The sequence below is a fragment of the Lycium barbarum genome, chromosome 11, assembly GCF_019175385.1.
Source record: "Lycium barbarum isolate Lr01 chromosome 11, ASM1917538v2, whole genome shotgun sequence".
Lineage (NCBI taxonomy): Eukaryota > Viridiplantae > Streptophyta > Magnoliopsida > Solanales > Solanaceae > Lycium > Lycium barbarum.
In genome coordinates, this window is record NC_083347.1 from 45,515,061 (window position 1) to 45,587,149 (window position 72,089).

General features: G+C 39.3%; 1 protein-coding gene, 1 non-coding gene and 1 pseudogene across 2 annotated transcripts; all 3 read right to left on the reverse strand.

Moving 5' to 3' along the window:
- Positions 1–14,355: 14,355 nt before the first annotated feature.
- On the reverse strand, positions 14,356–14,449 carry LOC132620590 (small nucleolar RNA R71; annotated as a pseudogene).
- Positions 14,450–36,586: 22,137 nt separating this feature from the next.
- On the reverse strand, positions 36,587–36,692 carry LOC132620610 (small nucleolar RNA R71). The gene has a single exon (XR_009575050.1). It is a non-coding gene; the product is annotated as a small nucleolar RNA R71 (small nucleolar RNA).
- A 31,873-nt stretch (positions 36,693–68,565) lies between these two features.
- On the reverse strand, positions 68,566–71,149 carry LOC132618189 (uncharacterized). Its single transcript, XM_060333255.1, has 3 exons — positions 70,489–71,149; positions 69,692–70,015; positions 68,566–69,292 (listed from the first exon to the last, which is right to left on the reverse strand). The coding sequence occupies exons 1-3, from the start codon at positions 70,768–70,770 to the stop codon at positions 68,783–68,785; spliced, it is 1,116 nt and encodes a 371-aa protein (XP_060189238.1). The 5' UTR covers positions 70,771–71,149; the 3' UTR covers positions 68,566–68,782.
- Positions 71,150–72,089: the final 940 nt, after the last annotated feature.

The window sequence follows — 72,089 nt, forward strand, 5'->3', positions numbered from 1 at the left end:
GTCAGTTGGTTAACGAGTTTTTAACTAAATACACCCCCTATTGGTTTACCACAACTTTCATTACATCCTCATATTATTCCAATTAACCAAGAACATTCTTTAAATTTAAAAAAGTGACCAAAAACATCCATCCATCTTCTCTATGGAACGGTCTTTTTTCTTATGTTCAACACATTTTTTAGAAGAGAAATCCTATCAGAAAGGCTTGATCGAACAACATCGAAAACACCATCTACTCCATTAAGTCGTCCAGCTTTTAGCTTCATTGCCATCAAGCTCTATTTTTTTTCCATTTTTTGTCATCAATTTTGATGGGTCTTCTTTAGGGGTTGTTTCGTAGGATGTATTAGAAGAAATAATATATGTATTAGCTTTGGTTTTACTCATTCCTTGTTCGGTACATTTTTCAATCTATTTGCCTTAGTAATGGACGAATTAACAGAGCATATTCAAGGGGAGGTTTCATGGTGTATGTTATTCGCAAATGACATAGTTTTGATCTACGAGACACATAGTGGAGTTAATGATAGGCTGGAAGTTTGGAGAAGCCTTAGATTCCAAAGGTTTCAGGTTAAGCATCACTAAGACGGAGTAGCTGGAGTGCAAATTCAGTGACGTAGTGCATGAGACGGAGGTAGAAGTGAAGATAGAGGAACAAGTCATACCCAAGAGAGGAAACTTCATGTATCTTATGTCCGTAATCCAGGGAGACGGGGAGATTGACAATGAAGTCGCATGATGTGCCGTGAAATTACGGCACATCTGATGTTTTTTTACTATAAGTTTTACTTGTTTTCAACCAAGCTTGTGTTGTTTTTACGTGTTGTTATCATGTTTCAGGTATTCAAGGTCCCGAGAGGCTGAGCAATGAAAATTAAGCAAAAAGACACTGAAGAGTGGAAAGAACTAACAGGAAGAAACACAATCCACGACCCGTGAAAGAGTTCCAGTGATTCAGTGATTCACGACGGCACTCCACGGACCGTGAAATATTCCACGGTCCGTCAAAAGGTAGCGTCAAATTGATCCTGATTTCAGAAGAGTTGCAATTCTACGGTGGCTGAAGAAGTCTCACGGTCCGTGAAAAGCTCTGTCGGGCCATACCTGTTATTTGATTTTTGGAAAAATTGACCCACTATAAATAGTTCCTTGTAGGGTTTTTATTTATTATCAGTTGTCAGTTTTAAACTATTATTCCCTAGCATTGAATACTCATAGTTTTTGAAACTTTTTGGAGAACAAACAATTACAATTATTTTATTTCAATTCCAATCAATCGAAAGTAAGCATTATGATTTCTATTATCTCTTCTTGTTCTTCTTCCACTATGAGTAGCTAATTTCTCTACTAAGGCTGTGAACCCTACGATGGGTGTTTTGTGATTGGGGATTGGGATTGATATACACATAATGGATTGTTAGGGTTTATTTATTCTTTGTTCTTCATTCATAATTGATGGTTGCAAACATTGATTAAAGCCATAAACTTTACTTAACTTGGGAAAGTGAGTAGGGTTTGGTAGGGATAATTAACAAGAACTCAAGGCGTTAACCCTTGTTTAATAAATTCACTTAGGAATAAGAGGAATTTACTTGGCACGAATTAACCGTTTTTCATATATACTCTTTTATATTTGGGAAAATCATAAAGAGAAATAATCTTTAACTGTTGAGAAACATTAGGGATTCAATTAGAGGTTAAGTGCGTTCGTATAATGATCCATTAGAAGTATATCATGATCAATCACCATAGCATACACTTTATCTAGAAGGGGACACAACCTTGGTTTCTTTTACGATATGTTACAATCCAAAGCAATTAGTAGCAATTAGTCATAAACAACCAATCTTCTATAAACTCAACGGAATAAGAAATTAGACCTTAAGAAAGTACTCTACGACTTTAGTAACCTTTTCACACCATATTCCCTGTGGGATTCGACCCCAACCTAGTTGGGTTACTATATTTGACATCATCCGCTTTACATCATTTAATAGGTGTAATTTGAGCGTATCATCGCACATCCACTACAAAAAATAGGCTAATTTGCGGAGGTTGAAAGTCGCAACTCTCGGAGGTTTTAGCCTCCACTATTTTCTAGCTGAAGATAAAACCCCCGCGAATTGCAACTCTCAACCTCCGTAAATTACTCATTTTTTGTAGTGGTCGCATTGAAGCAGGGTGGTTCAAAAAGGAGGCTTGCCTCTAGGGTATTGTGCGATAAGAAGGTGTTGCTAATGCTCAAAGGTAAGTTCTATAGAGTCATGGTTAGACCAACATTGTTGTATGGGGCAGAGCGCTGGCCAGTCAAGAATACCCACGTTCAGAAGATGAAGGTAGAAGATATGAGGATGCTCAGATGGATGTGTGGTCATACTCAGAGAAATATGATTAGGAACGAATTTATATAGGACAAGTGGGGAGTGGCTTCAGTAGCAGACAAGATGAGGGAAGTGAGGCTGTAGTGGTTCGGGTATGAGAAAATGAGGTACGAGGATGCGCCAGTAAGGAGCTGCGAGAGGTTAGTTATAGCAGGAGTTAGGAGAGGTAGAGGCAGGTCGAAGAAGAATTGAAGGAAGGTGATTAGATAGGAAGGTATGGTGAATGGATCTTCGATCGGGAAACCGTATCCAAGCTCCGTGGATTTGGTCTCAGGTTCGCTACTTGCTAGCCTATCTTCAACCTCGGGATCCCCTATTAGACCTTCTTCCAGAGAAGCCCCCGCATATACGACCCCTATTTATTCATGATTCCGGATCCAAATATGGAACTGGAATGGGCTATGCCTTCACCTATGTTATTGATGCAAGCTTATAATTAAGCAAATATATAAAAGCTATCACCACCTCAAGCAGTAAAAAAAGTTGTTATGGCTATGTTACTAACATAGACAACTGTGAGTGGTATTCATTGACAGGAGTGACCGATTTCTAGTCATAGTTGGTACCGCCCCTATTCACTTCAGCATGAAATGAACAATTTCAGGAAGAATCAAAGTTTTTCGTGGGCCTCAAAAAAGCAGAGAAGCGTTGAAGTGACGTCCAAGCCCGTGGTGGCAATGCCGCCTCTACGCAAGCCCTCAGTCACCGAGCCGACCTCGTTCACTCGGAAGGACACAACCTTGGCCAGCCTTTTGAGTTCTACCTTTCTCGCTCGAAGGATCTATGAAAGTCCCACTACGAATTCCTATCCCATTAATAAAGTACAGATAAATAATATATTCCAAGTCTGACTTTAGCGACCAAGCACTCCCGCCCCCAAAAGCGGAGACCGAAGAACCGCCAGGTTGTCGAGGACACGTCTGAAGAGGAGGCGGGCGCCCTCTAAGTTGCCCAAATAACTTCATTTTCTCCCATGAACTATTTGTGTCAATGGATTAGTTCGATCTAAAACTTGAGATAATGGGTGTAAACCAAAAAAAAGATATCTCTACCCGTGGGTATTGATTCATTTCCTAGCAACACCTATTTTGCCCCTCAATCAGATTCTGGGCATATTGCCATACATTACTGTAGCACACACAGGTCCCCAAAGATAAAGGCTTTCATCCTTCCTGAATATTCTGGGAACGTCAGCCTAACCAAAGCCTCACGACAATAAAAAATGTGTCTTATGAATTAAATCTTAAGTAGGGGGCTTAGCCCACCCGCCTACCAATCAAGGGGAGACAAGGTTAGGCGCTGGGTAGCACAGCGCAACTGTTTCGGGTACAGAGGCGACGAGGGGTGCTAACCCGGCCACCCAACCCAGCAGGTCAGGGGCAGGCCGACCATAGGTTCGAATCCTGCCACCTTTCTTGTGGATCATCCTGTGATTACCGGATGATGGGAATAATAAAGCAGAAATTGGAGAGATTTTCATCTTAGAAAGCCGGACTTTCAACTAAAAATTCTCTTTTTAGGAGCCGGTCGGGTTTAAACTGGACTGAAGGGTGGAGGAAAAAAAGAGTCCTCTCTTCCTGGTCCTATCAAACCAGATGCTAAATACCTGGGATTCATCACTGGCTAGGGCTTTCGAATCAAAGCATGCGCATCTGCTATTAAGAGGGTTAACTTGTTCGAGCTTTCCCTTACTCTCTTCCTCAATTCCCTCCCATCCCAGGAATAATTGAAGAGAGTTATCTTTAGTCACCAACATTGGCCTAAAAAAAGTAGGAATGGATAAATAACAAATAAATCGAGGGCTATGCGGATCCTCAGACATATATAAGCTGCGCGAAAGCCGGTCTTACCTTCTATTATATTAGTAAAGGGCCTTTAGGCTTGACTAATAAGATATATAGGGCTGTTCCTCGAGGAATAGGTTAGAAGATTAGTAGGTAGCTAAAAGTTGTCGCCTTCTATATTGGGAGGGAGGGTGCGAGTCTCCTCCTCTCATCTTTTCCTTTTAGTAGTAGTCTTTCGTTATCACGTAGTTTCTTATTTCTTGATGTGTATTCCTATCTGTTGCCACATTTGTTTTGTCTCTTGTTATTTTGTCTCTAACATTATTGTGTCAAGTACTTTTTCTGAGCAGATAGTCTACCGCAAACAGCCTATCTACCTCATAAAGGTAGGGGTATGGTCTGGATACATCCTACCCTACATAGACCCATTTGTGAGATCACATTGGGTTTGTGTTGTTGTTGTTGTATATAATACAAGTATTAGTTATACACCCTATTTGGTATTATATATGTATAACTAATGCGTAGCAAATTATGGTATAAGACTATTAATACATGCATAAGCATAGTTAAATATAGAATTGTCTTTGAAGTCCCTCAAGGCTAAAGAATGTGGATGATGTGTTTTATAAACAATTTTTTTTTTAAAAAACAAATATGTAATGCATGTTATTTTTAATACACCACACCAAATAATCGATAAGAAATAATCTTAGCATAACTAATATGTTCATTACTAATACCTGCATTACTAATACACCTATTGAGTACTAATCTTATACACCCTACCAAATGTGTTAAGAGTGCCACATCAGATATGAGATGCCCGGTAATTAATCTCCTTATATGTACTTGGGCAATTCTCCCCTTATGAGCTAGATTTTGGGATTGAGTTAGCCCTAAACTCCATTCTTAACATGGTATCAGAGCCACGCCAACCCAATTCTTTGTTCACCGATGTTGGGCTCCCATACTATATTGTCCACACTTAAGTTAAGGAGGCCTGGGTGTGTGAGGCAGTGTTAAGAATACCACATCAGATATGGGATGGGTAATTGATCTTCTTATATGGACTTGGATAATCCTCCCCTAATGAGATAACTTTGGGGTTGAGTTAGGCCCAAGATTCATTCTTTACAAAATGACCCCTTAGTTCTAATGATTAAACGCAGCAAAAAATCACATTCCTATGCTCAATCTTTTTCTCTTACACACTTGCTTCTTCCGAAACACATCCATCAGCAGATCAAGAAAGGCACCCTTCACGATTTTTTTTTTTTTTAAAAAAAAAATTTCTCCCTCGTCCTTCCTCTTATGAATGTATTTACACAATTCACCCAACGGAGAGAACTACTTACAACATACTTTGAAAGGCTTTTAATGATAATATTACGCAGCCACAAAGGAAGATCCCGTGAAGCTTAAGCTTTCTACCTTTCTAAATTCCTCTACTATTATTTTTTTATATGGCTGGAACTTGAACTTTTGGAACCACTTGTGTGAGCAATATCCATAGCAGCAGAGACGGATTTAGGATTTGAAGGTGGCGGGCGCCACAATTTTCTACAATGTACATCTTGTTAGGAACGTGTATTTGGGTTGGGTCCATCTCTTTTTAGTTTATTCGGGTCAACTTAATAGGCTTTTTTGTATTTGCAAATATGAAATTACATCTCAAAAATTAAGAAACGAACATAATTAGCATCTTAAACAAGAAATAACACCCATTAACAACAGAAGTAAAATCAACATTTTCACCAAGGGACTTGCATCTCTTATGTATATTAAAAAATGAATTTGCACAAATAAAATAACATCTTCAATAAGGGAATTACACCAATCAAAATAAGAAAAATAATACAAAAACTCTTCAATAGGTAAATACACCCCATAAGTAAATGTAGAATTAGATAAACTACAAGTTCTAAAAAATAAATCATAAATTTCATGTTTTTTTGAAGCAGTGCTTACGAAATTTCCATCACAATTTAAGTAGTAAAGTGATTTAAATTGAATTTAGCAATTATAGAATAGCATAAATTTTTATAATAAACTCCCTCCTTCCATTTTTATTTGTCTAATATAATAAAAATATATGTCCACTTTTACTTGTAAATTATATAGTTTGAAAAACCAAGACATAATTTACCAATTTATACCTATTTTACCCTTATTATTAAGTACTCCAATTCATTTCTCATTTTATTTATTGCTTATTAAGAGTGTCCCAAGTCAAATATAGACAAGTAAACATGGATGGAGGGAGTAATAAACAAAAGAAATTATAAAAAATAAAAATTGAATTTTGATCTCAATCCAAAATTCCCATTGAGACCCAAGTTTTTCGATTTAAATACTCACATGTTTGAGATTAAGAGAAATGCTTTATTTAAGGGATTTTGAAGTTTTTATTTATGTGTTCTTGCTAGAGATCACAGATAAAATAATAGAAAAGAGGAAAGGCAATATAAATAATAAAAAGATAAATAGAAAATTGGGAGAGCCAAAAAGGGAATTACTGGTACAAAGGAAGTAAAATGCACAAAGAAAAACGGGAGTCAGAAAATGTTCAAAATAGATTCAAACTTATGTCTAAGCCGTGGCACCTTTGTCTAATTTACGACTGGGAGTGACAGGATCAAATATTTAACCTAATTTAAGCAAATTACAACATAAGTATATAAAATAATTATTAATCTAGGGGGTACCATGCCACCCCCACCCTAAAGGGTGGATCCGCCCCTGCATATCAGGAACAACATACTCAGTATAGTCTCATAGGTAGGGTCTGGAGAGGATAGAGTATATGCAGAGCTTACCTCTATATTGTAAAGATAGAGAGGTTGTTTTCGATAGACCCTCGGAGAGGTTGTTTTTGATAGACCCTCGACTCAATGACTCAAGAAAAGATGAAAAGGCATCAGTAATAAAAGACAGCAAAAGCAACAAGATAATAAGATAAACAGAATGCAAATAAATAAGCAGGTAACCCTAGAGATCTAAAGATAAGCAGACGTAAAAAGCTACTAGTACACTTGGCATGGAAAAACGATCCATGTAGTAACCTACTAACCCTCCACCCTGGTACTCGACCTCCCCAAGACTTCTTAGGGCTCGCCCTTTCCTCAGGCCCCCAATGGCCAGCTTCTCGCACTTCCTCACTGGAGCCTCTGTACATCTCCTTTGCACATGTCTGAACCATATCAATCTCCCTTCACGCAACCTATCCTCCACGGGGACCACTCCCACCTTATGCCGAATCACTTCATTCCTAATTCTATCTATCCTGGTATGCCCACACATCCATCTCAGCATCCTCCGTTTTGCAACCTTCATTTTCTATACATGCGCTTTCTTAACAGGCCAACACTTTTTCCCATACAACATAGTTGGTCTCAGCACCACTCTATAGAACTTACCTTTAAGTTTTGAAGGCACATTCTTATCACAGAAAATGCCGGAGCCGAGCCTCCACTTCATCCATCCCGCTCCAATACAATGCATCACATCCTCATCAATCTCCCCATTTCCTTGAATAACTAACCCCATGTACTTGAAACTTTCTCTCTTAGGGATGACTTGAGTATCAGGTCTCACATCCTCCTCCTCTACCTGACTAGTGTCACTGAACTTGCACTCCAAGTATTCTGCCTTAGTTCTGCTTAACTTGAAACCTTTAGACTCCAGAGTCTGTATCCAAACCTCCAGCTTTCCGTTAACGCTGCTCCGCGTCTCGTCAATCAGTACTATGTCATCCGTATCAGGAGTTAACTAAAAATATATGGTACCGGCTAATTCGGGAAAAAGTAATAGCTTGATTGTTTTGAGTCTTTATACTAGATGTTGAGTCATGACTAAAGAACTGAAGGAGATTCACCCAAAAGCTCGCTAACCAACGATCGAGTTAAGAATGGAAGAGAATGTTTTTGGAGAAGGTAGTTTGTTAACATCGTTTAATGTTCTCTGGCCATGTAAAGCTCTTTTTCACCTTTGAAGAGCCTCTGAAAATTTTTTGAATGAAAAAACAGAGAGACAAGTGAACGCGAGAAAAAAGATTTCACTGGGGAAGATGTAAAAGTTGATGGAAGGATGTCTTTGGTAACCTTTTAGAAACTTAAAAGATGTTCTTAGTTAAGTGGAGTATTATGAGGATGTAATGAAAGTTGTGGTTAAACAATAAGGATGTATTTGGTCAAATAACTTTTTTCTACAAGTCTTAATTATTGGTCAAACAACTTTTTGCTACAAGTCTTAATTATTTGTCAAATGACCTTTTTCTCTTAATTAGTGTTAATTGGTGACAGAGTTAATCATAAGAGTTTTGGGAAGTTAAAACTCCGACCCCAAAGTTTCATTTATTACACTTTGATTATACTATATAAGTAAAATTATTTTCAAAAATAGAATAAAATTGTCTGCCACCTAGTTGCCCTCATCCCACCATTTTCTTCTTCCTCTTATAGCGTACTAATATTTTATTTCTACTCGTTTTGCTCGCAATTCTTCCATTTCTAGCATATATCTCAGTTCTTCTTCTTTTCTCTCAATAGCCATATTCACAACTCAGTAGTAGTTATTGGTGTGTGTTTCCCGTCAGGAGAGGATGCCCAAATTTTTCGATGTTGACGTTAATTGGCGGTACATTGGTTTGGGTATTACTTCTAAGAAATATATTGTATCCTCTATTCATCTGGTAAGTGATAAAACCTCTTGTCATTGTACATTTTGGGTTTTGCGGCCCATTTCAACGCCCCCTCCCCAAATATGTTTTTTTTAACTCACTCGATCATTGATTTACGATAGATGACTATTAAATAGACTCACCCCCCATCGTTGATTTATAATCGTGTTACATCCCGTGTTTTCGTACATTGAGTTGCGTCATAAGTTATTTTAACGGAAAGCCGAAGAACGATGTTATTCCTAAGGCTATAAGTGTTTAAGATCATGGTTAGTATGTCTTGGAAGGATTAGAGGTTAAATGAATCGAAGCGAGTGAATTTTCGCGAAATTTCCAACTTATGGGGTGACTTACAGTCCGTACATTGGAGGTACGGGCCGACGTTATAACCCGTACTTTTGGGTAATACTAGGAGTTTTTAACATGCCAAGAAGGTTGTGTTATGAGGTATTTGAATTGTATAACGGTCATTTATTAAGTGTTGAAGTCAAAGCAAGTTGTAAAACAAAAGCCGGCAAAAGTTATCGCAAGTTACATTCATAATTCTACTGAAATTTAGGTCAGATGTCACTGAGATTTTCAGCCAAATATACTTGGAGTTACAGGGTGGCGCACCCACCATATCAAAGGTATACGAGTCTAGTTTCCAACGTATTAAACTGTTCGTCGATATGACGTCGGAGTAGAGAGATATTCCCATTTTCGTGAGACTGCGCAGGCAGCCCTTTGGGACCCACATGAGGCGGTGGAACTTTCTATTTAAAGACTGAAGCGGTTCACTATTCATTTCACTTCATATGCTAGACCAATCAGGCCCTAAGTTCTCCTAAACACTCCCTAAATGTTCTTATATCATCCCAAAGAAAATCCAAAGGTTAACAACGCAAATCAAATGCCGAAAATCCCGTAGTGCTACTGAGTTTCTTGTTATTCGTGTTGTGGTGGATTTGGGAGCTACTATAGCTCATGTTGGAGGTTGTTTCAAGTGGTGTGAGGTAAGATTTAACTTCTCCTTCATGTATTTAATCTTGTAGAAGTTATGGCTAGCTCGTATGATTGAAAACCCGTAAAATAAAAGTCGAAAATCGAATTTTTGTTGTCGTTGTTTGTTGAACTGTTTTGAAGACCCCCTTATGGTATTTTGTGGCTGGAAATTCGTGGAATAAACTGAGTATGTTGTGGTTGCTGTTGTTAACAAGTTCTGGAAGAAAAAAGGGGTTTAAAACTATAGTTTGTTAATCATAAAACTGATCTTGCCGCTCGTTGTGATTATTGAATTGTTTAAGGAGCTTGTTGGGAATATTATTGTTGTTGGGTTGTTTTCTGACTGTCTTGAACTTGAGGGAAGTTAAGAAAACAGGGGAGATGCTGCTCGATTTGTTGTAGAAAAAAAGTTTATCATTCCAATATGATAATTATAACACTCGTATTGTGACGATAGTACCGTTTCTATTGTTGTAGACTAAGGAGTTTCGGGATTAGCTTAGCTTGTGGTTGGGAAGTACATTATAAGGTATGTAAGGGTTATCCCTTTCCTTCTTTTACACGAATCCGATGAAAGTAACGTAAGTGAATGTCCTTCTAATAAATGCTCTAATCTTAGAAGCTAGAAAATGTGCAAGTTGTTCTTTCTATGGAAACATATGTTGATTTATGACCATGCTTATGTTCCGATCTTGGCTTCTCATGTGAATCATATGTTGATGGTATTTCCTGATTCTTATAATATCATATGTTGACGAGGTAGCTCACATAACGTATTTGGAGGTTTACTGATCTTACATCACTCCGAAAGGTTTAGGATGTCTTTTCATGTGTCACTATATATATATATATATATATATATATATATATATATATATATATATATATATATATATATATATATATTATGACACCGAGTCGTGCTATAATCGGCTGGGCACTACACCTATTGTGCACAACACTGCAGTCGGATACATTATGATAATGTTAGCCCCAAAAAGCGGCTTGATGATGATGTTATAGCCCCACATAGTGGCTTATATATATGTGTATATGCATGTCATACGCCCTCAGCGGCATTCAGAGTTACAGCTTGTCTCTTCCTTATCTTTATTTACATTACTGACGTCCTTTTTGTTTTGGATGCTGCATAACGTGCTGTAGGTTCGGATAGACAGGTTGACGGACCACCACCACAGTAGGTTGCCCAATTCGCCGAGTCAGCTATCCTTTACTTACATGCTTAGTTTTGCACCTTTAAGAAAAAAGATACCTCCTTCATTTATAAAGAATGATGATGATTTGCGCAGTATCTTCGTGATATTTCAAGTTATGAGGCCTGGCGTAAAGATATTAGCGGCCGAAGAAACGACTGAAAGGTATCACAAGCTTCAACAATACCACCAACACTAAGACTGTCAAGTGGGTCGGGTCGGGCCGGGCCATATAAATGCGGGTCACATGAGGTCGGGTCGGGCCATAGTTAGTGGGCCGGGTTGGAGGAGGGAAAGGGGTGTCGGCCTAGCCCTCTACTTGGGTAGGGTTACATAGTGGGCTAAGTGGGCCGAGCCGGATTTTAATTATTTTAAAAAAAAATTGTAATACTAAAATTTATTAAGTTTGATACTTTAAAATCTAGTTGTTGTCAACTTTATTTTAACCATCAAGTTCCTTAAATTATACTTTGGTCTTATTTTCAATCTATAAATACCATTCATTCTTCTCCATACTGTCTCACAATTCCTTACTCTCCTCTATCCCTAAATTTCCTACTCATCTAAATCTCTCTCTCTCTCTCTCTTCCAACTTCCAAGTTCAAATTTCAAAATTTAAATTTAATGGATAATGATAATCCTCCACCTCCTCCTCCAGTAAAAAGATCAATTTCAAGTCCGGTGTGGTTGCATTTTGAGCGAGTAGACAAGGAACATGTTAAATGTCAACATTTTGGTCAAATATATCTCCATAAGTCCAAATCGGTTTTTTGGGGTACCAGTCCGTTACGTAGGCACTTGGACAAAAGGCACAAAATTGAACTTTGAAGTTTATCTCTTCTTTAAATTTCTCCATCGATGCTAGCGTTTTAAAATTTTCATTTGTAATAAGTTAACCCTTCAAGTTTGTATGTTTTGAATTTTCAATGTTATCAATTTAAGTTTTAAGTTTTATTTTAAATTACTTATGTAGTCTTGTATCACATTCTCAACTTTTTATAATTTTTAGCACTTAAATAGCCGTTGGGAGTCTTCATTCCAACAACATATTCAAGATATACACAAATATACCATTAACATATACAAGATATACACAAATATACCACTTAAATAATTTTTTTTAAAAAAAATTAATTCAAAGTGGGTCGGGGCGGCCCCCTGGTGGGCCAGAACCCGGGCTGTTAGTGGGCCGGGCTACCGGGCTAAATGGCATATCCGGCCCAGCCCCCTAATATTTTCCACTAGCTCAGCCCACCACCCTCTTACCGGGTTGGGGGGCCGGGCCGGTTATGGGCCGGGTTAGGTGGGCTGGTTGATATTTGGCACAAATATCTAGATTTAGTGTCATTTGCACTTCACTTTTTAGCACTTCAATCGCAGTTTTTAATGCAAATTGTTGTATATGATCTTATGTTGGTATGCTTGTATGAATAGGTACAACAGGAACCAATGGAGGGTATTCCGAGCAGTTTTTGATTGAATCCGAGGTTGTGCATGTTGGTTGAACTTGGGAAGGAAGTTCCAGCACTTGAAGGCAGAATCTGACCACTAAAGGGTCTCAAGCGCTGGCTATGCGTCGCACAGCCAGCGCACAAAAACCCCATCTCTGAATCTCAGACAGGCCATGCATTGGCCATGCGCCGCACAAGCAACACACAGAGGAGATCATGCGCTGGCCATACGACGCATAGCCAGCGCACAAGCGGCGTCAGTTGTCCCACTTGGACCGGGATTGGGCCAACTTATCTTATATTTACCCTAGCATATAAATAGTCGTTTTGAACATTAGAAAGGCGGCTGGGACGAATGTTGAGACTTGTGAAACTCTTTCTAGGTTTTATTCATGTTCTATTATTTTTCTTTACATTGAAAACCCTATGTTAATGATGAATTCTTGTTTCCATTCTCGAATTATGTGTAACTAAACACCGTAACTCTGGGGTTGTGGCGTAGCCATGAATATTGACGTTTGACAAGTATTTCAATCTTAGTAGCTTGTTCGTACGTAGTTGCCTCTTTACTTCTGTGCTTAATTACTTGATTGTCTGCGCAACAGTTGAGTTCTAATTACTAATTGATCCCCGTGCTTGGGAAAGACGTTGTCAATAGGGAGAAGAAGTAACGAGATTGAGATATGAATATCCCTATAGTTGGGCCAGGATTTGTGACTAGGATAGGAATATGCTTAGTTACCTCAATCAATTTCATGTCGTGCTCTTATTGCATTCTTGATAGGTCAATACCATAGGAATATAGGAGGCAAGTTATCTTGAATCGGCGAGTAGTGGTTCCGGAGAACACTACGAGATTAATAATCCGGTTAATTGACAATTGTGAACAAAGTTGCTAAGGTGGGATACTTGAACGACTCAATAGGATTGGTGAACAGACCACGACCCTGGAATACTTCTAAAATCTTGATAAAAGCAGTATTCAAATACGTTCTTAGCATAAATTCTGGATACATTGTTAGTTATTTTTATTACAGCATTAGTTTACAAAACAACCAAAACTTTTATTCTTTACTTGCATAGGTAGTAGCAATAGTTTATTTTCGTGAAAGTATTGGTTATAAGTCTCTGTGGGTTCAACATCCGATTTATATAATCACTATATTACTTGTACGACCACGTACACTTGCGTGTGCATTTGGACGCAACAAGTTTTTGGCGCCGTTGCCGGGGACTTAGAAGTCAATTATTATTTTTTTGCCATAATAAACTGTATTGCTATACTTATCCAGGTATTAACGTTTTGATCTTAGCTGCTACTTGATTGCAGGTACTTTACTCGAATGCGAAGGACTGCGAGTCAAAACAATCTTGAGGAATTCGATCCTGAGCCTGAACGTACTTTCAATCGGCGCAGGAGAGATTTGAATTTATTACAGAACCCGCAGGCTGTAGCAGAGTTACCTGTGGTCATGGCTAATAATCAACCAGCGAAAGTGAGAGAGGTTGCAGTGCCTCATGTGGCGGATGTCACTTCAAGCATTGTCAAGCCCACCATCGAAGGGCACTCTGAGCTGAAGCATCCTATGATTCAACTACTTCACTCTAGTGGGCAATTCATGGGAATGTCGCACTAGGATCCTCAGCGTCACATCCATACGTTTCTGCAGATTGTCGATACTTTTGCTACTGGAAGGGTCACTAAAGAATATGTGCGGCTGACACTGTTCTCCTTCTCTCTATTAGGGAATGCCAGTAACTGGTTATTAGCAGAGCCCGCCAATTCTATCACTACGTGGGATGATTTGGCGACGAAATTCTTGACAAGGTTCTTTCCACCAGCAAACACAACTCGCCTTCGAAGGAAGATCATGTTATTCAGGCAGAAAAATGGAGAAAATCTGTATCAAGCATGGGAGAGGTTTAAGGGTCTTCTCAGAGATTGTCCTCACCACCATCAGACGAATGAAGTTCTGGCACACACATTTATTGAGAGTCTGGATGCCCAACATAAGTCATCACTAGACACTGCTGCAGGAGGGCAGGCTCTTGATCTAAGCTATGAAGAACTATTCACACTATTGAACAGGTTTACTCAGAGCACTCCAGACTGGCAGGATGATGCAGCTAGCAGTTCAGTTAAGAAGGCATCGGGTGTCTTTGAAATGGATAATTTTACATCACTATCAGCACAGATTGATGCCATGCGCAATGAAATCAAGAAGTTAACTGCTGCGCAAGCTCCACCACATGTGCATGCAGTGCAACAAGCCTTCATTTTTTGTGAAGTTTGTGGAGAAGGGCACAACAGTGATAAATGCCTTGCAAATCTGCATCCATCTACTTTGTGGGTAATGCAAGCAAGGGGTAAGGAAACAACAATCAATATGGGAATTCCTACAACCCAAATTGGAGGAATCACCCGAATTTCAGGTGGAGTGACAACCCAGGTAATCAGAAATAGAACTATCAGCCAGCATCTGCTCCTCAAACACCCATGAACAGTATGGAAGAGATGATGAAAAATATGATGGGTGATATGCAGAAGATGATGATAGACCAGCAAAAGTTGATAGTAGATAATCAGAATCGCGATTTGGCTGTGCGGAATTTAGAGAGGTAGATGGGACAAATAGCTGGTGCACAAAATACTAGACCACCTGGAGGACTTCCAAGTAATACGGATATGAATCCCAATCCTTGTAATGTTGTGACTCTTCGAAATGGGAGAGAATTAGAGGAAGTGGCTCCGAAGAAAACCAGTCGAGTAGAAGCTGAAAAAGACAAAATTACCGAGGAGATGATTGAAGAAGAGAGGGTAGTCAAGACACCAGTGACAAAGCAGCCACAGCCCGTGGTTGCAAAGCCACCACCTCCATTCCCTCAACGTCTGGCAAGGTAGAAAGAAGAGGCGACTTACAAGAAGTTTCTTGATTTGCTTAAGCAGGTACACGTGAATGTCCCATTGGTTGATATGTTGTAGGGTATTCCAAAGTATGCTAAGTACATCAAAGATATTGTTGCAAACAAAAGCCGATTCGCAGAGTATTCCACCATTGCACTCACTGAGGATTGCACTTCGCGGATTCAAAACAGGTTGCCCACTAAATTGAAAGATCCCGGAAGTTTCACGATTGAGATTTTTCTTGGGAAGCAGGTTGTTGCTTGAGCACTATGTGATCTTGGTGCAAGTATAAACCTAATGCCTTCATCTATCTTCAGAAAGCTAGGTTTGGGAGTGCCCAGACCAACCACTATAGTTCTTCAGCTGGCGGACAGATCGTTAGCAAGACCAGAAGGCATTATTGAAGATGTACTGGTGCAAGGGAGGTCGTTGATAATTCCCGCAGACTTCGTGATTTTGGACTTCGAGCCAGACCCGGAAGTCCCACTTATTTTGGGGCATCCATTCTTGGCCACAGGGAGAGCACTTATTGATGTAGTGTCACGACCCAACCGGAGGGCCGCGACGGGCACCCGGTGCTAACCCACCCAGGCACCTCTTAACATACTTTCACATTTACCTCTAGGTGAGCTACATAGCTAAATCATACTTTCTATCCATTATTCATGCTAATTCCATTGGACAACAATACATTTATATCATCATTTGCAACTATGCCCATATCAATGTACATAAGCCGACGAGGCTAACAAAATGATATCCAAAATATAGGCCGACAAGGTCAAACATATCTAACCATATACACATGTCTACGAGCCTCTAAGGAGAGTAGATCATATCATATAGGCGGGACAGGACCCTGTTATGCCCATAAATATATACACAAAAGAATCAATACCAAAAGATGCAGCTCTGAATGAGATGGAGCTCCGCTAAGTAGTCCCTGAGTAATATAGCTATGGATCAAGCCTGTCTCCCTGGCCACCTGCGGGCATGACGCAACGTCCACAAACAAAAGGATATCAGTACGAAAAATGTACTGAGTATGTAAAGCATAATCAATATCATTATAGAAGCATAATAAGCAACATAAGAAATAGCACAAGATGGGAGATAGTAGTATCATCGTCATGAGAACTTACTTGCTTTTCATAGGGACTTTCCATTTCTAATGCGAGATTGTGTACGTACATCCGTATACGTACTCATTTATATTTAGTATCCATAGTCGCCTTCATATACATATTCTTATTCATATTCGTATCATATTCGTATTCATACTCATATCTATATCGTATACATATCTATATCATATACGTAGCATTTACATAGCATACCCGACCACAAAGGTTCGGTGTTTCGCGTACCCGACCATGGCTAGGTTCGGTTATCATACATACCTGGCCCTTACCATGGCTCAGGGTTACACATACCTGGCCTTACCAAGGCTTCAGGGTTGTCCGTACCCAACTGCAGAGGTGCGCGCGCGCGTTACATAAATATATATTCTAACCGGCCATATAAGCTCGGGATTCCATAATAGTCATACATAGACACATATACATAAAAGCTCATAGGCATCTTTAGCATCATTACTATTATCATCGTCATCATTATCGTTATCACTACTATCGTCGTTCATTACATCTATCTTTGTAGGATTACTCGTCATATGAGGAATCTAGTACAATCGTAACATATCGAGAATCATGAGCTTAGTAGCTTTTGAAGATAGCATCATTTGGAGGAAATCATAGGCTTATACAAGATTGGATATTTCCGTTCAACTATTCTATCACTTGCACGTTCTCCTTCAATGCTCACGTTTCTACCTTCATTAGAGTTATACTATCATTAGAAAATCGATAGCTAGCGTACATGACTAAAGCTAGAGAAAATTGGGATGGAATCTAATTTATTTATATGACTTCCTCCATATCATATAACAACTCCCCAAACGTCAATAATACATTCACAATATCATTCACAATATCATGACAATAGTCTTTATTCGTCCACATTATCCATATTTCTCAATTCACTTCCAATCATCCATATCCATGGTCATAGCACACGATTACATTCATTCATATACAATGTCTATCCCATGTTCTCAGTATCATTTATAACATGATTATATTCATATCATATCAAGAATCATTACTCAACCCAAGCTATTACTCAAAAAGACACTATTCCCACATTCATGACCCATTTTTCTATATCCTTCTACAATCCAAGTGTTTCAACTTTAAAATACCTTAAACAACATGGAAATGTCATAAATCTTACCTCAGACGGTGTAGGAATGAACCTTAGGTGGAAACACCTCACTTGGCAAAACCCAAGTTTCACCTTCACTTGGATTCCTTGCCTTGGATGAACTTTAATGGGTTTCTTACACTTGGTTCACTTTGTTTGATGTATTTGATCACTAATATCTCTTGAATTCTTGTGGGAGAAGTGTAGAGAGATGTTTTAGAGAGAAGGGGTGTGAAAGGGAAATGAAATGAAATAAGACTTGGTCCCTTTTTAATACACAAATCTGATCCGTCGGGAAATTATACGGACACTTACGGTCCGTATAAACTTATACGGTCCGTATAATTGACCGTGAAATCGTCCCTTTTATCACTCGATTATGTGACCATTTGACGACACTTTATACGAGCCGTATAATTTTATACGGTCCGTATAAGTGACCGTAAAATCACCTCTTCTACATCTTGCCTCTGTGACCTTTATACGGCATATTATACGGTCCGTATAACTTTATACAGTCTGTATAAGTGACTGTATAATCTCACCAGTGAAGGACTTCACTGTGACAATTCTGCGGACCATTATACGGACCGTATAATCGACCGTATAACCCATCTTTTCACTGATCTTGTTCGCGTCACTTCGTTTGATAGGGAACCTTATTAGCACTTGTTTATCACCTCATTAAAAATCTAAGGGACGTTATAACTCTTCTCCAAAGCATCATTAAATCATTATTAACTCGTTACTCGTAATTCCTTTTCGATACCTATCGTATGCCTTGCCTTCTCTTGGCAAACTTTCTTCCCCTACCTCAAACGTCTTTGAAATCTTAATTAGGGTCATCAAACGTCATTCCTTACTTATTGAAATACTGTATACTTGTGCTCTTCGTTAGTCTATTCACAATGCATCAACGAAAAAATTTCCGAGGTATAACATTCTTCCCCCCTTCAGAACATTCATCCTCGAATGTTAGGTTCTCGGGGATTCTATAAAAATTTCGCCAGAGTTTCCTCTGTAATATGGCATTACCATCCTGTCACAACAGCCCATAATAACAATGCCTCACAGGGCCACAACAAAATAGCAACAGAATTTGGCCACACACGACCCAAATGCTTAAAAGGAAACATACATACCTTATGATCTTGATGTCTCATCTCGGATTTCTTCTAGGGGCTAAAATAAGTGTGGGTACTTGGATCTCACATTTCCTTCCGCTTCCCATGTCATTTCTTCTCGGTTATTATTTCTCCACAAAACCTTAACTGAGGCCACTTCTTTGTTTCTAAGCCTCCGTACTAGCCTATCTAATATGGCAGTGGGTACCTCTTCATAATGCAACTTTTCTGTCACTTGAACATCATTAACTGACACGATCTTAGTAGGATCTCCGACACATTTATGAAGCATCGAGACATGGAAAGCTGGGTGAACTAACTCCAAATCAGGAGGTAGACCTAATTCATAGGCCACCTTACCTACCTTGCGCACAATCTCATAAGGCCCAATGTACCGGGGACTAAGCTTCCCTTTTTTTCCAAATCTCGTTACACCCTTCATTGGTGACACTTTTAAGAATACCCAATCTTTCACTTGGAACTCTAAGTCCCTTCGACGATTATCCGTATAGGACTTTTGACGACTTTGGGCTGCTAATAACCGATCTTGTATGAGCTTAACTTTCTCTATGGCTTGCTGGACCAAGTTTGGCCCTATCAATTTAGTCTCTCCTAGCTCGAACCACCCAATTGGGGATCTACACTTTCGCCCATATAAAGCCTCATACGGTGCCATTTCGATGCTAGAATGATAACTATTATTATAAGAAACTTCAATGAGGGGTAAGTGATCATCCCAATTACCTTCAAAATCTATCATACATGCCCGTAACATATCCTCAAGAGTCTGAATGGTACGTTCAGCTTGTCCATCAGTCTGCGGGTGAAATGTCGTGCTAAGGTTCACTTGAGTCCCCAAACCCTTTTGGAAGGACTTCCAAAAATTAGCTGTAAACTGAGTTCCTCTATCAGAGATAATAGATGCTGGGACATCATGGAGTCGCACTATCTCTTTAACATAAAGCTTCGCATAATCTTCTGCCACATATGTTGTTCTGACTGGTAAGAAATGAGCTGACTTCGTGAGTCTATCCACAATCACCCATATAGAATCATACTTACATCGAGAACGGGGTAAGCCTGTAATGAAGTCCGTGTTAATTACTTCCCACTTCCAAGTTGGAATTTCTATAGCTTGCAACAGTCCGCCCGGCTTTTGGTGCTCGATCTTCACTTGTTGACAGTTGGGACATTGAGCTACGAATTCCGCTACATCTTTCTTCATCCCATGCCACCAATATATAGATTTAAGATCATGGTACATTTTTGTTGCTCCGGGGTGGACAGAATAACAGGAGCAATGGGCTTCTCTCAATAATTGGTGGCGTAAACCTGCCACACCAGGGACACATAATCTGCCTCGGCATCGGAGAACTCCGTCTCCTGCAATCTTAAATGATGATTTCTCTTTCTGAGGGAGTGTATCTCTGTAATGCATTAGCATGGGATCTTCGTATTGTCGCTCTTTCACTTCCACTACTAGTGACGAGATTGCTGAATTCTGAATGGTAGTTCCCCTGCTACCTGAGTCCACTACTCGAACTCCTAGACTAGCTAACTGCTGGAGCTCACTAGCCATTTCTCTTTTCTCTAGTCGTACATCACACAAACTTCCCATGAATCTGCGGCTAAAAGCATCAGCCACAACATTTGCCTTTCCAGGGTGATATAGGATATCAACATCATAATCCTTTAGCAATTCCAACCATCGTCGTTGCCGCAAATTCAACTCTTTCTGCTTGAAGATATACTGAAGGCTCTTATGATCTGTGTAAATATCCACATAGATACCATATAAGTAATGTCTCCACATCTTTAATGCATGAATCACTGCAGCCAATTCCAGATCATGGGTTGGATAATTTTTCTCATGTTTCCGCAATTGCCTTGAAGCATACACAATCACCTTACCATGTTGCATCAACACACAGCCTAGCATAACACCTAAAGCATCGCAATAAACAACATAACCTTCCAATCCCTCTGGAAGTGTCAGGACTGGGGCAGAAGTCAATCTATATTTTAGCTCTTGGAAACTACGTTCACAAGCATCTGTCCATTGAAACTTTGCTGATTTCTAGGTCAACTTTGTGAGTGGTGCAGAAATAGAAGAAACTCCTTCTACAAATCTCCTGTAATAACCTGCTAAGCCCAGAAAGCTACGAACCTCCGTAGGAGTTGTGGGCCTTGGCCAAGTCTTCACGACCTCAATCTTTTCGCTATCTACCCGAATACCATCGGCTGCAACAATGTGCCCTAAAAATGTCACTGAGTTCAACCAAAACTAACACTTAGAAAATTTGGCAAACAACTCTCGAGTTTGAAGAACTCTAAGGATAGTACGCAAATGATCCGCATGTTCTGCCTCGGATCTAGAATACACCAAGATATCGTCGATGAATACAATCACAAATAGATCTAGGAAGGGCCTGAACACATTGTTCATCAAATCCATAAATACTGCCGGTGCATTAGTTAGCCCGAATGACATTACCCGGAACTCAAAATGGCCATATCTTGTTCTGAAGGCTGTCTTAGGGATATCTTTCTCCCTAACTCTCACTTGATGATACCCGGACCTCAAATCTATCTCTGAAAACCATTTGGCACCTTGTAATTCATCAAATAAGTCATCAATCCTCGGAAGAGGATATTTATTCTTAATCGTCACCTTATTCAATTGCCGATAGTCAATGCACATTCTCAAGGAACCATCTTTCTTTCGGACAAACAATACGGGTGCTCCCCATGGGGATGAACTAGGCCTAATAAAGCCTTTCTTAAGCAAATTTTTCAATTGCTACTTCAACATTTTCAATTCTGCGGGAGCCATTCTATAAGGAGGAATAGATATAGGCTTGGTGTCTGGCAACACATCAATAGCAAAATCAATCTCCCGCTCAGGAGGGAGGCCTGGAAACTCTTCCGGGAACACATCCGGAAATTCATTTACTACAGGAACTGACTGAAGAGTCGGTGGTTCAGCTTCTACATCTTGAACCCGCACTAGATGATAAATGCATCCTTTTCTGATCATTTTCCTTGCCTTTAGATAGGAAATAAACCTACCTTTTGGTGACGCAACATTCCCTTTCCATTCTAAAACTGGTTCTCCCGAAAATTGGAAATGAACCATTTTCATTCTACAATCAACATTGGCATAGCAAGAAGCCAACTAATCCATGCCCATAATAACATCAAAATCTACCATTTTTAACTCATGCAAGTCAATCATAGTACGACGATCACAAATCATAACTATGCAGTTTCTATATACTTGGCTAGCTATTTCCAATTCACCAACGGGTGTGGACACCTCAAAAGGTTTGATCGACTCCGGTTTAACTCTAAACCGACCCGTAATATACGGAGTAACATACGATAATGTGGAGCTCAGATCTATCAAAGAATATACATCATGAGAAAATACCGATAATATACCTATGACCACATCAGGAGAAGACTCAAGATCTTGGCGTCCAGCCAAAGCATAAATACGGTGCTGATAACTGCTAGAACTGGGGACTCTCCCTCTGCCTCTATCATGGCTGACTGGCGCATGTGAACCTGGCCCCATTGGTCGTATAGATGACGAAGATCCGGCTACCGACCCAGAAGGCTGGGTCCTACCTCTACCACTAACTGAGGGGCAATCACGCATAATGTGGCCTAGTCGACCACATGAACAGAAAACCTCTGAACCCAATCGGCACTGACCCTAATGTAACTTCCCACACTGGGAACATCGTGGTACGGGTGGCCTCGCCTGACCCGGATCACCTCTGAACTGAGATCTCGAAAAACTCTGGCTCGACCCAGAACGAGTAGATCTATCGAATCTCTGGCCTGAAAACCGTGGAGGTGCACTCGTCATAGAATGGACTGAATGCCTCGAGAACTGCTGCTTGTGCCCGCCTCTATACTCACTCATCGGACCCGAAGATCTAGCCCTCTTGCTATGTCCCCTATCATGCTCACGCTCACTCCTTTGCTGCTGTAGGTTCTCTTCTAAGGTTTGAGCATGGGCCTGAATGCGTGAAATATCCATATTGTCCTGGAGGGACGCAGTCAAGCACCTATCCATCAAATGTGGCCCTAGGTCTTTCACAAATCGGTGCACTCGGTCACCCATATCCGGTACCATGGCCAAAGCATACCTAGCCAAAGAATTGAAGCGGAGACTATACTCTAAAGCACTCATGCTTCCTTGCCTCAAATTCAAGAACTTATCGGCTCTAGCTTATCTTATCGCCGAATCTCTGGAGGAAAATAATGTCGGAGGAAAGCATCTACAAATTCTTGCCATACCGGGGGAGGCGCATTGGCTCCCCGTAAATCCATCCAAACCGTGTACCAATGGATCGCGACATCCCTCAATCTGTAGGACACTAACTCCATCGATTCGGTGTCCGAAGCATGTATCAAGCGAGGCGTCCTCAACATTCCATCAATAAAATTTTGTGGGTCCTCATCCGGGTTTGATCCAAAGAATTCCGGAGGGTTCAAGCTAATGAAGTCACGGGCCCTTGCACTAACAGCCCTATCACCTTGCCCTGTACCTTGCCGCTGAGTCTGGGCAGCAACTAATTAAGTAAGCAAATGAATGGCCACTTTTACATCTTAGCCTGAAGCATCCTGTGGAGGAGCCAGAGGTGCTGGAGCTGGGGCTGAGGCTCCCTCACGCTCCTCAGAAACAGGCACTGACTGGGAGGACTGAGATTGAGCCATATTCTAGGACTCACTTTCCTCTAAAACTGTTGGCGGTGCTCTTTCAGCCCGCTTTTCTGCCATTTTCTTGCCCTTTTGGGCAGCCGTAGCCTTTCTTTTTACATAGCACATAGTTAAGGAGAAGGAAGTTCTTATATCATAGCTCTATCGCACGATCTTATGAAGAAAGAAGGTCAATCATTCCTAAAAATGCCCGCAGCCTCTTGTTTATAAGTGTGGCGCGCAACACACCCATAACCAAGACTCTACTGGACCCGGCTCATAGACACACCCTAGGACTGAACGGCTCTGATACCACTTTTGTCACGACCCAACCGGAGGGCCGCGACGGGCACCCGGTGCAAACCCACCCAGGCACCTCTTAATATACTTTCACATTTACCTCTAGGTGAGCCACATAGCTAAATCATACTTTCTATCCATTATTTATGCTAATTCCATTAGACAACAATACATTTATATCATCATTTGCAACTATGCCCATATCAATGTACATAAGCCGACGAGGCTAACAAAATGATATCCGAAATATAGGCCGACAAGGCCAAACATATCTAACAATATACACATGTCTACGAGCCTCTAAGGAGAGTAGATCATATCATATAGGCGGGGCAGGACCCCGCTATGCCCATAAATATATACACAAAAGAATCAATACCAAAAGCTGCAGCTCCGAATGAGATGGAGCTCCGCAAAGTAGTCCCTGAGTAATATAGCTATGGATCAAGCCTGTCTCCCTGGCCACCTGCGGGCATGACGCAGCGTCCACAAATAAAAGGATGTCAGCACGAAAAATGTACTGAGTATGTAAAGCATGATCAATATCATTATAGAAGCATAATAAGCAACATAAGAAATAGCACAAGATGGGAGATAGTAGTATCATCGTCATCAGCACTTACTTGCTTTTCATAGGGACTTTCCATTTCTAATGCGAGATTGTGTACATACATCCGTATTCGTATTCATATCCGTACTCATTTACATTTCGTATCCATAGTCGCCTTCATAGACATATTCTTATTCATATTCGTATTCATACTCATATCTATATCGTATACATATCCATATCATATGCATAGCATTTACATAGCATACCCGACCACGAAGGTTCGGTGTTTCGCGTACCCGACGATGGATAGGTTCGGTTATCATACATACCTAGCCCTTACCAAGGCTCAGGGTTACACATACCTGGCCCTACCAAGGCTTCAGGGTTGTCCGTACCCAACTACAGAGGTGCGCGCGCGTTACATAAATATATATTCTACCCGGCCATATAACCTCGAGGTTCCATAATAGTCATACATAGACACATATACATAAAAGCTCATAGGCATCTTAAGTATCATTACTATTATCATCGTCATCATTACCGTTATCACTACTATCGTCGTTCATTACATCTATCTTTGTAGGATTACTTGTCATATGAGGAATCTAGTACAATCGTAACATTTCGAGAATCATGAGCTTAGTAGCTTTTGAAGATAGCATCATTTGGAGGACATCATAGGCTTATAGAAGATTGGATATTAGGCCAAAGAAACATGCCTCATTAAAGAAGGGTTAGCCTTACATACCTTTCCGTTCAACTATTCTATCACTTGCACGTTCTCCTTCAATGCTCACGTTTCTACCTTCATTAGAGTTATACTATCATTAGAAAATCGATAGCTAGCATACATGACTAAAGCTAGAGAAAATTTGGATGGCATCTCCTTTATTTATACGACTTCCTCCATATCATATAACAACTCCCAAACATCAATAATACATTCACAATATCATGACAATAGTCTTTATTCGTCCACATTATCCATATTTCTCAATTCACTTCCAATCATCCATATCCATGGTCATAGCACACGATTACATTCATTCATATACAATGTATATCCCATGTTCTCAATATCATTTATAACATTAGTATATTCATAGCATATCAAGAATCATTACTCAACCCAAGCTATTACTCAAAAAGATACTATTCCCACATTCATGACCCATTTTTCTATATCCTTCTACAATCCAAGTGTTTCAACTTTCAAATACCTTAAACAATATGGAAATACCATAAATCTTACCTTAGACGGTGTAGGAATGAACTTTGGGTGGAAACACCTCACTTGAGCAAAACCCTAGTTTCACCTTCACTTTGATTCCTTGCCTTGGATGAACTTTAATGGGTTTCTTAAACTTGATTCACTTAGTTTGATCTATTTGATCACTAATATCTCTTGAATTCTTGTGGGAGAAGTGTAGAGAGATGTTTTAGAGAGGAGGGGTGTGAAAGGGAAATGAAATGAAATAAGACTTGGTCCCTTATTAATACACAAATCTGATCCGTCGGGAAATTATACGGACACTTATACGGTCCGTATAAGTGACCGTGAAATCGTCCCTTTTATCACTTGATTTTGTGACCATTTGACGGCACTTTATACGGGCCGTATAATTTTAGACGGTCCGTATAAGTGACCGTAAAATCACCTCTTCTACATCTTGCCTCTGTGACCATTATACGGCATATTATACGGGTCGTATAACTTTATACAGTCCGTATAAGTGACCGTATAATCTCACCGGTGAGGGACTTTACTGTGACAATTCTGCGGACCATTATACGGACCGTATAACATTATACGGACCGTATAATCGACCGTATAACCCATCTTTTCACTGATCTTGTTCTCGTCACTTCGTTTGATCTCCAGTCCTTAGGGAACCTTCTTAGCACTTGTTTATCACCTCATTAACAATCTAAGGGGAGTTATAACTCTTCTCCGAAGCATCATTAAATCATTATTAACTCGTTACTCGTAATTCCTTTTCGATACCTATCGTATGCCTTACCTTCTCTTGGCAAACTTTCTTCCCCTACCTCGAACGTCTTTGAAATCTTAATTAGGGTTATCAAACATCATTCCTTACTTATTGAAATACCGTATACTCGTGCTCTTCTTTAGTCTATTCACTATGCATCAACGGAAAATTTTTCGAGGTGTAACATGTAGCTGTCGGGCAGCTCTCCATGAGAGTACATGATAAAGTTGAGGTCTTCAATGTATACCAAGCTCTGAAGATGCCTGCAATCTATGAGAAGCTGTCGGCCATTACTGTTCTGATTGATGATACACGAAGGCCACTCATCACTTCTCATGATCCATTGGAGAGAGCCTTGGTGGGAGATGATATGTTTGGTGACACGGCGGCATTTGAGATGGTGCAGATTCTGGTTATGACAAGTATTTATATTCGAACAGGCGAGTTTGAGCACTTAGACAGGACAATGGGAGTAACTCTGAAGTTATCAATTGAATAGCCTCCGAAGTTGGAATTGAAGCCCTTGCCCGCCCATCTTAAATATGCATTCTTAGGCGAGGGTGATACCTTGCTAGTGATATTGGCAGCAGAGTTGACCACCGAAGAGGTTAGTATTTGTTTGGAAGTATTGAAGTCTCACAAAAGGGCATTGGGGTGGCAAATATCTGTTATTCAGGGAATTAGCCCCGCGCTATGCATGCACAAGATACTCATGGAGGATGATCATAAGCGTAGCACACAGCATCAACGGAGACTGAATCCGGTGATGAAGGAGGTTGTCAAGAAAGAGGTAATCAAGTGGTTAGATTCAGGCATTATTTTTCCCATTTCGGACAGCAAGTGGGTGAGCCCGGTGCAATGCGTCCCGAAGAAAAGAGGGATGACAGTTGTGACAAATGACAAAAACGAGCTCATTCCTACTAGAACAATCACTGGATGGAGAATTTGCATGGATTATCGCAAGTTGAACGAGGCAACCAGAAAGGATCACTATCCCATTCCCTTCATAGATCAAATGCTAGACAGGTTGGCCGGGCAAGAGTTTTATTGTTTTCTAGATGGCTATTCTGGCTACAATCAGATAGCTATTGCTCCGGAAGATCAGGAGAAGACCACGTTTACATGCCCATATGATACATATGCTTTCAAACGCATGCCATTTGGGTTGTGTAATGTACCAGTGACATTCCAAAGGTGTATGATGGCTATTTTTTCAGAGATGGTTGAGGACTTCGTAGAAGTGTTCATGGATGATTTTTCGGTATTTGGGAACTCTTTTGAGGTTTGCCTGAAGAATCTAGACCGAGTACTTGCTAGATGTGAAGAGACTAACCTGGTCTTAAATTGGAAAAAATGTCACTTTATGGTCCGAGAAGGTATCGTCCTTAGGCATAAGGTTTCAAAGAGAGGGCTGGAGGTGGATCGTGCTAAAGTGGAGGTCATTGAGAAGCTGCCACCCCCTTGTATCAGTTAAGGGTGTGCGCAGTTTCCTCGGGAATGCAGGATTCTACAGACGCTTCATAAAGGATTTTTCAAAGATCTCAAGTCTGATGTGCAGATTACTTAAAAAGGAGGTGTAATTCCTATTCGATGATGCTTGTATTAAGGCCTTTGAAGGTCTAAAGAAGATATTGGTAACCGCACCAATAATCATTGCACCTGACTGGAACTTTCCATTCGAGTTGATGTGCGATGCAAGTGACAATGCTATGGGGGCTGTGTTGGGACAGCGACGAGAGAAAGTTTTTCATTCTATCTACTATGCTAGCAAGATATTAGACGCTACCCAAATAAATTACACTGTGACAGAGAAGGAGTTGCTAGCTGTGCTTTATGCGTTTGTTAAGTTTCGGTCCTATCTCGTTGGGACACATGTGATTGTCTATATAGACCACGCAGCCATTCGCTACTTGTTCAGCAAGAAGGATGCTAAACCCAGGTTAATTCAGTGGATTCTCCTTTTGCAGGAATTTTATATTGAGATTAAGGGTCGTAAGGGAGCTGAGAACCAAGTCGCAGACCACTTGTCTAGATTGGACAACCATAATCATTTTGTGGAGGACTTCCAAATTCGAGAGTCGTTCCCTGATGAGCAGCTATTTGCTATTCCCGCGGCCGAAGTCCCATGGTATGCTGATATTGTGAACTTGATAGTAAGTGGGGTGTACCCCCCAGAAGCCACCTCACGGCAGAGAAAGAAGTTGTATCATGACTCCCGGTTTAACATATGGGACGAACCGTATTTATTCAAGTAAGGGACTGATCAGTTAGTGCGGAGATACATTCCCCAGACCGAGGTGAATCAAGTGTTGGAGAATTGTCATTCTTCCCCATATAGAGGGCACTTTCAGGGTGATCGTACTGCTGCTAAGGTTTTACAATCTGGCTTCTATTGGCCCACTCTTTTCAAAGATGCTCATGCATTTGCTAGAAGTTGCGACAGATGCCAACAAACGAGAAACATCTCTAAGAGGCACGAGATGCCTTTGACAAACATTAGAGGTAGAAATATTTGACGTCTGGGGCATCGATTTTATTTGGTCCCTTCCCACCATCCTTCGGTAACAAGTACATTCTGCTTGCTGTCGACTATGTTTCAGAATGGGTAGAGGCAGTGCCTTTCCCAACCAATGATGCGAAGGTGGTGGTAAATTTTGTGCGAAAGAACATATTCGCAAGGTTTGGAACCCCGCGAGCAATGATTAGTGATGGTGGTGCTCACTTCTGCAACAGCTTGTTGAAGAACCTTCTAGCAAAGTATGGGGTGAAGCATAAAGTCTCTACAGCTTACCACTCACAGACATGCAGACAGAGATCTCGAACAGAGAAAAGCAAATCCTAGAGAAGACCGTGAATGCTCAGAGGAAGGACTGGGCAATGAAGTTGGATGACGCCTTGTGGGCATATCGCACAGCATATAAAATCCTCATCGGAGCGTCTCCTTAGAGGTTAGTTTATTGGAAAGCGTGTCATCTGCCGGTTGAATTAGAGCATAAAGCATATTGGGAAATAAAAAAGCTCAATCTTGATATGAATCTAGCGGGAGAGAAGAGATTGCTTCAATTACATGAGATTGATGAATTCAGACTAGGGCCGTATGAGAATGCAAAGCTATATAAGAAGAAGACTAAGAGATGGCACGACAAGCATATCCAGCATCGTGAGTTCGTGCCAGGGCAGCAGGTACTACTTTTTAACTCTAGACTGAGGTTGTTTCCGGGCAAGCTTAAGTCCCATTGGTTTGGACCATTTGTAGTGACTAGAATCACCCCCCCCCCCCCCATGGTGCAATCGAGATAAAAACCATGGATGGGGAGCGCAAGTTCTTGGTGAATGGGCAGCGTCTCAAGCGATATTGGGGCGGTGATTTTGACAAAGAGAAGGAGCAAGTGCTCCTTAATGATGAGTAGGAAAGAATCTGCGTCGTGCCGCGACGTTAACTAAGGCGCTTCTCGGGAGGCAACCCGAGTTTGTAATGTAACAATTCAAAATAAAAGAAAAGTACAAAAAGTGTCGTGCCACGACCTTAACTAAGGCGCTAGTTGGGAGGCAACACAACTTTTGTAGCATATATGTCATGTTTGTTCATGTTGCAGGGCAAAGGGAGGCACGGGAACTCGAAACGAATGCAAAACAGTAAAAATCGAGATCCATGTTTGATTGTGTTTTGCCTATGCGTTCCATGGAAATCGCACACAAGGTAAGCAGGCCAAGAATTTGGCTAAGTATAAACTTCAGAGGGGGGGGGGGGGGGGGGGAGGGGGGAGTTGTGCGTTAGTCATGCGTCGCATGGCTAGCGCATGTTCGACACTCAAAGTCAAAAATTTGGCTAAGTATAAAGTTCAGAAGGGGGGCATTGTGCGTTTGTCATGTGTCGCATGGCTAGCGCATGTTCGGCACTCAGAGTCAAAAATTTCTAAGTATAAAGTTTAGAAGGGCGGGGGGATGTTGTGCATTGGGCATGCGTTGCATGGCCAGCGCACGGGTCGACCCGGTTTGATTTCTTTTAATGGAATAAGACACGGACGACCCCCTAATAACCCTCACTTCTCACAAACTTTCACCCTCTCTCTACAAAACACCCCCACTCGACCCCAAATCCTAAAACCCTTCTCCCAATCCCTTTCAACTCTAAGGAAGGTAGTGTCAATCATCTCACATTACTACACAAGGTAAGATTTCGTGTGCTTTCACTCATGGAAAGCCCTTTCCCTTTTTCCCATTTGTGTTGGTAGGGAACATTGATAAACCATAGTTTATGGGGTTGTACGAATTGGGGTGAGGGTTTGGTATTGTTGTGTTGGTAATGGGTGTTGGATGCAAGAACAATTATTCCCAAAAATAAGGAACGGTTTTATAATCCTTCATTGTTGCAAAACTCCAAGGGATAGTCCTATGCCCACAAGTTGTTTGATAAAATTTCTAAATCAAGTTTCTTGTGATTTTTGTGAAGTCTTGAGTACAAAATAAGCTTGAAACAACATTCAAAACCATGGGGAATTACCATGAACAACCATAGGTCCTCCAACATGATGTTCCTTGTTTTGTAGAATAGTTTTTGAGTCGTTTTTTCTTTTTGAATCTTTGGTCTCATTAATTTTGTTCGTTTTAGTCTCTAGATTAGTTAACTTCTTTGTTTCACATTTTTTGCACCATAGTTTGTAGTAAGTGTGGGGTGTTTCACGACCCCACACTTGGAATTAACTAATGGGCGACAAAGTGAAGTGTTAGCGTACAATAAGTGTGAACGACCCCACTTGGGCTAAATTTGCTAATACCGTTGGATGGTTGTGTTGTGTATCTTTACAGGTACAATGGTGACTAAAGAAAAAGGTAAAGTTGATGAGTCGGGCCCCTCACAAGGTTCCAAGAGGAGTAAAGGGGGCAAGCACACCGCTACTAAGAAAGGGGCAACAACTCGTAGTGGCAAGCAACAAGTGGTCCCTATCCCTTGGGCTTCTTCCCAAAGGCCGCGACCCACCTTCCACGGGACTGGTTTGGCAGAAGAATGGTACAAAGAGTTCCCTCTGGCTGATGGATATGTGCATGAACGGGCTGTCAATAAGGTAGCATTGAAGAAAAAGTTCAATGGAATCTACAATGAAATAATCGGAATGGGCTGGAACTCGGTATTTGATAACCCAGGGCCGGTCAACATTGACATGGTTCTGGAGCTTTACTCCAACATTATTTTGGCAAGAGCAGAGGGTGGCAAGCCTCATCATTCGGTGAAATTGAGAGATGAATGGGTGTCGTTGATAGTCTCCACTTTGTGTGCACAATTAGGAGTTCCCGACCATCCCGTGGGGCCATTGCTTGAGTTCATCAAAAGGCCTAACTATAAGGCCATTCGGAAAACCCTGTGTGGGCCTGATTCCAAAACCAAGTGGGCACGATACAAAGAGGACCCTAGGAAGCACAAGACTATGCTAATTGGTGATTTCATGAAGGAAGCACGAGTGTGGCTAAAACTGCTCAACTACCGCATTATGCCACTTGACCACTACACTACCGTGTTAAAAGAGCGAGTGGCCATCGTGTACTTCTTCTTGATGGGTCAACCTTGGATAATGGATGCTTCAGGATATGATCCGCATCAGAGAGGGCAAATCCCTTAAGCTTATCTTCGGTAACACACTTACAGCATACCTGAGGAGGTTGGTCCCGCATTTGGAGAGTAAGTATGACAGGGTGCTTGAGTGCTTGGATAATATGATTGACATCTCTAATGTCAAGTCCCCTGATCAGAGCACTAAGCTTAACTTGACTCCATCCCAAGAAAGATCGGCTCAGTCTACTGTATTGGCGCAGATCTACAAGATTGCGATGATAGCACGTGAGCAATTTGAGTTAGACCTCTCCAGTGTGTTTGCGGAGTGTCCTCACACCACCCACTCACGGATTCTAGTTGGAGAGGAGGACAATTTGCCCGCTAATGAGGACTTGTGCTCCGCTGACCTCATAGCAGCCGAGATGGAGGAAGGTAGTGAAGAAGAATCTCAAGCACAAGATGCGGATGACGAGGAGGAGAAAGATGTCGAGCTGTCTGATGGAGAGGATGACGAATAGGCCCTAGAGGGCCACAGGGAGTATTTCTTGCCTTTGGTTTTAAATTTTTCATTCTATATGCTTCGAGGGCAAAGCATGATTTAAGTGTGGGGTGGCATTTTGAGGTTAAGGATAGTGATCAAGTGCCATAGGTTTCTTTTTGGTAGTTTGTGTTAGCCTTAGAGTAAAAAAAAAAAAATTTCTCTGTAGCTTCTTGAGTCCCTCAATAGTGGCACACACTATCCACCCCCTTTGGTTTTCTTATGGCCTCGGTTCTTTCCTAAGGGGGGACCTTTGAACCGGGTTAGATTTTTTTTTAGTTTTGTAAAAAGGTGTCGGAGGAGTCAAGCCTGTTAGACCACTTGAATGCTAGGTGCTCAGGTTAGGTGGAATGTGAAAGCCATGAGTTGTTCTTGATGATTTTTTTTTTAAAAGCATGCATGAAAAGAAGCAACCTCTCTCGAAACACTTTTGTAGTGAATCGCATTGACTCATGTATGACCCACTTGGCATAATTTTTGATAGTTGCTTGATTGAAGGGTTGTATGAATCTATTTTTATATTGATTATGTGTTGTGTGTGATGTGAGGAAACTCTTGTATGATGCATGCTTGATAGTGATGACTAGAACTTGCCCGGTGTGTTCGTGAAGTGAAATTGAGTGAGAAGTTTAGGAAGTGATCTAGGCATTTCTTTGTTAGCCAAATTTCGAAACGTCGCTTGCCTAACCTTTGTGTATATATATCCCTAGTCAACCCCGTTGAGCCTTTAGCTTTTCTTCTGACAACAACCAATTAGCCTACCCCCGTTGTTTTTATTGACCAATTGTTTTATCCTTGTTTACTCCTTAGGCACTTTTAATAGCGAATTGTGGAATTGGAGTTGGGATGCGAAACTAAGGGAGGGTTCGTTGAATGAAGTTGAAAAGAAGGATATTGGTGCGCTTGAGTGTTTTGAAAGCTAGTAGTGGGAAGTATGATATGCAAAAAAAAAAATAGAAACTGTCCAGTTAGTAATTTGCTTTCTTAATATGGTTTCCCACTAGCTAGTCAAAAATAGGATGGCGCTTAAAGTTGATAAACAAATGATTGTTGACAGGGTAGAATGGGTAGCTTGTGGTTGAAATTCATGGTTGATGAAGGAGGGTGCTAAATAAACTATGTTGTGAGGTATTAAAAGTTCTTACGCAGGTTAGTCACTATTTCCAAAAATATATCCTACCCGTCCCTTTGCCTACATTACAACCATACAAGTCCTAAGTGATCCTAAATTCATCTCACTCTAATTTGTGGAACGGTTACACTACGGGCAAGCCTATAGTTTGTTATGTTTGAGCAGTGGATATTCTTTGTGAGGGTGAGCGATCTTGTGTGCAACTAATGTCCATTGACATATGTCGTTAACTTTGTGTGAAATATGTACAACACTCTTTTGGGTGAGGACACATAATTGATAGGAGATGGGTGAAGTGCACCCACTCGGTCAAGTAGCAGACTCTTTGTGTTTTGAGCAGTGTCTGGAGTCATATGCATGTTTTTGAATGTGTCGTTTCTTGAGAGGTTTGGTTGCTAATATTTGGAAGCGTAAGAAAATGTTTATTTTGAAGCAGTTGGCATGACTTTTGAGAGAATTGGCTCAATGTGTATGTTTTAATGTGTTTTTTGAAACTTTCATATCCGCCGAATCCTGATGTAGACCTGTTTGAGTGGCATGGCTGTGAGAAGTACTAGGGAATGTTGGATAAGTGGTTGCTCGAGGGCGAGCAAAGTTTAAGTAGGGGGTGTTGATATTTGGCACAAATATCTAGATTTAGTGTCATTTGCACTTCACTTCTTAGCACTTTAATCGCAGTTTTTAATGCAAATTGTTGTATATGATCTTATGTTGGTATGCTTGTATGAATAGGTACAACAGGGACTAATGGAGGGTATTCCGAGCAGTTTTTGATTGAATCCAAGGCTGTGCATGTTGGTTGAACTTGGGAAGGAAGTTCCAGCACTTAAAGGCAGAATCCGATCACTAAAGGGTCTCATGCTGGCTATGCGTCGCACAACCAGCGCACAACAACACCATCTCTGAATCTCAGACAGGCCATGCATTGGCCATGCGCCGCACAAGCAACACACAGAAGAGATCATGCGCTGGCCATGCGACGCATAGCCAGCGCACAAGCGGCGTCAGTTGTCCCACTTGGATCGGGATTAGGCCAACTTATCTTATATTTACCCTAGCATATTGATGTGCCGCGGATTTGTGGCACATTCGACGCCTTTTTACTAGGAATCTTGGTTGTTTTCAAGTAAATCTGGTTCTCGTAATATGTTTTGTTGTGTTTTAGGAAAAACAATGGCCCAAAAGCAAAAAGCAAAGAACAACAGAAAAAGTTGCCAGAAATGAGAATCGACGGTCCATCGATTAATCGACGAACCGTCCTTCGAATCGTCGATAAGCCTGATTTTCCAGTGATGACAAAGTTGAAGACGACGAAGGACGGAGACATCGACGAAGCGTCGAACTGATCGACGTGTCGTCGTTGGTGTCGTCAAGAAAGATATCTCAGCAGAGGAGAAAAAGACGGGATATTCGACGGTGCGTCGAACTGGTCGATGGCACCGTTGAACGGTACACAGGGCTGAAGTTACAAAAGACGAAGAAATCGACGGATCGTCGAAGGATTGACAGTCCGTCGATCTTGCTATCGGGGGAAATTTTGTCAGTTTTTGCTGTGCGTTTTTGGAGCCTATTTAAAGAACATTTTAGGTTTTACTTTATATTCAGATTTTATTTTACTCAACTGAAAAGTCCCATTGGTGGGTGAGCATTGAATACTCCCCTTTTGGAGCTTAGTGAAGACAATAAGATTTTATATTCCATCATCTTTATTACCATTGTAAGCTTTATGTCTCATTTATTGCTTACTACTTTTGAGACCACAATGTGTGAGTAGTCTCTTTCATCAAAGTTGTGGACCCAAAATGATGGGTGCTATGTAATGGGTATCTAACATTGTATATATATATAATGGTTTGTGATGTATTTTATTACTTCTTGTATTCATTGTTCTATAAGTGGTTGCAAACACTTGTTCATGCACAAACCCTAGTTTATTTGGAAAGATGAACTAGGGTGTGATTTGAAATAATATAACAAGGAATCGGGGCGCTAACCCTCATTTAATGAACTCGCTTAGGAATAAGATAAGTTCTACTTGGCATATTTAATCAGCCTTATTTATAACTTTTCTGCATTTGGGAAAATCATGAAAAGAAATACTCTCTAACTATTGAAAAATATTAGGAAGTGTATTAGAGATTAAGTGCATGCATAACCGCGACCCATTAGAAATATATCATATTGACACCCATAGCATAACATCCAATCATTGCGGGGATACAACTTTGGTTCTCTAAATCCAAACAAATTTCAAACAGTTCAAAATAGCAAATACAAACCAAATCTCTTTTTTTTTAAAATACTCGGAATAGGATTAAAGCCTTTAAATATTAGTATCGCATACAATTAGTACCCTTTTCTCTCCATATTCCCTGTGGGATTCGACCCCAATCTTGCTTGGGTTACTATATTTGACAACGTCCGCTTTACGCCATTAATAGGTGTAATTTGAGCGTATCAAATTTTGGCACCGCTGCTGGGGAATACGGTTTAGAAATCACTGATTGTTGTGTACTCTTCTTTAAAACTTTTTCTATTCCATCACACCTCATTTGCTGTTGTGGTGAACCAGGTGAACATGGCCGGAAGTTCGAATCGGAATCAAGGAAACAAAGTGGACTCCAAGTGAACCCACCTGCACCAGAAGAGGATGACGATGAGAATATATTTGTTGAATTCATCAATGAAGCTGATTATGCTTCTGTTATGGCTCCTCCTAGAACTGGAAATGCTACCTTCAAAATTGATAGTTCTATCTATCAGCTGCTGAAACTTGAAGGTTATTTCCGAAATTCTTCGGAGGATTGTCCACTTCGACATTTGAAGAACTTCTTGCATGTATGTGCTCAACAATCCCAAGGTGTTGTTTCTGCCGATGCACTTCGATTACGGGTCTTTAAATATTCCTTGGCTGGTCAAGCCAGGGAATGGTATGAAAAGCTCCCCAGCAATTCTATTCATACCTGGAACGAGTTAGCCAATACATTTTTAAAGAAATGGTTCCCTCCAAGCAAAAAGACTGAGCTTCGGGATAAGATCTTTGAGTTCAAACAACTTCCGGGGGAACAATTACATTCAGCATAGGAGCGTTTCAAGTATTACCTAGCTCAATCTCCTACTCACGGATTTCCGGATGCTATTCTTACGGAAATATTCTATAAGGGCTTAGATACAATGAATCAGATTGTTGTCAATACTGCTGCAGGAGGATGCTTCATGGACAAGTCATTTATCGTTATCACCCGTTTGCTTGATAAGCTCACCACCCACAATCAGGCTTGGCACTCGAGTGATAGTGAAGTCCTGTCATATAGTAGTCCATCTGCTGCCGCGGTGACCAAAGAAAATCATGAGCGAGATCATGCTTTTGCTCAATTGCAAACCACCGTGGATCTGTTATCGAAGAGGCTTATGAAGAAAGAAGCTAAAAGTGTGAATGTTGTCGAAGAGATGCCACCTCATACTCCAGGAATGTACCAAGTCTCAGAAGAAGCTTATCTAGAGGGACAGCCACTACGTGAGGATGCTAATTATATTGATTACTCTCAAGGGGGTTACCCAAAGCAATGGAGACCCCAACAACAAAGCAATCAATATGACCGAAATGAATATGGTGCTTCGGACAGGAGGGATTACAACAACAACAATTATAGTAATCGAAATTCCAATGCCTATGTTCCACCAAAGGGTCGTACTTCTAACTCTCAAAATTGGCGAGAAGGCCCTTCCAATGATCAAGGGACCTCTCGGATGGAATCTATGCTTGAAAAAATATTGGACAACCAGCATAAAAGTGACAAGAAGATGGAAAATTTGACCGAAGTGGTAGCCTCTCACACCGCTTCGATTCATAAACTTGAGTCACAAATGCGAGATCTCTCTCGTGAGCAACATCCGCCGCAAAGAGGGGGCCTTCCTAGTGACACAGTTCCTAACCCAAGGGGTAGTGGAGGCGATAACATTGCCTCATGCAAAGCTATTTCCACTAGAAACGGAAATATCCTAAACGCGATAAATCAGAAGGTGGTTGAACCTATCAATGTCGAGCCGATCATTGATGAGGTTGTTGAAGAAGAGGTTGAAGAAAAAGTAGAGGCACCAATTGAAGTGCCTATTATTGTTGAGAAAGAGAAAGAAGTTCACCCTATTGTTCAAAAGGGTGACGAGGAGCCAAGTGTTGAAAAAGCTACCGGTGAGAGCTTTCAAAAGAACAAGGTCACGAGGGAAATTAAACCCTTGACTCAAACATATAAGTCTCCTCCCCCGTTCCCACAAAGATTGATGAAAAGAACGGAGGATGCCAAGTACCAACGATTCTACGACCAATTGAAAGGGTTGTCAATGAATATCCCATTCCTAGATGCATTCCAAGAAATGCCGGGATTTGCTAAATACTTGAAAGATTTGTTGACGAAGAAAAGACCAATCAAGCATGATACGGTGGGAGTCACCCACCGTGTGAGCTCTATTATTTCGTCATCAAAGGTTGAAAAGAACGGAGATCCCGGGGCTTTCACTATCCCTTGCACCATCGGTCATCATGATTTTGCTCGTGCTTTATGTGACAATGGAGCTAGTATTAATTTGATGCCACTGGCCATATATAAGCAAGCTGGTTTGGGAACACCTAGACCAACGAGCATGCATCTCCAAATGGCCGATAGAACCATCAAAAGACCGGTAGGGGTTGTTGATGATATCCTTGTTAAAGTAGGGGAATTCTTCTTACCGGCATATTTTGTCATCCTTGATTGTGCGGTTGACAAAGAAGTCTCAATTATCTTGGGAAGGCCATTTCTTGCCACTGGGAGAGCCCTAATGGACTCGGAAGGGAATGAAATAAAATTTCGGGTCAATGATGAAGAGGAAACCTTCCAAGCTAGCAAGGGGTTAAAGTTGCCTAGTGCTTATGAGAGCATTTCGGTCATTGATTCGTTCGATGAGATAGACGAAGCGGTGGAGCATCAATTAGAAGAGGAGCACTTTGATGAGACACTTTCGGCTATTTTGGTGAACTTCGAGGCGGATAACATGCAGGGGTATATTGAGATAGTTAATTCTTTCATCGGCCAGGGTTCATACTCTTATGAGCCGAAGAAACTATCGCTGGATCTTGATAACAGAACAACTCCTCCGGCTAAGCCTTCGATTATTGAGCCTCCAAAACTTGAGCTCAAACTACTTCCTTCTCATTTGAAGTATGCTTTTCTTGGCCCAGATAATACTTTACCGGTTATTCTCTCATCTTTGTTGAGTGAGGAACAAACTCACAAGGTGCTTGAAGCGTTGCGGGCTTATCGAAGATCTATTGGGTGGACTATTGCGGATATTAGGGGAATTCCCTTCGGTATTTGTGAACATAGAATCGAGCTTGAGGAGGATAGTTCATCAAGTGTGGAGCATCAAAGGAGGCTAAACCCTCCTATGCAAGAAGTGGTCAAGAAAGAGATAATCAAATGGTTAGATGCAGGTGTTGTATATCCAATTGCAAAGAGTCCATGGGTTAGTCCGGTGCAATGTGTGCCAAAGAAGGGAGGCATCACTTTTGTCCCTAACTCCAAGAATGAGCTGATTCCTACAAGGACGGTTACCGGATGGAGAGTGTGTATGGACTACCGGAAGCTGAATGCCGCAACTTGTAAAGACCACTTCCCTGTGCCTTTTATTGATCAAATGATTGATCGGCTAGCTGGAAGAGCTTATTATTGCTTTTTGGATGGGTACTCGGGGTACAACCAAATCAACATTGCATTAGAGGACCAGGAGAAGACCACTTTCACTTGTCCTTATGGCACTTTTGCTTTCAGCCGCATGCCTTTCGGCTTATGCAATGCCCCGGCTACTTTCCAACGATGTATGATGTCTATTTTCTCAGATATGGTGGAAGAGTTTTTGGAAGTCTTCATGGATGATTTTTCTGTTATTGGTGATTCCTTTGACGAATGTCTTACCAATCTCGGCAAGGTATTGAAGCGGTGTAAGGAAACTAACCTTGTACTTAATTGGGAGAAATGTCATTTCATGGTGACAGAAGGGATTGTCCTGGGCCATAAGATTTCCGAGAAGGGCATTAAGGTAGATCGAGCAAAAGTTGATGTCATAGCCAAGCTTCCTCCACCAATCTCTGTAAAAGGTGTTCGCAGTTTCTTGGGACATGTCGGTTTCTATCGGCGATTCATCAAAGATTTCTCCAAGATCGCCAACCCAATGTGTAAGCTTCTGGAAAAAGAAGCTAAGTTTGCATTTGATGAGAAATGCCTTAAGTCATTTAATGAGTTGAAGGAAATGCTCACCTCTACTCCAATTATTGTATCTCCGGATTGGTCAATGCCATTTGAACTCATGTGTGACGCAAGCGGATTTGCTATTGGTGCGGTGCTTGGGCAAAGGCACAACAAAATCATGTACCCAATTTATTATGCTAGCAAGACTCTCAATGGAGCTCAAATGAATTATACCATCACCGACCAAGAGCTTCTAGCCATTGTCTAGGCATTTGAGAAGTTCCGGGCCTATCTACTTGGATCCAAAGTGGTTGTTCATACGGATCATGCGGCCTTGAGATACTTGATGACAAAAAAAGATGCAAAGCCAAGGTTGATTCGTTGGGTCTTGTTGTTGCAAGAGTTTGACTTTGAGGTCAAAGATCGAAGAGGTTGTGAAAACCAAGTCGCAGATCATCTATCTAGACTTGAGGAAGCTGGGAGACCAAGTGGAAATCTTGAGTTGAATGATGTTTTCCCGGATGAGAGGCTCTTGGCTGTATCTTGTGATGTTGCCCCTTGGTTCGCAGATATCGCCAACCTTTTGGTGACAGGTCTTATCCCCGACGATATCAAGGCTTACCAAAAGAAGAAATTCTTGAGGGATAGTCGCCAATACTATTGGGATGAGCCCTATTTATTCCGCACTTGTGCCGACAACATCATTCGGCGATATGTCGCCGAATCTAAGGCCATGGAAATCTTGAAAGCTTGCCATGACTCTCCCGTGGGGGGTCATCACAGTGGGAACCGCACAGCAGCTAAAGTGCTTGAATGTGGCTATTATTGGCCTACCATTTATCATGATGCAAATTTTATGGTGAAATCTTGTGACCAATGTCAACGCCAAGGATCAATTGGGAAGAAGCACGAAATGCCAATGAATTTTGTCATGGAGGTTGAACTATTCGATGTGTGGGGCGTTGACATTATGGGCCCCTTTGTAAGTTCTCGTGGCATGCGATACATCCTTGTTACGGTTGACTATGTGTCCATGTGGGTTGAGGCGGTAGCATTGCCCAACAATGATGGCAAGAGTGTCACCAAATTTCTCAGAAGAAACATATTCACAAGGTTTGGCACTCCAAGGGCAATCATTAGCGATGGTGGCACTCACTTTGGCAACAAGCAATTCGCTAATCTATTGGAGAAATATGGAGTGCAGCACAGGGTGGCAGCTCCTTACCACCCCCAAACTAGTGGGCAAGTCGAAGTCTCCAATCGGGAGATAAAGAGCATTTTAGCAAAGACGGTTAATGCAAACTGAACTGATTGTTCATCTAAGCTTGATGATGCTCTTTGGGCTTATAGAACAGCGTTCAAGACACCCATTGGTACTTCTCCTTATCGATTGTTATTCGGTAAAGCTTGTCATTTACCTGTTGAACTTGAACTCAAGGCTTTGTTGTCATTAAAAAAATTGAACATGAATTGGGACGAAGCAACCAAGATGCGGTTGTTTCAAATGGATGAATTTCGATATCATGCCTATGAGAGTGCGAGTTTGTACAAAGAAAGGATGAACACTATCATGATGTCAAACTTCCGAAGCGAGATTTTCAACCGGGTGATTCGGTGTTGCTGTTCAATTCAAGATTGAAGCTCTTTCCGGGCAAGTTGAAATCCAAGTGGTCCGGCCCTTTTACTTTAGTGAGTGTGTCACCCAATGGGTCAATGGAGTTAAAGTCTGACGACAAGACGCGTACTTTCAGAGTCAATGGCCATCGGGTAAAGCACTACCATTGGATGGTTGATGGTGACAAGATTATCGATGCTCACCGGTTAAAACATGGAACCGTACCTTAGCATCCAAAGTGGTATCACGTCGTGCCGCGACGTTAAATTGTGCGCTTCTTGGAAGGCAACCCATGTGCATTTTTCGCAATATATTTTTTTTTCTTTCATTCCGTTGATTTTTGTTGTTGTGTTGTTTTATATGTTTGTTGATATGTTGCAGAACCTAAGTGTTGAAACCCATAAAATTGTCAGGACAGCAGTTACACGACACATTCGACGGACCGTCGATCCGATCGACGAAACGTCGAATGCACCGTCGAGTGGGTCACAGGAAAGATTGGTCACTGGAAATTATGGCAAATCGATGACAAGTTTGACGCTCCGTCGAACTGATCGACAGGCGTTCTTCTGCTCTTTGTTTAAAAAAAAAAAAAAGAGGAGAGACACGGAGGGTTGTGTCAAAAAGACGGAACGTCGATTAATCGACGCTCCGTCGATTGAACACTCCCTCCGTCGTTTTAACCCGACGATTCAGGGACGTGGGTTTATAACCCACATCTGTTACCCCTCCCACTTTTCATATGTAACGTCTCCCTCTCCTAATTCTCTCTCTCTCTTTTACTACCATTTCTCCCCCTTTGTCATAACTCCTTCCCCAACCCTACCCACTCTCCCCTTTCCTTCCCAGCCCTCCCGCAACTCCCGCCCCCTGCCCTACTACGTTATCCCTCCTTGTGTGTGGTTTTTCAAGTAGTTTTCCGTCTCTATCACGTTGCACTCATCATCCAGGTATGTGCCTTACTGGATTAGTTTTCCCTTTTAATTGTTTGTTTTTGCATTCTAGAGCTTATGTGCTTATTTTTGGCTGCTTTCCTTGTTTTGTTTGCATCGTGTTATTTTCGCCTGGTATGCTCCTAATTTTTGCTGGGGGTGGTTTGTTGAATTGTATGTGGTTGTTGGGTGATTGATTTTTAGCCAAGTTGGAGGGCATTACCACAAATACACCTCAGTCAGGAGGTTGTTGTTGTTTTGCCCACCAACTATTCGATGAAATGCCCAAGAGGGACATTGGGTGTCACAATGGCTTGGAGGGCATTACGACCTTCGTGTTGTTTTTCCCGCCAAATGTTTTCCCTAGTCTAACCCAAGCCAACATGGGGTGAAGTCTGAGTAACCCCAAAATACATAACGATTGACACATCGGCCAAAGAATGTATAGGATATGTAGTCTAGCATGCGAAACACATTCGACGCTCAATTCGACGGCCCATCGATTCAATCGACGGACCGTCCTATTTAACGTCAAATATGCCTGTCTAATATTTTTGCCAAACACAGCATCGACGGTGGATTCGACGACCCATCGAATCAATCGACGGGGCGTCTTTCCCACCGTTGTTTAGTCAAAATTTCCAGTGGCAAATTTGGTGATAAAATAAGATCGATGATGAGATCGACGGCCCGTCGAATTGATCGACAGCGTCTTTCTCACCGTCTTTTGCTCGATATTTCCAGTGGCTTACCCGCGATCGACGATGCGATTGACGGCGCGTCGAACAGTTCAACGGGAACTTCGACGCTCCGTCGATCTATTCGACGATTCTTTAGCATATCGACGGACCACTGGCAACCTTAACAATGATCGCATGTCTTGTACTTTAAACTGATTCTTTTATGTTTTTATGGTTGTCTTAACTATGAATTGTATTCTTTTCTCAGGAATGCCTCAAAAGAAGCAAGTAAAGCGGGGTGGTGGTCCCAGGAGAAATATTCAAGAGGAAGAACAGATCAGTATGAGCGGCTTGGAGAGCTATCCTCGGATCACCGATTTCATCAGGTACTATCATCTTGAGGCATTCACCCAGCCTCCAGGTGATTATTGCCCGACCATGGTTCGGGAATTCTATGCTACATACAGGGTAATGCTCGAGCAGTGCCATAAGAACAAGAGAGCCTTGAAAGCCGCCCCTCCATTGGACACGGTATATGTTCAGGGTATCCATGTTGACGTCTCAGTGCACACAATCAACCGGTTTTATTTTGGTGATGACTTCGTGGCACCGACCACAGTAGAATATGATGATAAAATGGAAAGACGGGCTGAGCAATATGTACGGGAATGGTTTGCACAATTGACGGCTAGAGGACCAGCGGACCAGGCCCCATAGTTGAGAAAATTGGGTGCTAACATCCGTAAGGCAGATATCAGCTTGGAAGCTAAATTCTGGTGGAATTTCATCATCTATCGGGTTCTGCCCACGGGGGCAGATAACATAGTCACACCAGATAAAGCAGTGGTTGTGGCTTCTATGCTATCGAGGTACCCAATGAACTTGGGTGATTGGATCAGTAGGGCCATCCGGGCACACGCACCAGAGGAGGCGACAGCCTTAATATTCCCGTGCCTCATCACGCAGTTGTGTCAGTTGGCCCAGGTGCGGCACCTTAAGGCATTTGCAGCCACTCTTCAGGCAACAAAGGTGTGCGACATCACGCGGAGTAGGGATGAGACCCTCCGTACATTTCAGGCCACCAGTACTTCATTGTTAAAGCTCATGGGTGAGCAGGCTGAGCATGTCACGGATTCAGTACCTCAGGGCACAGAGGGATTGTCCACCACAGAGGCCTCCACACCATCTGTAGCTGATGCTACCCCTTCTTCTGAGGCACCACCTCGACCCGCTGTCCCATCTGCATCTCATATTCCCCCGTCAGCCACAGCAGCAGCCTCCGAGGATCTCTTTGTCCTCAACAGAGCCAACTTCAGGGAGTTGGAAATCAAAGCAGAGCGTGCTGATCAGCAGGTGACCCGGATACTACAGCAGTTGGGTAGGTTCGTCCGGATAGAGATTGCACCGGAGTTGGAGCCCCTTCAGGAGGCTATGGAGAGGCATCATGCTCGAGTCAATGCATGACTTGACAGTTTGGAGATGCGGATACTCACTATTGAAAAGAAGAGTGAGTCTGGCACTTCAGGAGATTTGAAGACCGAGCTTGACCAGATCCGAGCTGAGATTGCGGCCCTTCGGACGAGAGAGCCGATTATTATGGATGACCCGACACCACCTGCACCAGTCACCAGCATTTCCGATTTGATCAGAGTGGTTGATTTGGTGACTGATGATGAGCCTAGGGAGAGTCGCAAAACAAAGAGGCCTGTCACAATAGCTGATGATGAGGATGAGGAGGAGGACCATGAGGATGAAGACCTCGAGCTTCAGGAGGGTATGCGGCGTTCACGCCTGGATATGAGGTTCACCGGCGCATCTTCCAGCACTAGTGCTATCCCAGCGCCAGTCAGGCCGATCACGATAGCCCCTCAGGACCTGCAGCCACAGAGCCAGTCAGCTCAATCGCTTCAGTCCACCGAGCCAGCCGCCGAGAGGACCCCCATTCAGACTGCTACGAAGGATACACCTCAGCAGCAAAAGCAGGATTAGAGTATTTCAGGTCAGCACCACCACCATGGGGTGATGGTATGATTTTGATGCATTGGGGACAATGCATCTTATTTTTGCTGGGGGTGGGGCAACCTGATGTACTTTTCAATATTTATATTTGTTTTATGGATTAAAGTAATTGTGACTCTCATGGTTGTTACATTTTGAACTTATGGCATGGATTATGGATGATAAAGGATCTTTATGATGTGTTTTATGGGCTGATTTGAAATTGACCCCTCCAAAATTGGATTGCGTATCTCAGGTTGTAATGAATTGACATGTATGGTTCTTTTTGTGACATCATAGATATTAGAGTGTGTATGAATTGAGTGTTCAAATCCTTAGGCCATTGTGAGTGTGAGAACTTCTTGTGTTCATTATTGGCATATGTGGATCCAGAACTTGCCTGGTAGGTCGTGCTATATTGCTTAGGATACTCGGTTGTGAAGTGATCATAGGCTTTCCTTCTGAATAGTCACGTCAACCTTAAAAAGCCTAAAACATGTTCTATATGAATATCAGTAGTTCCCATGTTGAGCCTTTGACTTTTTCTCTTGATTTGCTGTAACAAACCTTTTCCCCATTTCATGACTTCATTCCATCTTTGCACCCATTTCCTCCTTGACACTACTAGAGAAAAGAGGCGAATCACCTAAGATGGGGGTGGCATATGTGTGAAGTAAAGGCCAAGAGCCTAAAGTTGGGGGTGTGTGAGTTGCATAATCAAGAACTAGATGTGATAGCGGATTAAATTTGAGAAAAGCTCATAAAAAAAATATGTTTTCTCATGTATATATATACATTTCATGTACATAAGTGTACATATATATATATATATATGTATATATATAGTTTTATAGCAATAATAATATTGTCTCATAAAAAGATTATAAATTCTAGTAAGGGTAAAATCACATCGTGGTCATGAGTTGAAGAATGAATAGATTGGGCATGAGAAGAAAGGTCAAATTTTGTAGTGTCAAGGAGGATGAGTCACTAATTCCCAAATCAGTATCCTACCCGTCCCCGAGCCTACATTACAACCCAAGAACAAGTCCTATAGTGATTACAACTGAACCATCCGAAAGTGTTAGGCATTGAAATTAAAGGCAAGCATATGGTATCTGCACTGGTAAATCATGAACTTCTTTGTAAGCGCGAGTGCTTTTTATTCTCATCTATCCTTGTCCCAAATTCTTATTGTCAAATTGTGTGTGGGACATTTTCTAAGCTAAGTGAGGGCATAATGGTGAACACTCACACGCATAAATGCTTCTAATAATGTGATGTCATCAATTGAAGCGTCAGGGTCAATTCTAATGAGTTTGTTTTGAAAGAACCTTGTTTGGGAAACGATGAAAGAGGGAGTTGATTTTAAAAATGCACATGCCGGTAGCAATGAGCAAACACCATTGTAGTCACTTTTACTTTATTCTCAGCATAGTTGCAAAATTTTATTTTGTGGTTGTTTTGTCTGACTTGCTTGAGGACAAGCAAGGATCCTAAGTTGGGGGTGTTGATGTGCTGCGGATTTGTGGCACATTCGACACCTTTTTACTAGGAATCTTGGTTGTTTTCAAGTAAATCTAGTTCTCGTAATATGTTTTGTTGTGTTTTAGGAAAAATAATGGCCCAAAAGCAAAAAGCAAAGAACAATAGAAAAAGTTGCCAGAAATGAGAATCGACGGTCCGTCGATCAATCGACGAATCGTCCTTCGAATCGTCGATAAGCCTGATTTTCCAGTGATGACAAAGTTGAAGACGACGAAGGACGGAGACATCGACGAAGCGTCGAACTGATCGACGTTTCGTCGTTGGTGTCGTCAAGAAGGATATCTCAGCAGAGGAGAAAAAGACGGGATATTCGACGGTGCGTCGAACTGGTCGACGGCACCGTTGAACGGTACACAGGGCTGAAGTTACAAAAGACAAAGAAATCGACGGATCGTCGAACGATCGACGGTCCGTCGATCTTGCTATCGGGGGCAATTTTGTCAGTTTTTGTTGTGCGTTTTTGGAGCCTATTTAAAAAACATTTTAGGTTTTACTTTATATTCAGATTTTATTGTACTCAACTGAAAAGCCCCATTGGTGGGTGAGCATTGAATACTCCCCTTTTGGAGCTTAGTGAAGATAATAAGATTCTATATTCCATCATCTTTATTACCATTGTAAGCTTTATGTCTCATTTATTGTTTACTACTTTTGAGACCATAATGTGTGAGTAGTCTCTTTCATCAAAGTTGTGGACCCAAAATGATGGGTGCTATGTAATGGGTATCTAACATTGTATATATATATATAATGGGTTGTGATGTATTTATTATTTCTTGTATTCATTGTTCTATAAGTGGTTGCAAACACTTGTTCATGCACAAACCCTAGTTTATTTGGAAAGATGAACTAGGGTGTGATTTGAAATAATATAACAAGGACTCGGGGCGCTAACCCTCGTTTAATGAACTCGCTTAGGAATAAGATGAGTTCTACTTGGCATATTTAATCAGCCTTATTTATAACTTTTCTGCATTTGGGAAAATCATGAAAAGAAATACTCTCTAACTATTGGAAAATATTAGGACGTGTATTAGAGATTAAGTGTTACACCTCGGAAAAATTTTCCGTTGGTACGTAAGTGAACGAACTAGTGATAAGTATGAGTGCATGATGTCCATGAACAAGAAACGACGTTTGATGACCTTAGGCGAGATTTTGAAGGTATCCGATGTGAGATGAGAAAGTTGGCTAAATTAAGATGAGATACAAGGTGAGCAATGCATGTGCATGGACGTGGGTGATTAAAATGAGAAGTCTAAGAAATATGGAAAGTTGCAGAATTGCAACTGCCCAGTGGTCGTAAAGTGCTAGGACGGACCGTAAACTGGTATACGGTCCATAAACTAGCAGGTCGTAAACTGCCATGCAAGGCTTCAACTTTCTGCCAGTCAAGAAATGGTAAAATACGACCTGGAGGATGGACCGTAAAGTGATTTATGGCCCGTAAACCATGGTCGTAAATCACTATGCAAGCAGCCAAAGCTTCTGGTTCTGGAAATTTTTAAAGACGATCGCGAGGGACGGTCCGTAAACTGCAATACGGGCCGTAAAGCATGATGGACGACCACTGTTCACCTCAGCACAGATTTTGCAAGCCATTAAATAAAGGGACCAACACTTGTTTTATTTCATTACAACATTACACCACTTCTCTCTAAAACCTCTCTCTACATTTATTATACAATTTTTCAAGGATATTTGAGGATCAACAACATAAAACAAGGTGAATCAAGAGTAAGAACATCATCAAAGATCATCTAGGTCAAGAAATCCAAATGGAGAAAAACTAGAGTTTTGCTCAAAGTGGAGTATTATTAACCAAAGCTTGTTCCTACAACTTCTAAGGTAAGATTCATGATTTTTACATGATGTTTGAGGTATTGAAGAGATGAAAAACATGGATTGTAGAAAATATGGTCAAGTAGGTCATGAATGATGAATAGTGACATTTTGAGGAATAGTTTGAATTGAATCATGAATGTTGTTGTGTTGTGATATGAATGTATTATAAATGGTATTAAGATCATGAACTAGACACTTTAGACGAATGGACGAAGTTGGATGTTATGACCATGAATATGGGTGAATTAGAGGCAAATTAAGGAATCTAGATAATGTGGATAATGTGAATGACTAATGGCCATTGTTATGATATTAATGAAGGTATAGACGCTAGCATTGGAAGGAAGCGTGCAAGTGTAGAATAGTCCGACGAAAAGGTATGTAAGGCTAACCCTTCTTTCATAAGGCATGGTTCCTTGGCCAAACTCTTAAATCCTCTATATGAGTATGTTGTATCCAAATGATTGACACTCCGAGCTCATAAGCTCACGATCCTCGATATGTGCTACGATTGTACTACGCACCCCATATGACGAGTAAGCATAAGATATAGATGTAGCGAAAATGATGATGATAGTGATGACGATGATAATAATAATGATGCTAAAGGTGCCTACGGGCTATTATACTTACATGTGCCTATGAAGGGCTATAATGACACCCCGAGCTTATAACGCCGGGTAGGATATATGTATATGAATATGTACAAAGTATGTATACGATTACGAAACGCGCGCACACCTCTGCAGATGGTACGGATAACCCTGAAGCGTTGGTAGGGCCAGGTATGAGTAACCTTGAGCCTTAGTTGGCCAAGTATGTATGAAACACCGATCTTATGAGGTCGGGTATGCTATGTAAATGTTATGTATATGAAATGACTATGTATAAAATATGAATATGAATGTGATAAGACTATGTATAAGAATACGAATAAGGACATGTATACGAATATGAGCACAAGTATGGTACGAGTACTATTATGGAATACGGATGATGACGTAGGTGTACAAATACGTATGAAAATGGAAAGTCCTACGAAAGGCAGGTAAGTGCTATGACGATGATATTATTGTCTCCCCCTCCTATGTTATTCCATATGTTGTTCATGATGCTTATTTATTGATGTTGCTCATGTTTTACATGCTCAGTACATTCTTCGTACTGACGTCCTTTTATTTGTGGACGCTGCGTCATGCCTGCAGGTGCACAGGGAGACAGACTTGATCCATAGCTGCCTATTCGGAGATTACATAGAGAGCTCCATTTCCTTCGGAGCCATATCTTTTGGGTACTCATTCTTTTGTGTATATAATTATGGGCATAGCGGGGTCCTGTCCCGCTAATGTGATATGTTATACTCTTAGAGGCTCGTAGACATGTGTGTGTGTGTGTGGGTAGATGTGTTTGGCCTTTTCGGCCTATGTTTTGTATATCATTTTGTCGGCCACGTTGGCCCGTGTACATTGATGTGGCATAGATGCCTATGATGATATAAATGTGTTGTTGTCCAAATGCGACTAGTTGACGAATGAATGGAAATGCATGTATAATTATGTGGCTCACCTAGATGTAAGCATAAGAGTAAGCTAAGAGGGTGCCCGGGTGGGCTAGCACCGGGTGCTTGTCGCGGCCCCGAGTCGGGTCGTGACATTAAGTGCATGCATAACCGCGACCCATTCGAAATATATCATATTGACACCCATAGCATAACATCTAATCATTGCGGGGATACAACTTTGGTTCTCTAAATCCAAACAAATTTCAAACAGTTCAAAATAGCACTCGGAATAAGATTAAAGCCTTTAAAGATTAGTATCGCATACAATTAGTATCATTTTCTCTCCATTTTCCCTATGGGATTCGAACCCAACCTTGTTTGGGTTACTATATTTGACAACGTCCGCTTTACGCCATTAATAGGTGTAATTTGAGCGTATGACATATAAATAGTCATTTTGAACATTAAAAAGGTGACTGGGACGAATTTTGAGACTTGTGAAACTCTTTCTAGGTTTTATTCCTCTTCTATTATTTTTATTTACATTGAAAACCCTATGTTAATGATGAATTCTTGTTTCGATTCTCGAATCATGTGTAACTAAACACCGTAATTCTGGGGTTGTGGCGTAGCCATGAATATTGACGTTTGACAAGTATTTCAATCTTAGTAGCTTGTTCGTATGCAATTTCCTCTTTACTTCTGTGCTTAATTGCTTGATTGTCTACGCAACAGTTGAGTTCTAATTACTAATTGATACCCATGCTTAGGAAAGACGTTGTCAATATGGAGAAGAAGTAACGAGATTGTGATCTGAATATCCCTATAGTTGGGCCAGGATTTGTGACTAGGATAGGAATATACTTAGTTACCGCAATCAATTTCATGCCGTGCTCTTATTCATTCTTGATAGGTCAATACCATAGGAATATAGGAGGCGAGTTATCTTGAATCGGCGAGTAGTGGTTCGGGAGAACACTACGAGATTAATAATCCGGTTAATTGACAATTGTGAACAAAGTTGCTAAGGTGGGATACTTGAACAACTCAATAGGATTGGTGAACAGACCACGACCCTGGAATACTTCTAAAATCTTGATAAAAGCAGTATTCAAATACGTTCTTAGCATAAATTTTGGTTTCATTGTTAGTTATTTTTATAACAGCTTTAGTTTACAAAACAACCAAAATTTTTATTCTTTACTTGCATAGGTAGTAGCAATAGTTTATTTTCGTGAAAGTATTGGTTATAAGTCTCTGTGGGTTCCACATCCGATTTTATATAATCACTATATTACTTGTACGACCACGTACACTAGCGTGTGCATACGTAACACCGGTCCCGGGCCGACCCGGCCCAATTGACAGGCTTAACCAACACCATCGCCAATTTTAGAAGTAGATGAACATAAAATGGTCAATGATGACTTCAGTGGATTTAATCATGGCTCGGATGATTTTGGAGAAAATGAAATGAACTCGTATGGACTAGAAAATGTAGACAAAGTTGACGAGCTTCCTGACAATTTGAGCAATTTTATTGGGTAGCCTGTTGGACCACAAGGCAGGCAGTCTGTTGCAACACGATACAACCATAGGGCTGGGCGTTCGGTATTCGATTCAGTATTTTCAAAGTTCGGGTTCGGTAATTCGGTATTCGGTAATTCAAAGTATATACCAAATACCGAACTTTCAAACTTCGGTTCGGTAATTCGGTAATCGGTAAATCAAACTTCGGTTCGGTACGGTATTCGGTAATACCATATTAAAGTCGAAGTCCAATGTATTAGTCTATTAGAATGCAAGTATACTATGCAAGGGTCAATGTAATTAGTAACAACAGGCCAACAACAACATATTCATGTAATTAGTAACAACAGGCCAACAGCAACATATTCATGTAATTAGTAACAACAGCAACATATTCTTAAAATAAATTGGGCAGAAATTGTATACCAAATTGGACAAAAGTTCCAGAATTGAAGACATTCTAGTTAGATCTTTAAAAATCCTTAAGTTATTTCACTAACAAACGTCAACCCCAAAAAGTAGCTACTTATAAATTCTTAGTCCAAGATCTCATAATACAGCAGCTTCCACCAACAAAATAATCTTCTTCTACTAGTAGTATTTTAGCTTTTCCAAAAATCAGAATCATGTAAAATTCGGTGCATAATGTTATAGCAATAATAAACTAAAATCACCAATTCAGTGACTATCCCAGTTCTCAATTCCTTTGTCATTACACAATCTGCAACATACCTACATAACAATGAGTTCACCAACTAGGTTTTTCTTTTGATTGTTGAGTCAACCAGCTAAGAACAGAATTTCGCGTACATCGCAATTAATGTATTGGCTACTGGAGAATCCATTTCGAACCCACATCTCACAACAAGCCCATGAACCTCACAACCAAATTTAACCATCGATATAGAGGCACAAATAGAAAGAACACAAGCATATGTTACTGAATTAGGCTTAGTTTCACTTTTCCTCATTTCCCTAAATAAACTAACCATATCATTCACTTACTCTTCATCTTTAGCATAGCCATTAAGCATCACATTCCATAAAACACTATCTCTCTGAGTCATTTTATGGAACAAAAGACAAGCGTCATCCAAACAACCATTCTCAGCATAAAACTTAATAAAACCACTGCCCACAAACACATCATCCTCAAAACCTAAACTTTGTACCATCCCATGTAACCATTTACCCAAATTAATAGAATTTAAACCAGCACAAGCTTTAGCAACATAAGGAAAAGTGTATTTATCAGGGCAAGTACCAAAAACCAACATTTTAAAGAACAACATCTCTCTCAAATCTCACTATATACACCTTTGTATAATGTACGTTTAGCTATTCGGATTGTACTTTTTTTTTCTTCCAGTGATTCAAAATTCGATATTCACTGTAGGTGATTAATTACCTATTTAAATGGCTCGATATGGACATGATATACCTTCTGTATTTCTCTTGATCTTCACTTTATCCTTGATCCAATACGGCGTCGTTCCCTGTAAAACTCTCAAGCGTGATGGTACTCTACTTTGTCCCTATTTTCTTAGATTTTTAGGTGAGAAAATGAGTTCATTTGAGTGAAAATAGTTGGATTTGGTAGATTGTGTGAAGTAGAAGGAACGGATGGGTGAAGTGTTAGGGATGAAGGTGAAATGAACTGATGATGAAGATGAAGTGTTAGGGTCTTAGGGATTACAGTGAACTGAAGGTGAAGTATTGGGATTTTTACGGATTTGGGCTGGACTTGAAGAGTTTTTACAATGGGCCTTTAGCCCTTTACTCCTTCAGGTTTAGGGTGTACACTGCACAGTATGTATTGGTATTAATTTTGGTATTCGGTATTTCCCGAAGTACCGAACGGTATAAGTGTAAATACCGAATACCGAAATCGAAATTTTAAAATTTATATTTTAGTACCGAATACCGAACCAAATACCGAATTACCGAATACCGAAATAGCCGGTTCGGTTCGGTAATTCGGTTTTCGGTATTTTTTGCCCAGCCCTATACAACCACACTCTTATGGTGATAGTACAAGTTTTTTTAAAGGGTAAAGTTTCAAGGACAAGAAGGAGCTAACCACATCACTGTTGCTAGCTTGTGTGAAGAAGCATTTTATGTTTCGTCTGAAGAAGAGTTCCAAAAAAATTGATTTGTGTGGCTTGCATTGATCCTAGTTGCCCGTAGAAGCTACGTGTTGTGAGGTATTACAGTTGTGATAGATTTTATATTATCAAGTACCATGCCTAGCATATATGCGGGGTACAAGAACAGGTATATTGACAGCAACGGGCCATCTCCGAGAGAAATTAAGAGTGCGATTGCGGCAGATTTACATTATCAGATTAGTTATTGGAAGTGTTAGAAGGGAAGCAGAGGGACAAATTTGACCCTTTTCCCTTAAGAAAATTATTTTTTTCATACTAACTATAAAAAAAAATTATTTATCTCATCATGATGTATTCTTAATTTCTGCGTGACTAAAATCTATATATAATACTTCCTTCGGATCAAAAAAAAAAGAGTTCACTTAGCCATTTACACACCCTTTAAGAAAATATTAACTCCTAAATAAAAATAGGTTATTTGACTAAACTATCCCTAATTAAATAGACATTGGAATTTGATCATATAACACTTAATAGGGGCAAATATGGAAAAACAAGGTTACAAATTCTTTCTTGATTTGCTAAGTGGACTCTTTTTTTTATTCAAGAAAAAAAGCATAAGTGGACTCTTTTTTTGATCTGGAGGGAGTATAAAGTTATGCATTAGGAAAGTGATGTGACACCTCTCTATGACCACCATTCCTATTTATCTTTTTTCTCATTTTTTTAGGAGTTTTCTCTAATTTTTATTCACTTATTATTGTAGAAAAATAAATGTTTCAATTACTACTCCTCTATTCATTCTTATTCTTCAATGTTTATATTTAAATATACTACTCCACCAATTCCTATTCTTTATTTGTAAGAGAAATTAAAAGTTTCAACATTGACTATGTCACACCCCTATCAGGAGTATGACGGGCTCCGACCCGTAAGCCGGGAACCACCTGACCTATCTGTTACTTTGAACATAATAAACCATAACTCAAAGAACACATGTACGCAGAAAAGGCCCAACATAGAAATATCCGATCATTCAGCGCATATGTTCATATGCGGACCGACAAGGTCTCCATAACATAACGTATATCATAAAGCCGGCAAGGCTAACAGTAAAGTATCAAGAGCTCAAAATAAGGCCAACAAGGCCACCAAAATAATAAACAACAATATGAACCGGTGGAGATATAAAACATCTAACTGTACACACACGTCTACGAGCCTTTACATAGAATACAAATGATCATAAGGACAATACCAAATAGACTGCAGCTCCGAAGTAAGTGGAGTGCTTCTGAGAATCAGCTGATAGAACACCTACGGGTCTGATCCATCTCTCTGCCTACCTGCGAGCATGAGCGCAGAGTCCACAAGAAGGGACGTCAGTACAAAAAATATACTGAGTATGTAAGGCATGAATAACAACATAATATAGATATGAAAGGTAACATAAAATAAGAGAGATAACCTGTACATCTGAATGCCTCATAAGGCGGATGCCATGCATGCTTAGCCTTAAAAAAAAAAACATTTTATACATATACATAGTACCATGCCCGGCTATTAAGGCTCGGTGTCATATATATAGTATCATGCCCGGCCATTAAGGCTCGGTGTCATATATATAGTATCATGCCCGTCCATTGAGGCTCGGTGTTATCATCATTAGCCCGCGTCCGGGGCAATATCATAACATGTCCACTGCAGTGGTGTGCACATCTACGTGCCATGCCCGGCCGACTATAGCGCGGCGCAGTGTGAGAAAATACATACATATATATAAAGCATGCATGAGAGCCAAATAAAAGCTACGACTCTATCGGAGTGACGTAAGGTCGGTAACCTCATATTTATGTTATGGAGCAATCATCATCGCTATTTCTCACCTTAAAGTAACTATTATTATAAGGCGAGATCAACAACAATGAATAAAAATCAAGAAAATCACGAAAATAACTCAACATTCTCATATTCACATTGAAATCATAAGCTTGGGACTTTTAAACATGAAATCATCATCATTGTCGTAATCATCATAGAAACATTCTCATCTTTAGCATCGTCATTAACATTGTAAAAATATGTTCATTGTTGTAGTCATAAAAGCTTATAGAATCATAAATCTTTGACTCGAAAAATAGGGACATTTTGGAAAACATTTATGGATTATCAAGAAAAAAGTCATGCCTTTGAATCATGAACTCTAACTTTTGGAAGTAAGGAGGTTATGAAACATATGTAAGGAATTATAACATAGGAGTTTCTAGAAATAGGATCATCGTCATCATAAAACATGTTTATCTTTAGCATCATAAGAACTCTATAAATCATGAATCTCTAGCTTTTGAGAGTAAGAATATTCTTGGAAAACATTTATGGATTCACATAAGGGATCATGGGACATTGGAAAACACCTATTGGATTCATAAGAAAGTAATCATGCCTTTAGAAGAAAGGGAGTAGCCTTAACATACCTGTTCAGCGTCCAATTATCTACACTTATTCGTCCGAGCTCGCAAGTCTACATTTAAGAGGATTCACACAATCGTTAGACTCATCGTTATACGCTTGTCTTAGTCCTTCAAATAAATCCATTTATAATCTGCCGAAATTCGGGCAGCACCTCCCCTGTTTATATGCATAGCCCGAAATCACAATACCAACAAAACAACAACTACAACAGCACCAACATCAACAACATCATCATCAATACCAAAATATTCCATAAAACATCCCACGCGATGTTTTTCCAATTTCTCAACCAACAACTTTATTCTACAACCATTTCATCACTCTCTCTTCGTAAATAAACCAAAAGTAATATTAATAAGGAGAGATTCATACCTTATTTTTTTGTTAAAACAGCGATATCTTCACTATCCACCTTGAATACACCGCAAAACCATACTAGAATCACATCTATGCGTTTATCCGAGCTTCGATTAATACTCTGTCACTTGAAAATTGCTTACTTTTTTATTCCCTCACTCCCTCTTCAAATTTTCTAGAATTTTCTGGGCAAATCTGGGCTAAAATCTGGTGAAAAAAGAGGGTTCTTACCCTTTTTATAAGGGTCAAATTCGGGTCTGGTTCACTATAGCATTTTACTGTAGCAGCACTGTAGCGGTCGGTTACTGTAGCACGCGTTTCTGCTCTGTCAGCTGAACTTGTAACGTCCATAATTCTCTCCTCCGATGTCCTATCGACTAGAATTTTATTGCGTTGGAAACTAGACTCGACGAACTTCATTTTAGGCTTTTGTTTCACTCCAAAACACTTCATATGCTAAGAGATATTCGTCCCTAAATTTGGACCAAAAGTTTCATACGAAATTTTACCCATCCTTTCTCCAAAGTCGTACTACTCCCCCTGCATGATATTTATCATTTATTATACTTGATAATGGCCATGTTCTTTTGTTTCAAAATAGTCTTTCCCGATTACGACTTACGAGATCGTAATTCATCCTTTATTTCATTGTTACGTACTTCTCATGGCTTGTACCTTCCAAAACATCATGGGACGTCTTCGATACTCCATTACTACGGTGATGTACGTGGCATGCTCATGCTCTGAAAGTTCGGGGTGTAACATTCTCCCCCCCCCCCCCCCTTCAAAAACATTCGTCCTCGAATGTTAAGGTAGAGTTCGCTTTGACATAGATGTCAATGTTCTTACCTGTATTTGTCGATATTTACTTTACTTACTTGCAGTTTTACTTGCCCTTTTAAAACTGAACTTATCCGAATTACGCAGTTTATCCTTCTTCTTTTGTGGCCAAATTTATGCCCTTACTCAAGGTCGTCTCTTTTCCTTATTATCTGTCTGTTTACTAACTCTTTATGCTTTATCGTTCTCATTGTCTCTTCAGCCTCTGTTGTTTACATTCTTGTATGCTCTTTTATCCAGTACTTACCACATAATTTTATCCAATTTTGATCCCATCTTCTTTTTATTTAGAAATTCTTGTTCTCTTCGATCCCCCGTATTTTTCTTACGTTTCACAGATGTCCCAGGCCTTTGTCTTCTTGTTTACTTATTCATATTCTTCCTCCCTTAAATATAACCTCGAGACTGGTCACATTTTAGCATCCTTTGCTTTCTATAGCAGTCAAATTAATCTTTGCGGTACTTTATCTTTCAACTAGTGTAACACAGAAATGTCTCGCTTAATTTCTCTTTCCTTCAATTGGGCTTCTGGCACTTGGCTAACTAACGGTAATTCTTGTACTTATATCAAAAACATCTCAAATCTCTTCTTTAATGATTCAGTTGCTTCAATTTACTCTTAATGTTTCTGATCCTTAGTTCGGCTAATAACTTAGGGGTGAATTCAGAAATTTGTCGAAGAATAACCAAGATTCCTATTCATGCAGCGAATTCGAATCTTTTCATTCTTCCCTTTGTCTGTAACCTTCATTCATCCCTTTTTCCAATCAGAGCCATCATGTTTCTTGTTCCACGAGGTCCCATCGTCACCCGCTTGTTCCAATCAAACGTGATATCCTTTGATCATTTCCTTTGGGGTTCTCCTTCTACTTTTAACCTTTGCCCGATTCTCACTTAATACGTCTTTCCCATAGTTTGACGCACTCATCTGTCATTTCGGCTTATCAATCAAGCAGATCTCTTAATTCCTTAAATGTCCTTTTCTTTTATTTATATCCTTGAATTCTTTTCCTGCAATCTTATCTTCGTCTACTTCCATGATTTCACCTTCCGTTGACTTAGTCCCTCCTGATTCGTAGCCCTTTATTTCTCTGCTAGTGGACAACTTTCTTATTCGGTTGTGGCACTTTTCGTTGCTCGCTTCTCTAATGTTACTTTAGATTATTTCTCTTAGTACTAATCGAATTTACATACATATCATCTCATCTCCTTTTTAATTCTTTGGTCGGACTCCTTAATTCCTTGCATTGTCATCATAGTTCCACCTATGGTAGCGCCCAGATGGTTTGTCATAGCATTTCCTTGCTAATGGCTTATTATTCTCATTAATTACTCTACTTCAGATTACTCATCCAATGCATCAAAATACCATAGCCAAGGGATTTATATTCCAATGGGACTCAATTCGACCCATACAACAATCCTCAGCACCATTCCTTATACACTTGTATATAGCATTTTCTTATCCTCGTTGTTATCTCCCATCACAAGATTATACTTACAACATACTAATGATCATATCTGAAGCTAATCTACTGTTCAAAATATCTTCAAATCTATGTTTGAATCTTTCCTCCAATTTCCTCTCCTCTAATCTTAACATCATTACAAAATAACTCATAAGGAGGAGACTAAAATAAAATCTTACTTAATCACAACTTCCTTTCAATACGAGTATGATTCCCTATTTAAGTCCTTGGCATAAGGTAAGGCTGTGATTCTTCCTCAAAAAACAGACCGAATGCCTTCGAGCTCTCCTATACCAGCGGCTAACTGAGACTTAACTAGCTTCCATTCTTCTTCAAATATTCATTGTCGTCCCCATACCATTTTACTAGCCATTTCATCAGGATGATTATTTATATGGTCCTATGACATATACTCTCACGATTTACTATAAACGGTGACTTATGATTTCACGACGCAGGAGATATTTTCTAGTCTCATGTAGTACTGCTGTCATGCTATCCATAGGCATACTGTCTTCCTTTCTTTTAACGATCATTGAAATTCCTAAAAATATTCCTCTTTTAAAACTCTCACCTCTTACAGTGCTACAATTTCTCTTTACTAATCACAATTGTCCCTGATACTTATCCTTGGTCACTTGCATGCCTTCTCACTTCTTCTGTTACCCTTTTGGGGTACGTTTGCTGCATATTTAATTATAACAAAAAAATTCTCTGGTACGTGCGATTCGAATCATAGCTCGGAACACAACGTATTGCATTGACAAAACTTATTTCCTTGATTTGCTAAACCTTCATTATCTTTTCATGCCTCCTTTCCCATATTTGTCTCATAATATACTTGCATTTAGTCCATTTCAACTTTTCTTTAGCACATCCTTGCTATATTAGTTCATCTCGAATTTCGACTCCTTCAAGCCAGTACATTTCCTTCTTCTGTACTTGGGAATATTCTAATTCGTCTAAGAATGTTCTCATATACCAGTAACATTCGAGTATTGATTGTCTTTGGTAGTCATTTGGCCGACCCTACAGATCCTTCAACTCCTCTAGTCCATATAATGCCGAAGTTACTTTCATTGCATGGTTTGACTTTTTTTTTTTTTTTTGCTAATTGGATTCTTGTATCAAGTCGAATGTCCACACATATTGGACCCAAGTCAAACCACTTCCTTCCTTCATGCCTAATAGTCCACTAGGTTAATGAATCAATGGTGATATCAGAATTCGTTAGGCTCCTTAATAGAATGCCTGACTATACCGTGCTCCTTTAGCCACAATTTTCCTTCATAGATATCCTTTCACCAGTACCCTTGAGATTCCTCTTACTCTTGGTTCCTAATTCCGAGTTGGATTTATACCATACCAGTAAAAGTCGAGACTGTCTCTCATTCATTCTCACGATTCGTCCTTTCCTTAATTTGTCTCATAGTGTCCCATAGTTTCTCTTAACTAATTGTTTGTATCATAATTATGCATCATAATCCTTCTAATGTCCCGCCGATTCTCGTTCTCATCATGAAATTTTAGTAAAATACGCCCTTTTCTTTCTTCCTTCGTTCATTTCTTATTTTCCTTTACGATACCATAGCTTGCTTGTACATATGCCTATTCCTCGTATATCCATCTTGTTTCCTTTATAATCGCATCTCTATTCCAAATCCACTGTCGTATGCCATCACCGTCTACCTTTGGCCAACCTTACTAATTTATTAAGCTTCCTCTTATCGTCACCGATCACATAACTTCCTTTAATTAATTTATAACCACATTTTCTCGTACTTCTGTCCTCAAGGTCCTCCTTGATTTCCTTTGCTCTTAAAGTGCTCTTTCGCATTTGCCACTTAATAATATCTACCTGGAGGGTTGCAGAACATTCCACTATGAATACAAACCCATCTTGATCTCGTATATATATATATACTTCTAGGGTGAAACTTTCCCGTACTCGTTAACTTCCTCTTCCATAGCAATATCTCTTTGTTATCTTTTACTAACCAATCTAATCTATAAATCGTAATACCGTATTTGAGTTCCTAATGTCAACTCTCTTTATGTTTCCAATAAGTCCCAATCCTCCGAAATCTCGGATGCAACCCATTCCACTTTCTTTATTTACTAATCATTTTTTTCCTCCAGGGTTTCTCCTTTAAATGAAATTAAAATCACTCTAAAACTTCTCTTTGAAAGCGTATCATAGTTATCCCTTCAATCATGACTTACCAAACGGCTAATGGTCACATTTTCCCTTTACACTTTCTCTATAGACATGCAAACAATTCAATTTGTAAAAAATTTGGCAGAGTTTCCTCTATAATTCATACTACCTCATTCCTGCACACAGCCCAGAGAACACATCTAATGCCCCACAGAGCAATCACCAATACTCGTAATATCTTGCTCAAGTTCTTATATCAACATCTATCCATATTAATAAAACATGAAACATACCTTTCAAATGAACAACTTCAATTTCCTCGTAGCGGCATAATTAACTGCTTATCCATGATCAAAACATTTGGGTTAGGATTAAGGACATCATATCCTATGATTTAGCTCTATGTCACGATCTAAGATAAGAAAGAAAGGTCAATGGTTCCTAAATGCCCTGCAGCCTCTTGTTTACAAGTGTGGCGCGCTTCACACCCATAAACAAGACTCTACTGGACACGGCTCGTAGACATTCCCTAGGACGAACTGCTCTGATACCAATTTGTCACACCCCTATTAGGAGTATGACGGGCTCCAACCCGTAGGCCGGGAACCACCTGACTTATCTGTTACTTTGAATATCGTAAACCATAACTCAAAGAACACCTGCACGCAGAAAAGGCCCAACATAGAAATATCTGATCATTCAGCGCATATGTTCATATGCGTACCGACAAGGTCTCCATAACATAACGTATATCATAAAGCCGGCAAGGCTAACAGTAAAGTATCAAGAGCTCAAAATAAGGCCGACAAGGCCACTAAAACATTATACAACAATATGAACCGGTGGATCTATAAAACATCTAACTGTACACACACGTCTACGAGCCTCTACATAGAATACGAATGATCATAAGGACAATACCAAATAGACTGCAGCTCCGAAGTAAGTGGAGTGCTTCTGAGAATCTGCTGATAGAACACCTACGGGTCTGATCCGTCTCCCTGCCTACCTGCGGGTATGAGTGCAGCGTCCACAAGAAGGGACATCAGTACGAAAAATATACTGAGTATGTAAGGCATGAATAACAACATACTATAGATATGAAAGGTAACATAGAATAAGAGAGATAACCTGTACATCTGAATGCCTCATAAGGCAGATGACATGTATGCTTAGCCTTAAAAAAACATTTTATACATATACATAGTACCATGCCCGGCCATTAAGGCTCGGTGTCAAATATATAGTATCATGACCGGCCATTAAGGTTCGATTTCATATATATAGTATCATGCCCGGCCATTGAGGCTCGGTGTTATCATCATTAGCCCCCGTCCGGGCCTCCCGCGTCCGGGACAATATCATAACATGCCCACTGCAGTGGTGTGCACATCTACGTGCCATGCCCGGCCGAATATAGCGCGGCGCTGTGTGAGAAAATACATATATATATATAAAGCATGCATGAGAGCCAAATAAAAGCTACGACTCTATCGGAGTGACGTAAGGTCGGTAACCTCTGATTTATGCTATGGAGCAATCATCATCGCTATATCTCACCTTGAAAGAACTATTATTATAAGGCGAGATCAACAACAATGAATAAAAATCAAGAAAATCACGAAAATAACTCAACATTCTCATATTCACATTGAAATCATAAGCTTGGGACTTTTAAACATGAAATCATCATCACTATCGTAATCATCATAGAAACAGTCTCATCTTTAGCATCGTCATTAACATTGTAAAAACATGTTCGTTGTTGTTGTCATAAAAGCTTATAGAATCATAAATCTTTGACTCGAAAAATAGGAAAATTTTGGAAAACATTTATGGATTATCAAGAAAAAAGTCATGCCTTTGAATCATGAACTCTAACTTTTGGAAGTAAGGAGGTTATGAAACATATGTAAGGAATTATAACATAGGAGTTTCTAGAAATAGGATCATCGTCATCATAAAACATGTTTATCTTTAGCATCATAAGAACTTTATAAATCATGAATCTCTAGCTTTTGAGAATAAGAATATTCTTGGAAAACATTTATGGATTCACAGAAGGGATCATGGGACATTTGGAAAACACCTATTGGATTCATAAGAAAGAAATCATGCCTTTAGAAGAAAGGGACTAGCCTTAACATACCTGTTCAGCCTCCAATTATCTACATTTATTCGTCCGAGCTCGCAAGTCTACATTTAAGAGGATTCACACAATCGTTAGACTCATCGTTATATGCTTGTCTTAGTCCTTCAAATAAATCCATTTATAATCTGCCGAAATTCGGGCAGCACCTCCCCTGTTTATATGCATAGCCCGAAATCACAATACCAACAAAACAACAACTACAACAGCACCAACATCATCATCAATACCAAAATATTCCATAAAACATCCCATGCGATGTTTGTCCAATTTCTCAACCAACAACGTTATTATACAACCATTTCATCACTCTCTCTTCGTAAATAAACCAAAAGTAATATTAATAAGGAGAGATTCATACCTTATTTTTTTTGTTAAAACAGGATATCTTCACTATCCACCTTGAATCCGCCGCAAAACCATACTAGAATCACATCTATGCGTTTATCCGAGCTTCGATTAATACTCCGTCACTTGAAAATTGCTTACTTTTTGATTCCCTCACTCCCTCTTCAAATTTTCTAGAATTTTCTGGGCAACTTTGGGATAAAATCTGGTGAAAAAAGAGGGTTCTTACCCTTTTTATAAGGGTCAAATTCGGGTCTGGTTCACTGTAGCATTGTACTGTAGCAGCACTGTAGCAGTCGGTTACTGTAGCAGTGTTGTAGCACGCGTTTCTGCTCTGTCAACTGAACTTGTAACGTCCATAATTCTCTACTCCGATGTCCTATCGACTAGCGGTTTATTGCGTTGGAAACTAGACTCGACGAACTTCATTTTAGGCTTTGGTTTCACTCCAAAACACTTCATATGCTAAGAGATATTCGTCCCTAAACTTGGACCAAAATTTTCATACGAAACTTTACCCATCCTTTCTCCAAAGTCGTACTACTCCCCTTGCATGATATTTATCATTTATTATACTTGATAATGGTCATGTTCTTGTGTTTCAAAATAGTCTTTCCCGATTACGACTTACGAGATCGTAATTCATCCTTTATTTCATTGTTACGTACTTCCCATGGCTTGTACCTTCCAAAACATCATGGGACGTCTCCGATACCCCATTACTACGGTGATGTACGTGGCATGCTCATGCTCTGAAAGTGCGGGGTGAAACAGACTACTCAAATTAATATCCTTTCTTTTTGTCATTTTTTTCCATTTTCCTGCGTCAATCTACTAAATTCAAGCAAGTCCTAACTCATGTAGTTAACGGGAGAAAAAAAAGTTTGATCATCTTCCTTTGCCTAACTCATGTAGATATGGACTATAGCACTTCCTGCATTTTTCAGTTATCTTTTTGTCTTCTTTATTTGTTTTCAAATTTTCACCTCAATACTTATACCAATTAAACTTCTACTCTTAATAATTTCATTAACTTCATGATTTTTAAGTTTTCATATTCATAACCCCAACTATTTAATTTTCAAATTTAAGATACCTTATGGTATTCCTCAATTTTTCCCTATATAAATTCACAATTTTTTGCTTCATGAAACCACTATCCAAGACTATTCCTTTTCATTATAAGGAAAATGTGTTTTTTTTTCTTTTTGTTTACTTGCTCATGTGTTCTCTCTATGCAACTTCTTTAGTTTGAGTTTTTATGAATTTTGAGTGTCGTAAGTCTGTATTTTCGTCTAGGCTCAAATTAATTTTTTATTACTTTGTCGGGAATCTGCTAACTATTAACGAAGTTTCAAAAAATACCACTAATTGCTTAAGAGGAATATATATTAAATATTGAACTACACCCTTCTTTAGGCGTTTCTTATGGTATGAAGAACCATTTTCATTTTCTTTATAAAAGATTTGTTCATTTCTTCTACTTTCAAAAAATTAGCAAAAGAATTGACAAAGTCAATCATATTTAATTTAATAAACCGAAATTCATTTATAAGAATATCAATAATATCGTCATGTAAATTTTTTATCACAATTGAGGCCAAGATGAAGTGAACTGGTGATAATCTCAATGTACTACTGTCATACGAAATGCTCATGATGAACTAAAAGTTAAATGAAAAATAATACTAAATGTTCTTGCAGAAAAGAAATTTATTATAAATTACGTAAAATATAAGTTTTTTTTCTTTTGCTTTTTCCAACTATTTGCTTCTTTTTTTTTTTTTTTTTGGAGATGTGGTTTTCTTTATTTTTAAGACGGGTAATGGAAATATTGAGATAACAATAAATTTTGATGTCTTACAGTAAGAAAATAGAGATTTGTAAGCATGAAAAAAAAAATCTTATTTTTAGAGTTACTATAGAACAGAGGAACGTAAAGAGGCAAAAAGGAAGAAAGAGTAATAAAGGAATAGAAAACAAATACTGTAATAGATGATAGAAACGAAATTAGCAAGAGGGATTTATTTAGATGATTATGAAAAATGAGAGAAAATACAAGGACAATGAAAGGACAATATATATATATATATATATATATATATATATGAAATAGATACTTATCTTTTTTTCCTCCTATTTAGTCTCATCACTTTTCATTTCTTTTTTCTTTTACTCGAATAGAAGAAAGAATAATCAAACAAGAATTTTACCGCTCAATGAAAGCAAGAAAAAAAATCAAGTCCTTAAATATATGAGTTCGAACTATATTAAATTAAAAAAAATCGTGTATTAACCTTATAATATATGAAACTTTTCTTAATAAATTATTCTTTTCATTTTAAAGAATATTTGACAATAAAAATGTAATTTTTATAACCTCCAATTCTACTAAGATGTCTATATTGTGATTTTATTATTTTTTTACTTCTACGGTTGAATTTTTTTTTTTTTTTTTGTTCTATCTTGATTAAATTTATAGAAGAATTATTTCTAAACTTGCTGATGTTTTTTATAATTGTGCGAAGCGCGACAAGTTTCCTAGTTCCATATAATATTAAACCTCGTTGGTACTTTTATACTAAAAAAGACGTTATTATTGATATCACCCGGCAATATATATACATACCTTATTAAACAGAGAAAAACTAAGGAACATTTTGATTAATTAATATTTTTGTATTAATTAATTAATTTTAGTATATACTTTTAGCAAATCAGATCAATATTAAATTTTTCTTATTAAGAGTTGAAGCTTAACTACTTTAGAAGGCAGTTAAAAAGTAAGTCATCTCAAGGATTTTACATGTAGAAATATGTGTCAAAAGAAAAAATAAGAAAAGCTATACCTAAGGGCTCGTTTGGTAAGGAAACAAATTATCCCGGGATAACTAATCCCTAGATTAGTTATCCCGGGATTGTTATTCCACCCTCAATATGGGATAACAAAACACTATAATCCCGGAATAACTAATCCCGGGATTAGTTATCCCGAGTTTTTATTCCAACCAAACGTGGGATAAGACGACACTAAATTTTTATCCCAGGACTATTTTTGCTTATTCATCATACCAAACGAGCCCTAAAAGAGAAAATTTAACCATGTACTTCAAGAAAATGACCAAATTTACCCCCTATACTATGCATGTACCTTGGCTTATTTAACAAAAAGCTAACGGCGAGAGCACACTTTTTCAAATAGTATAACGACGGTTAAATATAAAATATTTTTGAAAGTAGAGGGGTAAATTTGACACTTTTCCCTTAAGAAAATTATTTTTTCATACTAAGTTTAAACGCATAATTTATCTCGTCATGATATATTCTTAATTTCTTTGTGATAAACATCTATATAACATTAAACTTGTTTGCTACTTTTTGTACTTAATAAACTAATTTTTTAATGAGATGTTATTATTGAAATCTATACGTACACCTTATTAATCAAAATATCATAGGAACTTTTTTATCTCCAAAGCTATGAGAAGTAGGGGTATACAAAGTAAACCGAAAAATCACACCAAACCGATAAACCGAGTCAAACCGAGAAAAAAATCCGACTAGTGGTTTGGTTTGACTTGGTTTGGTGTTGAAAAAAAAACCCGACCATAATTGGTTTGGTTTGGTTTGGTTTTAGCTAAAAAAAGTCAAACCGAACCAAACCAACCCGACATTACATGTATTCAATTTTTAAAATATTTTATACATAAAAATATTTATTTGTAAAGTAATTTATAAATATTTCTTAAATTTTTTCGTAATTTTTTATCTATTATCATATTATTCAAGCTTGAACTTAGAATTTTGAATGTCAATAAGTTTTATATCCTATGGATGTTAGTAACTCAAATAAAGTCCAAACCAAAACCAATTCAACACTAATCCTAACAAAAGAAATTCAATTTACTATTAGAAATGACAATAATGTTGGATATCTATTCTTTAGTTTTGCATAATTGATTTAGAGAGTAAAAATACATAATTTAAGTTTTTTTTTTCTTTGTCATATAATTAATACTTATTTTAGCATGACTTAGAATTTTCATATTATGGTTATTTTCTTTTATGGCTTGTTAATTAGCAATATTTATTTTAACCGATTATATTAGCTTTTGTTGAATATTTTAAGACAATGTCATCACTCTTCTCACATTTTGTGTTATTTTCTTAAGAAACACCTTAATTATATAATTGTATCTTAGTAGGGCTAAAGAAATATTTGAAGTGAAAGTTATATGTTTTGTATCAAGACTATTCCGAAAAAAACCCGAAAAATCCGAGAAAACCGAACAACCCGAGAAAATCCGAGGTTGAAAAACCCGAATTTTATTGGTTTGGTTTGGTGTATAAATTTTAAAACCCGACGCAATTGATTTGATTTGATGTTTAAAAAATCTGAACCAACCCGGTCCATGTACACCCCTAATGAGAAGTACCATTCACCTGAAAAATAAAGATGAAAAGATATTGAACATTTTACCATTGTTTTACTTATTTATGTATTCTATACCAAAATATTTATAAAAAAGGACTATTATTTCCGTAATTTTTTTTTATTGTAAATGTAAAAGAGTTAAATTATTCTTCTTTTTAGTTTTAATAAAGATGATACACTTGACAGTTTACAATCTTTCATCATCCACGAGAAAGGAATATTTACAATCTTCCAAATTGAATTAACTACAATCAAGTATATATCTTACATCAAACAAATGCCCAAAAAATAAGAAACATAAAACAACTCCCGAATCAGACAAGTAAAACGGCAATTTTGGAAAATTGGCAAACCAGATGGGCAATTTTGGATATATATATATATATATATTACTATAATGATTTTGTTAACTGAGTGGAAAAATAAGGGCAAATGTGTCACTTTCGTAATGGCGAGGCTATAGTTGACCCCAGCTTTAAACGGAGGGTTTGTAACCATTTCGCTAACTATAAGGCAATTTTAGCTTCCCTTATCACTTTTGATCACTCTTTCGAAAGCACTAGGATTCCTTTTTGTTTAGTTTTTTCTTTGCCAGGTAATACAGCATAAAATATCCTTCTATTGATCCCATACAAGTCAATGTGGATCCTTCTAGTCTAGTTTAAAGAATCAATGTGGATCCTTCTGGTTTAAAGAAATTGGATAAAATGTGATGTAAGAAGCATATTAGGAGGAGATATGAAGAGAAAAAGGATGTTGTAAGTACCAAAAAAAGAATTTGAACACAAAAAGTCCAACAACTAAGTAAACCATCAAAGTTAATAGTGTGTCAAAATACTACTAGTACATGATAATACTACCTGATGAAGAAATGAAATTTTGAAAAGCTTCATGAGGGAAAAAAGAAGCAAGAATTGGAAAAAGTAAACACCTCAAAATTTTCTTGACAAGAAAAGAAAAAGAGTCAACTTAAGATCCTACCTATGTATGTACAACAAAAATTGTTACATCAGCAACCCATCCCTTGCTCTTCTAATTCAGTTTCCTTGTTGACATCAGCAGGAGGCAAGAAGCAGTCCATTGACAAACCAGATATATTGAAATCAATCTCTTCAATCATCCAAGTCTCCTCAATCTTTGCTGTATAATCTATGTTCTTTCCATATCTGTAAATTGTTGCTGCAGTCTTCCCACTGTGAGCAACATTGATACCTTCAATATACCTATAATCTTCAAGCATAGATTCCATGCTTGTTTCCCAGAATACATTACTATCCCCCTTTGGTGACTTCAATCTCACTAACTTTGTGTCATCAAATTGAATGAGAAGACCTGTCCTTTGGCTGAAGTAGCCCCATATTGTGTGATGGACAACTTCAGTATTAGCCGTACTTTGTGTCTTGACCATGTCTATGCTTGATTCTAGTTTTAGAATAAAACATTCTTCATCCTTAATAGTCTTCTCTCCAACACAAATAGCATTCAAGAACAAATTGGCTGTTGATCTGGGGTCCAGACCCTGTTTATCAAGATACATATAAACTCACACGCAAAATGTTATGAAACTGAGTAGCAAGGAATTAGAAAAAACATGATTTACTTTGCTATCAAGATGATGCATTATAGGCAGGCAGTCGAAAAATGTCAAGAAGTTGTCATTCATTGCATTATGCCAACTATGTCATCGTTCTAACTTCTAGCATCAATATATTCTAAGGGGTACGTCAAAAATCTCTTAAAGGGTCTCGGAGGACCTTTTCAAGATCGTGGAGCACACAAAGATAAGACATGATTTACTTGCATATCAAGAAAATGTTAAAATTTGTCTATGTTAGCAACTAAAATACGTTAAATATTCTCATATATAACACATTTTGGCATACAAAATTAGGTAACCATAATAGCATCAAAAGGGTACCTGGAAAAACCTTCTAAGGGGTCTTGGAGGACCTTTTGAAGCAGTAGAACTAGAGGAAGACTGACTCCAAGCAACCTTACCATTACTTCCTGCACTTACCTTGCAACCCGAAACAACCAATTCTAAAACCCACAGATCAGGATTCTTTTGCCAAAGCACAAACGCTCCAGCCTCACTGTGGCATTTGGAGCCACTTTGATGCATGTCTGATGTAGACATCTTTACCTGCCCTACTGCACACATGCTATTCAGCAAATTTAACGCCGCCTGCCCCCCACATGCTGCTACGTATTGTTGTACTATGTATTTAGCAGTAGAATCCTCCTGATCGGTGACCATAACAAGTAAGAGTGAAACTGAAATCTAAACAACACAATCAATTAAAAGACTCTTATAACATTTGCATGCATCATTTTTTTTTCTTTTTTCCCTTGAGATAAATTGGAATAGTTCATATATAAGAAGTTGAATTGTTGCCCACAAGAGAATCTGGCAAGGGCAAATTTTTTACACAGGTACAAAACAAGAAAATAGTCAATAGCAGCATTGAACGTAGGAACTAGACATAGTTTCTCTTAACTCTCTTGGAACAATATAAAAAGGCAAATACAAAATTTAAAGCCTATGATTAGCAAAATTGCAAAATGGTTAAGCAAAAATAAGAAGTTACATAGCAAGATTTAATCCAATTTAGGAAATCACATTCATGAATGTTCAAGTTTCGCCATTTTCATGTTAAAATATTCAATAACAATTATTCTAATCAGAGAAAAAGAAATAAAGAATGGAGTGGTTACCATTGAAGCATCCCTATGAGGCAATTTAAGAGCATGATCGAATTGAACTTGAAAAGGGACGAGAGCAGAGCCAATGATTTTAAACAAGAACATGAATTGATCAACAGCGGCATGATGAGATGAATATCTGTCCGCGCTTTGAGCCCTCATAAGATTGCGCATATTCTGCCATTGTGTGGAAGCATTGCTACCCATTTTGTTAAACATCTCTTCTGGTACTGGGACCTCCAACACTGTCTCCAACCCATCTTTCTTTTTCAAATTTGGACACAATGTTCTCATGGGGTATGAAACTGATCTTGTCGTTGTTGATACAAACCGACCCCACCCCAACTAATTAACAACCTGTATTTCTTCTAGAGAATCTCCTAATTGTTCCAGAGCAACTGGAAAGCCATTTTTTAACCAAAAAGAATTCGGTTCAAATGTAGGATACCTATCCAGAAGTTTTCGCAACTCAATCATAGATGATGGAATTATCAAAGAAAGATAATTGTAATAGTCGTTTGTTATGGAGACCAAGAGAGAAATGAAACAAGAATTTTTACACACAAGAAAGAGGAAGTTTGCAGGAAAGAACCTGCAAGAATTAGAAAAAAAGTCTTCCTCCTTCCTGCATGTTTGAATGAAGCAGGTGACTTTTTTTTAGAAGTGAGGAAGAGGAGAGACAGGTCTCTACCTTCCCTGCCATAGGTCTTCCTTGGTCGTAGAAGTCGTGTGGGTAACGATATTGGCGGGGAATAGTAATCTTTTTAGGACTTTTGGTATATGCTCTTGTCCATTTTCACTTTTTTTAAGACTAGCGTTTGAACAATTTACAAAAACAAATTCGTGAGAAAAATAAGTCGTGGTTTGATATGCAATAAACTATTCTAGTTTATAATAAGAGAAAATTAAACACGTACATAAGAGGTTATTGATAACGTTTTGAAACAGCAATTAAACTAAATTTTCAAAATATATATATTCAAGGTTAAAGCAACTGGGCTTACATTATTTTTTGAGAAATTCTTTTTAATATATTTTAACCAAGGTATTTTTATTTTTATTTTGGTTAATTAACCAAGGTATATATTAGACTTCCAAAGTGAAAGAAAATGCTACATTCCAACTTCCATAAGGACTGTTGTAAATACTATTATAAGTGAATGTCCATGTATTGTAAAATATGTATTTATTTATACTTGGAGAGCAAGTTTTGGTTGGAGACCAATGTAACTAAGTAATAACTATAGTTACTATTGGACTAATCTAGTTAGAATCTAACTAGTTACTTGGTGACCAAGAACTTCTCTTCCTATAAATAGGAAGGTTTGTAAGACATCAAAATTATGGCAATAAAATCTCTCCTCAAGCTTCCTTCCTAAATCTCTTGTTTCACTCTCAATTTGTATTATTTTATAACACGTTACCAGCACGAGCCTCTAACCAACTGAGCTAGGCGAATAGGTGATCTTTCTGTCAAATCCGGTAAATAAACTATTACATGCTTCTAATAGACAGACCACCATCTTTTTATTACTCTCTTTTTCAAATCTGTCTCCCCTTTGTAAAGGCTAATGACAGAAGGTTAAAAACCATTTAAAGTGTTCACTTTTCCT

Bases quoted from the DNA above. Each gene is read 5' to 3' on its own strand.
- LOC132618189 (XM_060333255.1), bottom strand. From the start codon at position 70,770: ATGAGAACATTGTGTCCAAATTTGAAAAAGAAAGATGGGTTGGAGACA. The intron at 70,016-70,488 runs GTAACCACTCCA...GTCACCGATCAG, and splicing joins CTCATAGGGATGCTTCAATG to GAGGATTCTACTGCTAAATA. The intron at 69,293-69,691 runs GTACCCTTTTGA...CTTGATAAACAG, and splicing joins CCCTTAGAAGGTTTTTCCAG to GGTCTGGACCCCAGATCAAC.